Genomic DNA, 65428 nt, shown 5'->3' with positions numbered 1-65428 from the left:
TACATGTATTATCTTCACCAATTCACCATAGTATAAGGGTAAATTTGCGTATATCTAGCCTCTTTATAATAACGCTTTGGTCAAGATCTAACTTCATTATTTGAATCATTGTCAACTTGGCGTATGTAGTGCATCCATGATGGGAGAGTAAACCTTAGAACCAAAAAGCTGGGGGGAAATTATGGTGATTTTGGCTTGTTACAAGTTAAATTACATGTTACATGCAAGCAAGATATACAAATAGTGATCAATGATATATATTAATATATACAAATGTTCATATATTTCCAATTTCTAATGACGCTTTTACACATATTATATTGTACATACGTATTAGATAGCAATTGATGAGTGATATGTAATTTATTAAGCATCCTTGCCATTGAAATATTTGCATTATTTAGGGTATTTCTTAAAGCAACTAGATCCTAAACTTACATAATACGAATGGATCTAATTAGGAATCACCAGAACTAATTGGTTGGTATTTGCAAAAACAAAAATGTAACATATATATGGTAACCCAATGTGTTGCAATGGCGAATTGCTCATCTAAGCTAGAACCAAGTCGAGTAGAGACCTCGAAACTTGGCATTGCAACAAGAAAGACGACTAAAACACAGAGTAGAAACAGGGGAACCACTCCTACCCACTACTCTTTCTTCTTCCTCCTCCTCTACTTCTACACTAGGGTACTCAAATGACAACTTCTGCCTATGTATAGGAGAAGGAGTTGACACCACGGAACGCGATTGTGAAGACGGCGATGATGATGATGATGAAGAATTCGAAGTTGATGGCCGTGATGATGACTTGGTAGATGAGGATGATGACAATGTTGGAGAATGATCTCTAGTAAAAGACAATCTTGGAAATATTGATTGAATAAGGTTACTATTACCATCATTTTCTTTCATCTTTTTCTTGCTAGAACTAAAAGCCGGCCTTATTCTTGTGCTTGAATATTTGTTACCTTTGTATTGATACGAAGGCGGGGGAGTTAAGGGAGGAAACAAGTGATCAACTTGATGATCATAATTAGAAGACCTCATAATAACGTGGCGCTTGGGTGTACCTGGACTTGATTCCCACACAAAGGGCACAGCCGCGGGTTCTTGTGCATGATACTCACCACCCCCGGCTTCCATGGACAAGTTGCTCAAATTAGAAGCTTCTCGAGATATCAACCTCCGCCTTCTCCCCACCTTACAACTCGCGACACCAATAGTAGTAGTAGCAGTAGCAGCAGCAGTAGTAGCAACAGCTGCGGCTTCTTTGGTTTTGACTGAATGGAGATATTTAGGATGATCAACATTCATTTTTGTGACAATTGTCCTAGTTTATTGGAGTTTAAGGTTGCTTTCTGAATGTCGTCTGAAAATTTTGTTGGATCACAAGAATTTAAGCTAGCTAGGAAATAGACTAAATAAAGAAGCCTTTATAATTTCTTTTTATTATATAGTTTGTATATGTATGTATATATATATATGACAACTTCGATCGATACATGTTGATTGATAGTTTGGCACGTGAATAGTAAGCGTCATTAACGGTAGAAAGAGTGGACTTGAACATAAACTAACATATACACTTTAGCAATTAACAGCCATGGATGTGGTGGATTGGGATGGATGACTTTGAGTTAGTTTGAAAAGTTGATGAAATTATAGGAGTACCTGAGATCTTGTAACATTATCACATGTATAATGTTTAATACCGAAAGAGATGACCAATAAATCACATGCTATGATTTATTGATGTTGTGCATCTCATCTAATTGTCAAAAGTAATCCACATTTAATTTGATCGCATCCCCCGCCCAAATATTCAGCTGATCAACATACACTAACTCATGTGTCACATTGATGGTAATCGAGCCAGCCGATTATCACATTGGATTCTCATACCGCCCTGGGTTTCATCTTTAATTATAGGAGACATAATTGCGATTTCATCTTTTTGAAAATAAGTACAAGACTAGCTATTTGACCATTTAATTTCCAGCCAACATATAACTTTAACTATCACTATCATTATCACCATCACCCTATCCCCACTGCACTCAAATGGAAAGGAGGTGGGATGGATTTCCATTAAAACTAGCCCCATTTTCATAGTAACATGCACGCTTACATCCTTATTCCTCTTAGGGTTGAAATTTTTTCAATGGAGGCGGATGCACGATGCTCCGTGCATCCGTTTTCTCTTTAAAAACGCAGAATGAAAATTTCGTTGTTCAGTAAAGAACATACATTTGTTTTGTAAAGAACATATAGCTATTTCATAAAGAACATCACATATAGTTGTATTGTAATGAACATATAGTTGTTTTATAAAGAACATATACCTATTTTGTAAAAAAAAACATCCAACTTCATGTTCATTATATGTATATCTAAAGAACATCCGTAATATTAATTAAAAACATGATAATTAGAGGTGATCAACTTTGGCCCGACCCGGCCCGATCCAGCCCGAAAATAGGGCGGGTTTAGACAAGCCTAAAAATGCATTTTTAGTTTAAAAAATCCAAACTCGGCCTGAAAAAACCCGAAAAGCCCACTACATTTTCCCGGTTTTACACGAGATATTATGTTAAGGCCCAGCCCGACCCAAATTTTTTATCACCTCTAATGATAATATATTGTAATGAGCATTATTTTTATTCAACTATTTCAAAATAAACAATTAACATATGTCACAAATAAAAGTACATTATTCTGACAATCAAAGAACATGAAGATAAAGAACATTATTTAACTGCACATTATGTTCATTACAATTTTATAACATGTTCTTTGCACTTTAACTGAATGTTCTTTACATTTTTATACAATGTTCTTTACAATTCTAATAATACAGTATGTTCTTTTCACTTAAACTAAATGTTCTTTATATTTCTATGCAATGTTCTTTCTGCCTTTTTTTTAGAAGAGATGCACCATGTGGATCGTGCATCCGCCAGCACGAACCATTCATTTCTCTTAGGGTATATATTCTTGTTGAACTTTTTAATGTAGTCTTATGACTTTTGACTACTACAATTTAATTAAAATAGATGGATGAGATTTTTTGTTTTTTGATTTATTTTTAATTAGTAATTATAATTAAAGAAATTATTTTTTTAATAATTTTACACATTTTTATTTCCAGAATTTCAAAAATATTAAGAAATAATTTTTGGTAGATAGAAATATATTTAAAATAATTATAAAAATTATTTGAAATATATTTTATTGTTTGCATTTAACAGTTATGTATTACAGATTAAGCTTTTTCTATATACATATAGAGCATTTGAGTAATACAAAGCTTTAAAGTGTAGAGTAGACATATTCATATACATACGTCGATAAACATGTCAAAAATTGGATAAAGAATTATAAGATGAAGAGAGTCCTTGATAATCTGTACACCTTATAACTTAAAGAGCATGATATGCTAAGTTTTTTTTTTCAAAAAAAAAAAAGAAATCGGACTACAGATGATGTGACAGAAAATAAAAAAATATGGTGCTGACGAGATGTAAACTGGTTGAATCGTGCGAGTTCCACGGGTGACGGGACCACCTAACTGGGTGTTGCCGACTCTTTACACCCGGTTTTTATTTTCTAATACCCCACTCACCGCCCTCCACACCCTTCCCGCCATACACGTAACCCTTCTTCCTTTCCTTTTCTTTTTTTTTCTTTTCTCTTTTTAATTATGGTCACTAAAAAAAAAAAAGAAAAATCCCTTCAAAAAAAAAAAAAAATAAAATAAAGAAAAATAAAGATCTCTGCTTTCTCTTTCATTTTGTATTTAATTTTTTTTATTGTTGGAAATTTGAAGAGGATAATTTAGTTTTTAGATCTCTCTCTTTGTTTTTTTTTTCTAAGTTGTGTTTGATTTTGGTGGATTTTGCCTTTTGGTCTATTATCTTGACAAATAATTTATACGAAGTACTACACATAGGAGTATCTTATGTTGTCAACAGTTTATACAAATACTCCGTATAAGATCCTTCAAAATAAATAAATTAATTAATTAATTAAAAAATAATAAATAAAAAAGCTCCATATAAGAGGTAGATCATATTCAATACAAAGTACTATACAATGATGAAAGAACTTTTCAAACATTATGTTTCTTACTCAACTTGTAATAATTTAATATGGTTTAATTTTTTTTTTTAGCCATTTTATGTTTGTTAAGGAAATAAAAAAAACTCTAGATTTCAAAGGTTGATATATCATATTCTTTAGGATGATTAAAAGAGAATTTTATTACAAATTAAAATGAGAACAATAGATAAGAAAGGGTTATATGATTTATCTCCGTGTCAATAGCAATAATTAAAAATGAGAAAGTAAAAACAATCAAATTTCTTACAACACCTTACAAAACATTGTGAATTGGCTAAGAGATCTTGCATTTTACATGTTGATTTTTCCTCTATTAAAAATGTTATTCAAAAACAATAAAATTGGATTTCATTAAAGTTTTGCTTATAATTATATATTGTTCGTTTTTTATTATTTCAATTTATTGTAACATAGAAGCCAACGACTTTGCAAACTTAATTAAGGACTAAATTTATGAGTGGATGAAGACATTTTATTTGCAAGTGACTCATCCTTGGAGGGGTGAGGTGCACACAAATTTAATATATCTAAAGTTTATGGTCAGTGTTTAATTAGCACCAATGACAACCACAAAAATAAAAGGTTTTTCTTATAAAAACCAAAAAATGTCATTTTAATTATTTCAGGTTTTTCTTTAATGATAAATTGATTATATTTAATGTAATTAATGAAAAAATTGGTTTGAATTATTTTCCAACACGTTGTTTAATTTGATAATTTGAATACAATTACTCCTCACTCTCATTAAACAAGCAACAAGCTAACTTAATTATTATACATTAATTAAAAACTCAATTTGTAGCATGTGTTAAAAACGAAGAAGTGTTTCCTTGTATACTATAATTAATAAGTCGAAAGACTCGAGGGAGCTACTAATACAGGGAATGCAGGAGCATCATACATCAAGATGAGTTATTTGTGTTGGGGCCATCTTACTTACTCCGTAGCATCGAATACAACTTGTATACTTTTAAACCAATGAACCGCGCATAGCATACATAGACAAGAAAAAAGAAATCAATTTACTTCCACAGATAAAGTCTAGTTTGTCGGAGTCGGACATGCCATGTTCAACGTTGATGCATGATAAATCAACAAAGTTCATGCTTTTTTTTTTTTTAAAAAAAAAAAAAAAAAAAAAAAAAATCTTAATCTTTTAATATCTCTTGTAATAAGCACAAAAAAAAAAAAAAATAATAATAATAAAAAAATTGTACATGGCAGAGAAGTATTCAACTATATATATTCATTATAAATTGATCCTTTTTTTTTATTTTTTATTTTTTATTTTATTTTATTTTTTTTTTTAATTTTTGTTTTGTTCACATAGCATTATAAATCTGACTCAACTTAAAGTTAATTAGTAATGTGACATTTTAACACATATGACCACGTTGTGGTCTGATTGACCGTAGTATTGGGTAGAAATAATACAACAACATAATCGCAATCTTTACCAATATAGTCTAATGACAAACAACTTTAGTTAGATGATAAATATATAGAATCAAGAACACCACAACAATTAGTCATAGCCACGGCCCACGGGGTAGTCACATTACCCTAGGCCCTAAGCTTTTAACCAAGAGAACAATTCCAAAATCCTTCATATATCTCTACTTGTTAAGGCATTTGAATGAAGCATGATCACAATAAGGGATGGGATGGAGCGAGAGAGGATACTGATCTTCTTATCCCCATCCCAAAGCCACCTAATATTTCCATCCCTATCTCCATGTACCAAATTTAAATCTAAAATCATTCCCACCAAACAAGTTATATATATGCATCCACATCCGCCTTCCTTGCCCAACCTCCCGCTTAATCCCCATCTTGAAATTCTTGTATGTGTCCATTAAGACCCTGTTCTTTTAAGTTGCTCTGCCTGCTCAAAAGAACAGGACCTTATTATCTTTGTTATATAAAAAATTTAATTGTTAAACAAGTATTGAACCAAAATTTTCATTGAATTTGATGTAGGATAAGTTTACGAGAATCCAAAAGATGGAACTCGGTTGTTAAAGTTTGTTTTCTCAATTTAAATGGGTATAAGGTAATTTTTAGCTTTTGGTGTTACATATATGTAGTTCGTTACAGGGCAAGGCGGGAATAACTTAAGATGCATTACCGGTTCACAACCCATGCATATCGAGTATGATTTTCATCTCTATTTTCGCTCTAGGGGTATGTCTCCTATCTAAGGGCTTGTTCCAATTTACTAAAAACAATTGAACTGAACTGAACTATTGAGCTGTGAACTGAAATGAATTGGTTATGAGAGAAAGAAATTAGGAACTGAACTGAAATGAACTTATTGGAGCTGAACTGAAAAGGAAAAACAGGCCCTGACTCGCCCCACTAACGTGTTAACATCCCTAATCACAACTTTACTTGATGTACCCCCACGTGATCGTATTTTCCATTGCCGTCTATTGAACATACATACCCCGATTAGCTGTATGTTTACTTGCATACATCATATACTCATTAATTGTTGATTTTTTTTCCCGTTTAAACTAATATTTTTCTTTATAGTTTCTAATAAACCTAATTTAAGTCATATACAGACTCAACGCATACCAACCTCAATCTTTCCTTATTATTGTAATTATTAAATTAAACACATATTAGTATGCATTATAATTTTAATACACTTACACATTTTCCCTTATCCATTCCCGTTCGAATCTATTCATATTCAACTCAATACACTTACACCTCAACTAAAAAAAGAATAAAAAGACAAAACCAAACAAAACCCAAAATATTAAAAAAAACAAACCAAAACCAGTAAAATCTCCATACGTTTCTTTATTTGGGGAAAAATCTACTTACGTTTCATTTCATTATTTATGCAACACATAGAAAAAGAAATTTTTTTAAAAAAAATTTAGGGGAAAAATTGAAATTTAAATACAACAAAGAAGAAGAAGCCGGAGTCCCTGACCCAGCCAAACTATCGTAAGCGCGACGATTATTTTGCCATCTTTTGCAACCAACTTGTCTTTCAGATCTGTCATCAAATTCCCCCGTTTTCTTTAATCTTCTCAATTTTCTCTTCTACCTCCAATTTTGCATCGCAGCTACAACCCCACTTCGAATTCTTGGTAAATTTACACTAACTTTGTTTTTCCCTATTAATTTTTTGTATTTTCTGTAATTTTGAATTCAATTTCTGTTTAGGTTAATATATGTGTGTATGCTTATGAATATATGATGTTTGTGATTTTTTTTGAGAATTTAAATTTGGGTTAATGGTGAATTTTGATGGTATTTTGTTTTGGTGTATGAGTTTTGTGGAGGATTGTGTCATTTTTGTTTAATTTTTATGTTTTAAAGTAGCATTGCTATTAATTATCCAGTATTTCTGTTTTAATTTAAGGAAAATTAGGAATCTAGACGTTTTAAACTTTCTGAATTGCAGAATTTTAAAATTTTTGATTTTTGTTACTTGTGATTTTAGTTGTCATCAATTTGCCTCTTCTTGCAGCTTAACCTGATTATCAACGAGTAATTCCGGAAAATTTTTGGTGTTGGGATTGTTTTAAGCATTCTCCTGATTGTGTCTTGTATAGAGACATTTTTCAGGGAATGCTAAATGATGTGGTTGTCTGTTGGGGGACTATATATATTAGCTGATGAGGCTAGGAACTTGTCTGTCCTAGCATTGTTGGCGGTTGATGATATTGGATACTCGCGTCGCTGCTTTGTGAGTCTTGGTGGTGACTTTAAGCTTCAAGGGATTGATTGCAATAGTACGCCGTCTACATTTAGGCGTTATATTTATGGGGATGGTTGATTTTCGATCATTGTTCTAGTTCTCCTGCTTTGTACATAGTAGTATACAATATACAGTCAGTGTTTGCAGGAGATTCGTATCTTGAAATTGCCTCTAGGATTTTTTCCGTTGTGTATGTCATGGAGCCAAGAGCGTCTGTGTTGATGGATAAGTACGAAATGGGGAGATTACTAGGACAAGGTACCTTTGCTAAGGTTTATTACGGAAGGAGTATCCAAAATGGCCAGAGTGTGGCCATCAAAATGATTGACAAAGAAAAAGTTTTAAGAGTAGGGCTCATGGATCAAATTAAGAGAGAAATTTCTGTTATGGGAATGGTTAGGCACCCAAATGTTGTGTATCTGTATGAAGTCATGGCGACCAAGACTAAAATTTACTTTGTGATGGAACATGCTAAAGGCGGTGAACTCTTTGACAAGCTGGCCAAAGGGAGGCTAAAGGAGGATGTTGCTCAATTGTATTTCAGACAGTTAATTAGTGCAGTTGACTTTTGCCATAGCCGGGGAGTTTATCATCGCGATCTGAAACCTGAAAACTTGCTGCTAGATGAAAATGAGAATTTGAAGGTTTCAGATTTCGGGTTGAGTGCTCTAGCTGAAACTAAACGACAAGATGGTTTACTCCATACCACTTGTGGGACCCCTGCATATGTTGCTCCTGAAATCATCAGTAGGAAAGGCTATGATGGGGCCAAAGCTGATATATGGTCTTGTGGGGTGATTTTATATGTTCTCTTGGCTGGTTTTCTTCCATTCCATGATTCAAACTTGATGGAGATGTACAGAAAGATTGGTAAAGCAGAATATAAATGCCCTAGTTGGTTTCCAAAGGATGCACGCCGACTATTAGGAAAGATCTTGGACCCTAACCCTGACACTAGAGTCACAATTGCTAAGATAAAGGAGAGTTCTTGGTATAAAAAAGACTTGTCTCCAAAACCTATCCAATCTGATACAGATAGCATAACAGTTAATGATGTGGTTAGCAACGGAGATCCAGGCCCTTCCAGAAGTAGCAATGCCAATGAAGAATCCAGGGAAGAGGGGATCAAACCTGCAGAGTTAAATGCATTTGATATCATATCCCTTTCGTGTGGCTTTGATTTATCTGGCTTATTCGAAGACTGTAGTCATAAGAAGGAAGCAAGATTTACGTCCAGGGAAGCTGCTTCTACCATAATCTCTAAGCTTATGGAAACTGCTAAAAACTTAAGGTTAAAAGTAAGGAGGATGGACAAAGGATTACTAAACTTCGAGGGCACAAGCGAAGGAAGGAAAGGTGTTCTGTCAATTGATGCAGAAATATTTGAGGTCACCCCTGCACTCTACTTGGTGGAGATGAGAAAAGCTAATGGAGATACTTTCGAGTATCAAAAGGTGATAAAGGAAGATATAAGGCCTTCTTTAAAAGATATTGTTTGGGCCTGGCAAGGGGAACAGCAGCAGCAGCCACTGCAATTGCAGCAACCATTGCAAAATCAGGAGCAGTCTTAGCAGTAGCAGTGATGGTAGAAACTCTTGAAACTTCTCTTTAGCCGTCTTTGTCCCATACTTTGATCATGTTTTTGATGATCGGAGAGTATGTCAACATTAACATGCGATTCCTTTCCCTCCCGAATTATATGCCTTTTACTGCATTACTGACTATTCTCGACTTTGCAACAAGGTCAGAGCTTATTTATGAGGCAGTATTTGGATATAAGATGTATGTGTATGCTTGATATATCATAGTTTGTATTTACTTTTCTAATTCAGATACAGTAAAATTAAGTTTACCTTACCATGCCTGATTTGTTACTTAGTTTAAAAATACTCTGCTCTTAAAACTCTTCCGTGAACAACATTTATCCTCCATTCCTTCTGGTTTCGTAATACTAAGTACAGTGAGGAACTAGGGAGATGGAGGGATGGTTTCCCCCCCCCCCTCCCCCTAGTGGTGGAGGTTCGAATCCCCCTCCCCCCCTCCCCCATTCATGTGAAAGGGTGGGGCTCCTTGTTACCGGTGAAAAAAAAAAAAAAACTACGTATAGTGTGGGCTGTGGCTTTACATTATTAATGTTCTTTCTAAAGATGGGCATGGGCCGTGCCGGCACGCGGGCGGCACGGGCCCGACACGATTCCGGCGCGGCCTGGCACGGCACGATCGTCGGCACGGCACGGCACGGCGGCCCACCTGTGGGCCGTGCCGTGAACAAAAATCTGGGAATCGGCACGAGCACGGCACGAGGCACGGTGGCCGGCCCGTGGGTCGGCACGCCGGCACGACACGTGGCATGACAGTGGTAATTTAATTTTTATTATATGTATTGTTGTTTTTTGCTAAATTAATAAAATTATTTATATAAACTTAAACATAATTAGATAAATAATTTTTATAACCTTAATTAAAATATAGTTTGTTCAAAACAAAGTATATTAACATTAACATAAACATAAATTAATAACATTATTTATATAAAATTAAGTTGTACTAAAAAATATTTATATATCGATTTTTTTTTTTACGTTCATTTTTTTTTTTTTTTTTAAAAAAAGTGGCACTGTTTGGCCGCTGTGCCGTGCCGTGGGCTGGGGTGTGCCAAATTTAGGCACGGCACGCCCACCACCGCGGCACGGCCAGGCACGGCCCGCGGCCGCACGGCACGACCCGTTGCCCATATTTAGTTCTTTCACACACCAAGAGCATGACCAAATTAAAGCAATGAGAATTACAGTATAGTTACGATGGTAACAAACTAACAACTATTTGAATTGTGCAACAATGCTGGGTTGATCCGTTCTCAAGACCACAGGAATTAGTTCACTGAAAAAATCTGACATTCTTTTCTAACTAAGGTTAAACAAAACTTAGCATAAACTTAAATTAAGTGCCACAAAATTGATTTGAATATCCAATCCAATGATGCAAATGCTAGTACCCTAGTATGTTTGGTTTATGATCTTTTAGATTTAATAGTCTAACTTACGTTACAATATTACTACGAGTATGAATGATCTAAAATTTTTACAAACATTGTCGATTTATAATTTAAAATTTCAATCACAGACATACAATCAACCACAATCAGAATTGCTAGTGTTAATTTTTCCTACCAATACTTCGTAAAATCTAATTCCATTAATCTCAATCCCCAGTTTGTATTTTGTGTTGAACATTGTCAATTTATAATTCAAAATTTCAATCTCAGACATATTGTTGATAAATAAAAAGCGCTCTTAAGGTAAGTTGAGATTTAAAGAGTCCAATCAATCAACCACATTTAGAATTGCCGGTATTAATTTTTTCTACCAATACTTCGTAAAATCTAATTCCATTAATCTCGAATCCCTAATTGTATTTTGTGTCGAACAAGAATAAGTAATATTCGGTACGACGGTACCATAAGTTTTTACGGATAATGCAATCCGTCCTTATTTTCTTACGACCTTCGTAACAAATCACCCGCCCGCAACCGACGCCCAATGGGACATAATTAGTTACCACTGGAAAATTTCGAAAAGAGACAGGTTGAGAGCGAGCGTTGAACAACCTCTTCACTCAAAAAGCTTGAAACCTACTCTTTTTCCCCCTTTTCGCTAATTTCAATCAATCCCTAATTTCTCTCTCTTCAATTACTTTTGGTTGGTGAATTTGCCAAAAATTTGCAGAAATTCAAATGTGTCCACTTCGAATTATTTTGATTTTTCTTTCTGCTGCTCTTGCCGGATTTTTCGTCCTCAAGAATCTCAATTCTTCCGATGATCTCGACCTCAATCTTCTTCCCGATTCTCCAAAACCTAAAAATTCTTCTCCGATTTCATACAAGGTATCTTTAATTTCGCATTTGTCTTCTCTTTATTTGATTTCACTGTTTTAGGGTTTGAAATTTGTTGGAATTGATGTGATTAGTACTAATTTTGGAAATTGATTTCGTTTGAATTGAAGGATAAGGTAATGGCGGGGATTAGTTCGAGTTTTTGGATAATTGTGGATATGGCGAGCGGTCGGTATCTCTGGAAGTATTTCTCTGCTGCTTCAGCTAAGAGCTCGCCCTAATTCTTCTTAGATACAATATACGAAGTAGCATGGTAGATATTATTCTTGTTGTCGTTGTTGCTGCTGTTGTTGATGATGATGATGATGTTGTTTCTGTTAATTTGAAGAAGATGCATTATTGGTAACCGTAACTAAGGCCAAGAATCATGATAATGATTGTTGGCTTTCACTTCAATTGATGTATTGTTGTAATATTCTATGAATAATATGTACATACACATGTTTGTTAATGATATGGTATTTTTGATTTTTCTCTTGTGCTTAATTTCTTCTCCTGCATCTTCAATTTGTATCATGCTATGATGTTTCTGTGTTTGTCTCTTTGTTTATTTAGATTTGGAACCGTAGGTTTTTTAGTTTGAGGGATTTGTCTGTCGGGTGATCTAGGTACTCTACAAATGCGGCTTCTCTAAAGCTCATATGAAATTTGTACTGTAGTGACACAGTTGTTATGGAAATAATATGCAGTGTCACAGTGTGCGGTTGCTGAGGTCTGATTCCTTTATCATTAGTGTTGCTGCTGGAGAAAGAGTCTGGTTAATTGTAGTTTTGAAGTAGTAATAGTTTTTTAGAAGATCATAAAACAGGCATTGTGCTGGGCAGCAGGCCACCAGCTATGAAGAGTGTATCAGTGAATCTATTTCATAGCTTTAGGACTTGACTAGGCCAAACCTTTTCTTTCTCATTGGCCTTGACCTACTTACTTCTTATTTGTAATTCCGCAAAATTGAACTCTTGGATTGAGCTTTCACTCCTGTCATTCCCCATGGAGAAGTTGCTTTCTCGACTGTATAACATAGTACCGTACAATAGCATTGGAGTAGTGGAGTCAGCGGATTTGAGCGCATCTAGCTAGAACCCGAGCATACAAACTTGACACTCCTTCTCACAAAGTTACTCATGAATCCATATTATTGCTCCTACTCTGGACTTAGTGATAAAAATGCTGGGAGTGTCTGCCAGCTTGTTACTGAAGGATGTTCTGTATCCCAAGATTTGAGCACCATGAGATGATTTCATCCAACAAAGTTAAGTTTATTATCCACTTGGCTGTCAAAATTGATAAGTAAGCTTATTGGACCTATATAGCCCTTGTAACTGTTGTTATGCCCTTGTTCCCTTTTACTTCATATATGATTTGAATCTGGGTATAGAAGAGTGTATTGACCGCATTTAAGAACGTTGATCAACTTGTAAAGGTAAAAGAAAGAATTGTATTAGAATGAGGCTAAGTACATTGTGCAGGGAGTAGCCAGATTACCCACAAGTCCACAAGTCCACAACTCTTACTCAAGTCTCCATCATGACTATCTATTTCAGGTTCCTTATTAATTGCTCACATAGTCACATCATATTAATGTACCTTGTGTCAAGTGGTTCGTCTATCTGTGGTGATACTGTTAGCTTTATCCTTGTGGATAACACTTTTAAGGAACTAGATATTTACTAATGTAGGTTCCACCAGTGGTGGGGAGTTGGGGGCTTATCTATTGCCTGTATGTGCAATTGAGCCTTGATTCCCTCTGCATGTGTGGAGTGGCTCCTTTCTTCTAAGAAAGTTGTCTATTTGACAAGCAGCAACTCTTTGCCATTCCGTAGCCAATGATGAATGATCTATTCATTTCAGAAGTGCATTTGTATTATAAATAGAGGCCTGTTATTACTTGTAATTTGTAAATCTATGCCTTGCTTCCTCTAATAAGGAATATAGAGCTCTGTTTTTTCTCATATTCTCACTGAATACACTAATAGTCCACCTTAAGTCACTTACCCCTTGGGTGCTAACTTGCTAAGTAGAAATTCAGTGCTGTAGAGCTGTACAAATCCCATCTAGAGATACACCCTACCTCCAGGAATGTGTCTTCTTCCATTTTGGGGATTTTTAATAAACATCTGTTCATGTTCAGGTCATGTTCCATTTTAGGGTAGCTGGGAGTTGTTACAATGACTCTATGAGGAACTGATAATCATCATTTTCTATCACCATTACTTAAGATTTGAACTCATAGCCTTCTACGAGCTCTATCATTTTAATTGGATTAACGTTTCTGGATTTTTGTCTATGTCATCACTAACTTGTAACTCAGCTAAGCTTGGGCAAGATTGAATTGCACTTTGTGGCCAAACAGACTTATAGACAGCAAATAAAGTAGATTATGTACCCTTGTATTTTGTTTACTGATGACTGATGACTGATGAGTGTATTTTCATGTTTGGAAATGTTTCTCTGTTTCTAGGACTTTCTCTGGTGTGTTGTCATTAGAATCTGCAAATGTTTTAATCTGATTCTAGGACTTTTTCTTGCGTGTTACCATTAGAATTTGGGCATGTATCCATCTGATTCTAGGACTTTCTCTGCTTTAAAAGTGGATATAAGTTGCTTTTGTCCTCTTGCATCCTGACTCCTTGTTGAGTCTCTGAAAAGAGATGAAAATTATGCTCTTAGCTCTTTGGGGGCTTTCCTTGCTCCTTCCTTGCGCTCGTAGGTCTAGAGCACAATCCTCAACTATCTGATGAAAATAGGTTAATTATTTTTTTCGTAAAAATCTCCATTAGTTAGGTTAATTTGACCATCCAAGTAGTTTATGTAAGTCGGCCACCCAGTATTTTCTGATATTTTTAATTGGAACCGTTGGATCGGGTTAGCTGGTGATAAGCAGGAACCAAGAAACTTTATGTGCGTGCAAGGGAACTGTAGCCAGCCACTGCTTTTTAATTTTTGAGTTATGAGTACTCCAAATTAGGCTAAAATGTTGTTTTCAATGAATATTGAAATTTGACTGATGGAATTACTGGTACTCTTTCAAATTCAATAATAGCTGCCACTGTATACATCACCTTGCTTATTAAATTCTTGGAGGCATCATGATCGCTTACTTCTATTCCCTATGAACACTTCCTTTTGCTGAGATTGTATAGCTGAATTAAATTTCTTGTGATGTAACCCACCTAACTAGTGGGTAATCACCTTATTTTCGCTGTCATGTTTTTCTTGTACATGTTAATGTTTGACGTTTCCCATTCCAAAGGCAAAGATACGCAATTTGTGTTTTTGTATGGAGTATATGCAATTTACTTAATGTTTCCTCCATCATAATGCGTATTTTGCAACAATTAAATCCAGCAACTGTCATGAGTGTCATCCTGTGCATGGAATCATGGATGATGATTTTATGGGTTCCCCCCTTTTTTACTGGTTGGGATTTTTTTTTACTGTAATTTTTTTTATTTATTTTGAACAAAAATTTTCTCCTATCTGACATGAAAAATCTGAAGTTTACCTATGAACTTTGAGTTCTTTATGGGGTAGCAAATGGAATAGTCTAACTTCTTCTATCAATTGAGGTACCGTGGTAATATTGCTGCCATTAATGCAAGGAACCCAAACCCAGAATTACTTTTAAAATATAGGCTGGTCTGTGAAACTTCTTTATATGGCATTATTTTTATAGACATGTGAAGGTTTTTTTTTTATTATTATTCTTTAATAAAATATTTATTATTATTATGAAATCCTATGTGAAGTTAATTTTACTACCTTAGTTTGGGAAAGTCTGTAGTTAAGCTACTATCAGTTCACGCCGCTGCCAGTGCACTGTTGAATATATTATGTGCTGAAGACATGGTGCTAGAGATGAGTCTTGCTGTTCCACAGGGCTCACTCTTTTCATAGTTCATTTGATTTGAAGTGCTGAGCTTTAGCTGTCCTAAGCTGTGATGAACTGGTGCTTATTTGGTTGCATTTGCGTTCTTAACTTGTTTGTTCAAGGAACTGATTTTACCCATAGATTCACATCAGATAGGTATAAAATGTTGTTTGAACTGTTTAATGGAAAATGTATACTTGAGAATCCTTTTGCAGGTTGATTGCTTATGACCTTATTACATGTATTTGGTGCTTGAAATGGGCATTGAAGATAGTCAAAGAGCAGAGAAACATTAATTGATGAATATTAGCAAAAGCCATGCGCATGGAAATTGAAGTTTGCTTAATTGCTTCAAATCAATTGTTAGAATATTTATGACTGAAATTGAAGTTTGCTTCAAATCAATTGTTAGTATATGAATGTCTTATCTCCAAATCTCGATATTTTGGATGTGAAAGAAGAAATTCAAAACAGAAATATTGTGTAGTTTACAAGCTATTACAAATTGCAAATGAATAAGAAGTATTTCAAAATTGCACATCTCAATTTCCTAGTCTCTTATCTATTTTGAGTTTTTGACTACTTCTAGTACAGTATTTATTATTTATACTGTACTCTGTACATTTTTAGTGATAATTAACAAAATAGTAAATCACATTTCATACTTTGTATTATAGAGTGAAGTTTTATATTAATTGGGGAAAAATTACAGTGAGTCCAAAATTGGTTACGAGTCCAAAATTACAGTGTAGAACATAACAATATTTAATTCACTACTCATGTATCCAAATTCACCCTAAACCTTCAAAATAAGGGTGCTTATTATTGAAATTAAAGTGACAAATTTATGTGCTAGTGTGGTAGTATAGGTTCAATTAAACAAAATAATCCAGATAATCTACAAACTAGTTAAAACAATAAAAATGGTTATAAACTTATAATAAGTGCAACATACCTAAAAATATGAATGAAACAGACTTGCTTAAACAGAGAAACATCATCATCATACTTCGTATATGTTTATGCTATTCAACTCTATAGATTGAAGCTCTTTTAATCTATAGATTGAAGATTTCCCTAATATTTTGAATTGAAATTGTTTGATTATTTTTTTTAGGAATTTTTTTTATTAATTAACATAAAACTAATGAAGTATCCTTCAAAAAAAAAAGTTTTTAAAAAAATAATACTACGTATATACTTGACCCGTGTAACCCAATTGCCTCACCCCCGTCGTGGGTAATGGGTATGTGTCACGAGCCCATTACCCTTGAAAGTTGAAATGGCCAAATAGTGAAATACATTATCTAATTATTTATGCTAATTATTTTTAAAAAACCAGTATTTTTCTGGAAAAAATAGTCCCAACGGTCAAAAAACTCCAAAGTAAAAAAAAAATTGCACATCTGAGAGAAAGAGAAGAGAGATCAGAGATGAGGCGGAGAAGAACAGGGAAAAAAGTAACACAGGAACAGGCAATTAAATGGCGTCGTGCGCAGAAAAAATCCCAGCCACCAATAATGAGCAAGGAGAAGTGTGAAGATGCTCAAAATGGATCTTCTAAGTTTTTTGGATGCTATCTCTTAACTTCTCTCTCTCCTCGTTTCAAGGGTCATTCTTATATTGGGTATTCTTTTTGTAGCTTTTGATCTTCGATTTCAATAATCTTGTATATTTATTCGATTGGAAAAAAATTTGATTTTTATTTTTAATTAATAGGTTTACAGTGAACCCAAAACGACGAATTAGGCAACATAATGGGGAAATTACTAGCGGAGCTTTCAGAACGAAGAAGAAACGACCTTGGGAAATGGTTCTTTGTATTCATGGTTTTCCAACTAATGTTGCTGCTCTTCAGGTTTTCCCCTTTTTTAATTTATTGATCATCAATGTTGAAGGTGGAATCTTTGTTACTATGTGTAAATCATTTTTATAACATAAAGGACAATTCTTGATTTGAATTGGGATATGATTTGTTTGATTTATTACAAGAAAGCATTTTGATTTTGATCTTTCATTGAACTGGGGGTATAATTGATGATTATCTTTGATCGAATTGGGGAATTTGATTTGTGTGGTCCATTGCAAGATTACATTTTGATTATTTGAATTGGGGATACAATTAGTCTGATTTATTGCAAGATTGCAATTTGATTATGATTTTATACAATTATGATTGTTTTTTCTTTTCTTCTGCCATATTTGGAGATATTTGCATTTTCAGCACATTTTCTTGATTTAATTCACAAGATTTTATGATCAAATCTCTAGTCTTGTTGCTAAATTTTTTGAAATTTATAGTTGTAGATTGAGTGTTGAATGGTTTTGCAGTTTGAATGGGCATGGCAGCATCCTAAAGAGTCATTAGCAGTACGAGAAGCGGCTGCGGGATTTAAAACCCTTGGAGGACTTGCCAACAAAATCAAACTTGCACTCACTATGCTTACTCTCCACTCTTGGCAAAGGTATAACATAAGCATATCTCTTCTCTTAGGTTTTTTGATTTTGTGCAATGAATCCAATGATCTATCTGACTTGTTTTTTGATTAAGTATCATTGTGCTGAGACTGAAGTGTTTGTATAATTCTTCTTATGCTGTATGTTCAGTCTGAACCTCACAGTTAGTTTCTTCTCTACAACATACATGAAGCATGCTGCTGGGTGTCCAAGCTTGCCTCACCAAATGAAACTTCATTTTTGTTCCATGGATGAGCTTCCTTGCTATGGGGACAGTGACCAAACGTACGGTTGTGATGATGATGATAATGACTTTGACTCAAATGATGGTGAAGTTTCGCCCAGCTGTTCTGATGACAGAATAGAATCTTCAGCTGATGTTTCAATGGAGATGATACCTTCTTCAATTCATGCTCAAAGCTGTACCTCACAAAATTCAAGTGATTCTATCTTAGCTAGGGAAAGCATAGGCATTGTTGATTCATTGGAGAGTGAGTCATCATTGATGAGTGCGCCGGAGGAACAGCCATTGCATCAATTACCTGTTGATGTTAGTGCTACTCTGAACACTTCGAATGACCAGTTACAACCTTGGGAAGAGACATGGATTGATGATGATAGAACTTCTTTCCCTGAGGAGCACATAGAACCATTTGGGGGTGTATACACTTCTGAGAATGAGTTGTTTTCCATTCTAGAGGAAAATCAATCTTCTTGTGACTTGCCTGCTGATGCTCCTTTCCCCACTGGGAACGATTTTGACGAGTGCTCAAGACATGGAAAAGAGTTTTGGCCCAAGGAGTTGAGAGGTTCTTCCCCTGTAATAGAGGAGCATATATGGTCATTTGAGCAAGCCGGTCCTTCAAATTCAGACCCTCCTTCAATGGTAGATTTTGTTGCAGTTACGGAAGATGTTACCAAGAAAGACGAAATAACATGTATAGTAATTGATGATATCACTGAGCAGCAATGCCAAACAATGAGAGTTCAGTCTCCTAATAGAATTGCTAATACTGTTCGGCCATTTTCTAATGAGGGGATTGAGGTTATAGAACTCTGTACGCCTTCACCTGACATTAGAATCACTAGAGGCAGCAAGAAGAGAAGAGCAGTCAGTGAATTTCCTTCATTCATTGATTTGACTGGATCACCTTCTTTCATCCAACTGTAGAATATTGGAATGCTGTTACTGGATACATTTTAATTTACTGGTGGGAATTCCTCATTGTCAAAGTCGTCATTGCTTGTTCTACATCAACATACAGCCTTAGTGACCTATAAGAGTTGAAAGTCGTGTCCTCAGGTAATTGAAGACTTCCTTGATCTTCCTTTACATCATGATATACAGAAATATATTCCTCAACCATCTCATCAATAATGGTATCATTATACATTATCTCCTCTATATGATGTGTTCCATTTTAAGTGGCTTCGTCCTAGCTTGTAATGGTGTTGGATTAATTATTGTATCAAAGAATAATCGTGTTTATTAATGCAAAAAAAAAAATCAATAATGAGATTTTTTAATTATTATTACAATCAGTCTTTTTTTTTTTTTTTAATAGTGGAATTTTTTGTTTTGTTTTGTTATATCATTGTGTTTGTACTATTACAAACACTAATTACAACCATTTAGGTAATTCCTCAAGACATTAACTTGAAATTGCTGTCAAAAACTATTTACACCAATTTAGATCAATAATATACAGAGTTGTGTTGTGCTTGTCAATGTGGTAGTTTTAGAAGCTTAAGGGTACGGTGCTTGTGGTAAAGATATATGTACGAAGTAAAGAGGACTGAGGTACAAATATAAGAAGCTTAGGAGGGGCCTATGGAAAGGGCTGTTGATCTGTTGTACAAGTAACTACTATTTCCTGGGGCTGGGTCTGTGGTTGGCTTTAAATGACAGATTATATCACAAAGGGTACGGTCCTCAGGTAGAAATTCATTCATCTTTGCGTGTGTGTATTAGTTAATGATGTTGATATCGTTGAAAGGATAGCACTCCAGATGATTTCTCTGGAGTGACGTGAACGATTTGGGACGTACACCATGACTATAGAGATACCGAAGCATATACTAGGTTACAGCAGTATGAAATATTAGCAGAGGATTTACATTCCATATCAGCTTGAAAACTTATTTCTGTTTAGCTGTTAGGGTCAGAATACATTAATACATCTTTTTTTATGCAAGTGAGTTTGCAGCAGCATCGTGAGTCAGTGAGTGAATCCAGAAATCACCCCCAGAAATAGATATTCCAAAGGAAGACAGAAAATTTACTTAGTTTATCAGGCTTCAGACCCAAGCAGTCGATTAAACTGGTCTAATCTCTATACACCGCAACACTTGCATGACCTTTTAACTAAACTGACTGAACTCCCTCAGTACAGCAGACTCAAACCCTTTAGCTTCATACTTGTTAAAATTCCTGTCTCAACACAGCAGAGTTCAACCCTTATGTCGGCTTAGGTAACTCGAAACACCATTATTAAACATCAGTTGGTATACTACATGATGCAATGTTAGATGTAACAATATTGCATGATTTTGTTGCCTGTATCATTTGCAGGCTATTGAAGTACCCAAGTTAAGCATGTTCTAACTTTCCATTTTTTGCTGCATCATCAATCATCATCATCATTATTTTATAATGATTAGCTTTAAAATCATGGAGTTGATTGATTGTAAGGCCTGAACAATTGGGAATGATTTGACATCTATCCATGTAAATAAACAAATCTTGTCCTGATAAAACTTTGGAGATCAAGGTTGGCGTCACGAAATTTCCACAAAATATCTTCTATTGAGTTAGACCACCCAACACCCACACTATCATGAGCAACTGACCCTCTTATATTCTTCCAAGTGCTTGCCATGATATGTACAGCTGCGGCCCACCCCACCACTCATTTCCGATTCCTCCCACTAAAAAACAGCCTAGTAATCGACTAATTTGTCCGTTTAGGAGGACATAAAAGTAAATTCGTATGTTTTTAAATACACCCAATAGCATATACCTTAACAAGTATCTTATATGCACCATATTGTTGTCTTTAACAAATGTGCACGGATTTTTTTTTTTTTTTTTTTTTCTGTTGTTTAGAGAGCCACAAGGACGGGGTGAGAATCGATCCCAGGATCTCTTGGAAGCTCTAACCACTTGAGTTATTCCTCACTCTCAATGTGCACAGATTTATAAATTCACTTACGGTGTGTGTGGCTTATTATGTGCCCTTTGATAAGTCAGGTTGATTACAGCAATCTCAGAGTACTTGCACCAATTAGTTAGAGAAAACAGAAATATGAACACATATGACTTACCCAACTGACATTTCATTAAAATTTCATAAACTATACAATGGATTGATTAGTATTATGTACTATACAATTTACAAATGAACTGAATCCCTTTTTTTCTTTTTTTTTTTTTTTTTTTTTTTTTTTGTTTTTGTCAATGAAAAACAGTACCTCAACATGCTTACTCTTCCGGGCAATCAGGAAAAATCCCGGGTATGACTACCTCCTCTCTGAATACATGGATTATTATTACAGCATATAGTAGATTACACTACTAATGAAATTTGTTTCAGACATAAACAATCGAACCAGTCGATGATTATGCTAAAACTCACAAACTATAATACAAACAGAGAAAAAACATCAGCAAAAGAACCTCAAACAATCCATCTATATGACAGATTTTCAGACACTCCACAAAATGCACAAACGGATTCAATAGCATACCGGCTTTCCTTCCCTTAGAACCCCTAAGCCCACCCAGCTTGCAGCTGCCGCGAAAACTAAACCTGATTATATAATGTTAATTTCCCAAAAGCAAGCAAAATGTATTAGTAGCAATATAGTATCATTATTAGAATGTCATTCACTCATCAGTAGACACAACAGCAGGAGTAGCTTCAACTTCATCATTCGTCGTATCAACTTCTTCAGCAGGTTGTGATTTAGGGTCATATATTAACCCTGAAAGTTTAGGCATCAACTTCTTCTTCCAAATTTTATTGTAGGATGCAGATTCTCCCCCTTTTATTTTCACTTCAACAACTACCAGCTCTTCAGTCAGCTGGTTAATCTCCACCCTAGCTATAAAATCGCCTTTCGGACCTTCCAAGTCCACCACACAATCCTTCCTCCTGCGGCACTTGACATTCAGCTCACCCGCAGCTTCTTCAATTGTAGCAATGATCTTATCAACTGTCATATCCGATAAGAACTTCTCACCATCCACAAACGGATTGTAAGACTCGTTAAACAGCCCCGACAAATCAAGCCCTGATGAGAATGCGATCAAATCAAATGCATTCAATGGAATACTACTAGTACTAGTACTCGCACTCACACTAGCACTAGTACTAGTACTACTACTCGTACTCGCACCCGATTCCACCACCTGCTGATGATTCTGCTGTTGTTGTTCAGCAAAAAACTTCATGCTGTCATCCAAATCATCACTATAACAGTCATGATAAAACTGAAACTCAAACTCGGGACCTTTATCTTTAAACAAACCACCCTTCTTAAACCAAGGATCATGTATTATTTCATCAATAGTAATCCGAGTTTTCGGGTTGGTTTCAAGGAGACGACCCAACAAACGCTTAAGATCATTCGACATCCATTTCGGACACCGAAATTCCCCTTTATAAATCTTCTTATACATCGCCATTAAATTAGGATCATTGAACGGCAAATACCCAGCTGTAAGAACATACAATATTATCCCACATGACCACACATCAACCGTCGCACCATTATACCCTTTCTTCGACAAAATCTCCGGTGCTACATAAGCGGGTGTACCACACAACGTATGCAACAACCCATCTTCGGGTCGGATCTGATCTTTAACCGCACTTAACCCGAAATCCGTAACTTTAAGACTTCCATTTTCATCCACTAACAAATTCTCGGGTTTAAGATCTCGATGGTAAATCCCTCTAAAATGACAGTATCCAACAGCTGAGATTAGCTGTTGGAAATACTTTCTGCTGAGGTCTTCGCTAAAGCGGCCTTTCGCCACTTTAGCGAAGAGCTCCCCACCTTTAGCGAACTCTATCACAAAATAAATTTTAGACTTGCAGGCTAGAACCTCGTACAAACGTACGATGTTCGGGTGCCGAAGACGAGCCATGATCGTTATTTCCCTTTTAATGTTTGACATTAGATTCGTCCCTACAACCTTCTTCTTGTTAATGACTTTGATCGCCACGCTTTGGCCGGTTTGAATGTTCCTCCCGTAGTATACTTTGGCGAAGGCGCCACATCCTAGCAGCCTTCCCACCTCGTATTTTCCAAATAGCGCGCCTTTTTCCATTGATATATATATTTTTTTTTCACTGATTATATGTTGTATTGTTACTCGAACATAATATTTATTATGTTCGAGCTTGATCTCTGGTTTTTTTTTTTTTTTTGAAATTTAAAAAAAAAAAAAAAAAAAAAAAACCAGAGATGAAGGAAAAGAAAAAGAAAGAAGAGAAAATGATGATGTTTTAAAAGAGAGAAAAAGAAGACAAAGAAAATGGTTTTGAAATTTCGAATGGTTCTTTTGAGCTGGCGGGTTGATAATTAGTTGGAGTTTGAGATTATAAGACTGTCTTATAATTTACGTGTCTTATTATTTCCTTGTATATATTTGCAACAATGGTGGAAATTAATAACAGCCTTTTTAATGCTGGCCTAGAACCTTCTAATTCATTTTTATAGAAATAAATATTATTAATTTATTGTAATTATTTACGTCAATAATTAAAGTATATTATTATTATTATTATTATTGCTTAAAGGGTCAAGATGTTAGGTTAATCTGAACCGTTGAAGTGGACAATGGGATAGTTGATTTGTATTTCTGACCATTGATTTCAAGGTTTGGTACAAGTTATTGGGACCAAGTAGACGGTGATTTTATTTTTAAATAATGAAAATGAATAGCTGTAGAACCATTACGGGTCCTCCACGTGTTCGTCTAGCTCATATGTAAGTGGGGACAGATCATCAAGTAACACGGTTTAGTTTTTGTTTCGGTTTGATTTGTATGGCTTCATTAATGTTTCAAGGATACATTCCGTAAGGACGGCGAGTCAAAGAGATTTTATAAGGCAACGTGCTGATCGCGTTCACTCTCTCCGTCTTTTAAAGATTTACTGGGACACTTAAAATGGTTTACAAAAATTGATTCATTTTTATTCTATTACTATACATACTATATGTAGCATGATTTTTACACCACTTCTTATTTCTTTCTTGATCTCTTAAAATTGCTAAATTATCATATTAGGAAGATTTATAATACGGAAAAAAAAGTTGTATGAAAATAAAGTGAAAATTAAAAATGAATTAACTTCAAAAGATGAGGGAGTACGTATGTATATTCAAATTGAACTTGTCGTAGCTAAAAATCGAAACTAATATGTTAATTTAAACCATAATTGACTGATTATGTGATTTCTTTTAGTAGAATAAGGTTTATGAAAATGAAAGTGGTGCATGTATCAAGGTAAGACTTGTTTTAAACTTTGTTTTTGATGATGTATATGATAATTACCTAAGGTACACTTTATGTGATTGTGGTTTTCTGCATGACATGTAAAGGATAGATTTTGTGTATAATATTATGAAAGTGCTAATTAAAAAAACTTAGGAATACTACTAGGGAGTATATATTACATAAACTTATACATCTAACGTTTATTATCTTAGGACTAATCTAATATTTGAAACAATTTTTAATTATGGGAGTAACTTGCTAGTTTTAGGGCATGTGGATTAAAACTAATGAATACTAGAGTAATAAAAGTCAAATTACAGAAATAAAAATTAAATATATAGAAGGATAAGATACGGTCATACAGATGGTGCAATTGTAAGGGGATTACATTAAAAGTATTATGGATTTTTCTACGGACACTTGTTTGATTGCCTATCATTTGGCCTTTATGCAAGTGGGAATTGCATGACAAGCTTTATTATGGATGCAAAAGATTGAAAGAAGACCAAGGAACGCCACAAAAGGGACAAATGCAAGATGGGGGTACTACCGTAGTATGAGGTTGACGGCTAGTTAATTAAGACTTAAGCCATTGACGAGTAGTGTGCATGCACTGCAAAAATATGTACATTTAGATTTCTGAAAGCAGCCATATATCAATCTTGCCTTGGCTTAACTTTTGTTGTCACTTGGTTTGCTAAAAATCTAGTTGATTTCCAACGAGTTTAAATGTATGATTGAGTCCCATCCTACCTAACCTATTAGCTAGGTTTAAGACTTAAGTTGTGTTCTATATTAAATTCAGATTGGTTTTTTCCTTTACTCGAAATGGATCAAGTTGATACTAAGTTAAGACTAATTAGTTATCAATTTGTATTCTTTGATTTGAATTTACTCTAGTTCTATTCTTCTATACATAAAGGCTACTGGCCTAGTGTAATAGAGATGGTACACTAAACAATCCCCTCTCCAACCTCTTTCCTTAAAATATCACATCTGTTTTAGATTGCTTCAGTATACTACGGAGTAACTCATTTTCAAAACTAAATTTATTAAATGAATTAAATTAATGCAACAAAAGTGATTTTTTTTTCTTCATATTTAACTAATCTATATTAATTTTGCAATTCAAATACCTTCTTTTGTATAGAGTTTCACATATATCAGATAATTATAATCAAAATTTAATTCCTCAAAAAAAAAAAAAAATATTATAATCAAAATATAATGATACGAAGTACGGAGTATTTATTTAAGTGTCCATGTACGTACACTTGTTACGATTAAATTGTGGGAGTATAATTGGCACATTGTTATACCTACTTGTATATTTTAAGGGCAGGTGGTTTTAGGTTAGTATGACGTATGTATTGTAAGGATCTAATATGGTCGGCGCCGGTAACCTTAACCATGGTGGTCAAACTTTAATACAAGTATTTGTTAGTTGACCGGTTGCTTAACTTATAGATTAAAATTAGTCGGCTGTGTATGCCAGCTTTCTATATATACATTGTATATGTCATCACAAAACAGTTTATGTTTAGATTTAGATAAAATAAATAAAACAAAAACATGTTATATTTAATATAATCTCTTCCACCGTCGTTTCATTTCTACCCTAGTCCTAATTAATTATTTATTTGTTTCACTTAGAATTTTCTTTCATAGTATTATTAGTAATAATATAGAATATAGTTTGACAAATTCCAATAATAATAATAAGGGAGTATTAAGGTTGTGGCCACAACTTTAGCCAAGAATAAAGGAATGACTAGCATTAGGGATTCTCTCAGAAAAAGTCTAAAGATGCTTGATTGTGAAGAATAATCACATTATTCCTTTGATTCTCTTCAATTCATTGAATCTATTCATTAGCTTATACTTTGGAATTTTGGATGGCTGACTCATGACTTTGCTATAATGTAATTCAAATGAGCTCCATCACGGGTATAGGGTTCATCACGGGTATATTAGAAGGTCCAAGTTCATATAGATGGAGTCGGATGTTAGCGAGACTTGAACTTTGCTTTTAGATTCTACCCTTTAAGATTAAATCAACTAATTTAATTGACATCTACAAATACAAATTCAGATTGATATATTATATATGTTTGACTTGTAAATACGGCAACTTAGCTTAATACTTAATTATTATGAAAGTATTTATTTATTGATTGTGTTAGCGCATAAATATGTGCTGGAATTTGAGTATACATGAGATATACCGGACAATGTTGACAGACCATCAGTCATCTATTTAAGAAATAAGGAAAATGGTATGCACTACTCTTAAGCAGTGGAAACACAAAGCATTAGACCAACTAAATATATAAATATAAATCAAATTATAAATATATAATACCTCCGATCCGTTTCATATTATTTGCAATGATTAGACATTTTTCTCTCTACTTTATGTCAAATCGTTGCAAATAATATGTGACGGAGGTAGTACTATGTACGAAGTATGATTCTAATGTCTAGTCCTTAGGTCCAAAAAATAATGTGAAGTATTGTTACCAAATCCTAACGAAAGCCTCACTCAGTTCAATATTATTGTCTATATAAACGCCTTTGTGACCTTTAGTGGTCGAATCCAGTGACACTTTAACTTCGAGATGAACTTGAGGCATCCAGAACATTGCATAATATAAGCTATTACAACACTAAAATGCATGGTCATCTTTTGATTTTCAAAGTATAAACAAGCTTGTATAAGGTGGTAGAAATATTATACCAAGTATTTAGTATTTACAATCAATAGACCTATTTGCTACTTTATTTACAATAACAACAACTAATAATGGCGAGTAAGGCGAACTTATTAGGTAATCAATCACCATGTATAACCAATAATGAAGTAGACGGGATTTCGACGGTGTCACATGTTGTTCATGTTCTAAGTAATTAGCGAGAAACAGGCCTAAAGGAAGCATGCAATGATGCAAGAAAAGGAGGTGTACTGTGGTATAAATGGATGATTAGGAAGCCAAGATGTGATATTAGTATGAAGATTGAGTATTTATTTTGTTTAAGGGGTGTACAACCTGTTACCACATTTACACTTCCATGCTTCAGGGTAATATTCAGCAGTAACGGGTGTCCCTGGAGGCACCGGAACGTGAACTGGTCTACATGGTCTGCACTTGCCACACTTGGATGCGCAGCGCGGTGGGGATGACCCTATCCCTCTTAGAATCCTCCTTGCTACATTATTGCTTTCATCTTTGCTGCTTGTTGCACCATTATTTATAATCTTCTGCATTTTTCATATTGTTTTAGATATTGTTATAATAACTTTGTTAGTCTTTCAGCTATGAATAACGCCTTGACCTAAAAGTAGAAATATTAAACATTTAATAACACGAGAAAAATAGGCTACATCCTACATGCCTACACGTACAAGTGTACAACATGAGTACATGACATACATGTCACGTGGATCAATGAGACGGCATTGCAACCAACAATATAGGCCAAGAAATGGGAGAGACTATATATGCAGAGGAATCAGGGGTTCCATAACACATGTGCACCGACGATTGAAGCGCGGCAAGAGGAAATTACGAGACTAGTCTTAAACAAAAGACAAGAGAGACTAATAGTAATAAGCAACATTTTATAGTAATGTCAGATAAAATTCTGGTTGGAAATTGATAGTTTCCAAACACAAGTACTGGATATAGCCAAGACAAGTTCACGGGAGTGCATGTTTAGCTTAGCCTCTACTTTTTTCTTGACTACAATCATAACATGTAAAGCTCCGCTATATACGCTGCCATATAATATAATATAATATTTAAGGACGAGCTAAATAAAAATGTGATCTATAATTTAGGATAAAATCTAACACGGACTACAAGTGATGTTTGAAAATTAGAATAACCGTAACGTAACAGGACTCAAATAAATGCATCAGTTAGCCTAATTATCTCAGCCTAAAAAATGAAAAGTGGGGTGAGGGGTGAGTAGTGAGTAGTACAATAATAGATGATGGCCTGGGTATTATAATTGAAACCTGAAATGGGGGTGACAGAGAGAATCTCGTCAGGATAATGACACTAGTCAGAATCACCACCATATCCTTTCACTTAATTATAATTTACTAAAAGATTATTTAGGAATTAACTTAATTATATTGTTTCAAATTAATTAGGAGTAACATATAATTATAGTTCTCTAACATGCACAAAAAGTGTAAGCTTTAGGAGGTAAATTATGTTTACCTGAACTTGCTGCAACTCATGATTTCTACAGTTGAGCATGTACAGCTTCATATCCCTAGCTGATTAACAAGCACATCAAGTAAATCAATTCATTAATCATCATAGATGTTAATAGAAATAATTATTCTAGCAAAAGATTATTAAATTAGGTGATCATAAGATGATATGAATTTGAATTGGCAAGCCAAATAAGTGAAACAATAAATAAAAAAATTATAATCAAACAAATCATCTAAGGATTACATGAAATAGGTGAATTAAGTTACCTAAGTAGTAACTTACAAGTGGAGGGGGAGGTCAAGAGTGCGAAGATGGAGACCGCGAATAGTAAGAGAATAGAAACACGGTGGTAACACCCAGGATCTCTCATCATACTCTTAAGCCTGCGCGCTAATTAGTCCTAGAGACTATGTATATATTCCCCTTAGCTTAAAAAATCTTTGATAAATCGCGGTATCCTTAGCTAATAACGCAGTACTCTCAATAACACACACATATGATGAAAAATATGTGTGTGTCAATATATAATGTATACGCTCAGGGCAGGGAAGAATAATAGTTGAGGTTGGTGGTGGCAATAAATGAGTGATAGTATGAAGAAAGCAAAGGAATAGAGAGAAATAGTGGAATTGGAGGCAATGATAAAAAGGGGAAACAGCAGCAAATGAAATGAATAAAAAAGGATAGTTATTGATTGGGGTAATATATTGAAATAGTGCTACTACAAGTAGAGTAGAGTGGGACTGTAGGAGTAGGAATGGGAGTGTTGGAGGTAGACTTATCAAATAGAGTAGGATGTTAGATGTGTATAGTAGTCGGATCCTCTGATTTACCAACTTTGGTGCTCTATTATGCAGCTTTTTCTACACTCTGTATGTTGTCTTACTACATTCCCTAGCTAGCCCACTTTGGTGGTTTTACAATATTAGTTTATTATTTGGTTTAAGGAAAATAATTGTATGTAATTTGATGGGAAAGAGTTTTGAATTGTTTTATGTGTCGGGTACAAGTATGAATATGTATATGGTTCCGTATTAAAGGGATTAAGCTATATATGAGCCTTCATTTTATAACCGGATATCAGACTTAATGGTTCAATTGAGTTTTATTGGTGACATGATCTTAGTTAAAACTTTGGATCACCCTAGAGTTATACATTAATGATTGATTATGAATCTTATCTTTTCCATTGTAGAAGATTATTTACTTTAGCTTTGTTATAATGAACCTTGATGTAATGTGTCAATTTATTCTTTTAATAATTATTGTTCTTCATATTACTTTTGCTTATGTCATTAAAATTGTGTTTTTTCGCAAAATACTCATATAAGAGTTGAAATCGTTGATAATACTGAAAGAAAATTGATGAAGACTAACGTAGAGTAGAATATGAACGGTGGTTGGCTTATGAAAGCAAAAACTACTTATTTGAATGCTTTGTTTGCTGTCCACAATAGGCAAAGTTCAATTCATGGACTTCGAAATTTCAACTTAAATTTGAGTAGTTTGGTCCATTATGTGTCCTACTGCTAGTATGCTGTATGCTTACCCTTTAAAAAATTTCAAGCATTAGGGTATGACATGGCTGACAAAATATTGGGTATACACGGGTGATTGGTTAAAAAAAATCTCGGGGTTATAAGTGTTAGTCATTCTATTAAATACAGTAGAAGGTAACACGATCATCAAATTCATTAGAGACGTACTTGAACATATGACATATATACCGATTAACTGATATATGCATTAGCATCCGACAATTAGTGTGTGAACATTAAATTGTACGAAGTGAACTTTATCAGCCAAATTCGTAATATGCAATTCATGTAATTTTCTGTTGGATGACTCAAGTGGTTTTGACTTTTGAAATGTGATTTGGTTTGTCCTTCCTATTGGGATCATAATAATGAGAATTGTGTAATAAAGTAGCGGCTTGATATGTACTGTAGTTGATAATTGACAAAGTAAATTAAAAACTAAAAAAAGTAAAAACAAGAAATTATTTAAAAATTATGTCTTCAAATCACCACCCATGAAGTCCCCCATGCATGCTAAACAATATCATTTTCCATCTAGAGTATTGCTCAAAGGATCTTCCCCCCACCCACAAAGGTAATTTACAAATGGTCCTAAAGGGGGACAAAAAAGCATTGAAAATCTAATGTGTACTATGATGTAAGATTGCTCAATATACTACACCGTAATCAAATTAACGAGTATGAATCTAAACTAAACTAGTACTCGCTCCCTCGATCTGTCTCTATATATAGTTTTTATTTGACTTTTCACGATCTCTAATACATGTATTAAAACTTCTATATGAAAACTATATTTAGGAATGAATAGATTATAATTAAAAACAATACGATGTGTCCATTGGGTGGAAGTTAGAGACAAGGTTACATATGCTAACAATGACAATGGCCGGATATAACTTTGTAATATTACGCCGTAAAATTACGTTTTTAAAAGATAATAAAAAATAATACTAAAAATTATGTGAAAAGTTAATAGTGTTGTTAAAATGTTGTCCGTACACCTTATATTATTCAATGTATTTATTTGTAATTAGATTTCCAAAGAATTTAAGTAAACGTATAGTAAGCAATAGTTAGGTTGGTGGGTAGCAAGGAAGCAAAAAAGGTCCCAAGAAGAAGATCTAAGATGGTAAGACCAGACACATACATTTGTATTTAAGGGCAAAGTGCAATTAATAAACAACCTGATCTTAGTTTGGATTCATTCGTTTGCCTTTTGTGGCTTTAGGCATCATCAAAGGCGCTTCTTTTTCAACTCGTAAGCGTGTGATTTTCCGATTGAGACGTCGATTTCGACGTATCATCACCCCCTCTTTCCTTCGTCACCGTCGTCGTCGTCCTTCCTCTTATACCAAGAGCCCCTACACAGATCATACTTGTCCCCGTGCACAATTCATTCAACATCAATGCATGTTAATCAAATAGCTAATTATACGACTCGTCCCGTAATTTTCTTCACACATGAGTGGATATGGACGTTACAATTTATTAATGCAAGTTGAATAACAAAAACAATTATAATTAATTAATAAAGGGACGTTATTAAGTTCAAAATAATATGATGTGAATATGTGATGGATAGAAAAAGGTTAAAGACACTATTCTTTAAGATAAGTGTGAAGAACATTTGGTGACCTTTTTCTTAAAAAAAAATAAAAAATTGATGACCTTTTCCTTAGCATTTGAAGAAATATGTATTAAAAATACAAAAAGAATTTGAAGAAATAGAAAATCTAGGTATGACATACAAAGTTTATACTTGTATTATTTAATCGTAACACTAGTTAATATTAATATATATTTTTTTTCGTACTTTCACTGTGTAGATAATCTTGATATAGAGAGAGAGTTTTTGTAGTGATCTAGTAAGAACTCTTCAAAAGAGATGACTTGCATTATTCTTAAATGTGATCTAATCAAATGATTACGACTAGTTTGATATATAATTCGAATATTAGCATTTGTACATTTTTGTTGATTGAATTTAATTTGTACCATTTTTTTTTAATTGAATTTCGAGTATTAGCAACTGTACATTTCCACCAATTAATAAAATTTATGGTATATATACTGAATACAAAACGTTGTACGCAAAAGAAAGAAAAGAATGCAAAGAAAACCTAAAAACCAAATTTGGAGGATGAAAAAAGAAGGGGTGCTACTGTGCTAGTCTATCCTTACTTTGATTTACGACAACGCAACACAATGCATTAACAAGTTGTGAAATCAATGTCAATCTTTCGAATTTATATGGTTATAAAAGTAGTTACATTATTTGATTTTCATGAATATATATAATACATCCGTTACTGGTGGTTGAAGGTAAGACTTGCTCTCTCTAAAGCCTAAACTACTATGTTATGGATAAAGAAAAATACTACCTCTGGTTCAAATTAGTCGCAACTTTGGAATATTTTATATCTCACAAATAATATTCCAAAGTTGCGAGTAATTTGGACCAGAGATAGTATAAGTGTTGTCCGGTCATGATCTAGGCTGATCCTAAAATGATACTCCAATAAAAGAAAGTATAGATGAAAATTGATAGTTAGGCCCACATTATAAAGAATGGCCCACACATTACACTCAAAAATGGACTAAGAGTTTGGCTGTTTTTACTAACACGGGCTTACATTACAATGCATGTGCAAATCAGCCTTACTTCTCTGTTCTTGACTTCACTACCCTACAAAAACTGTCAAATCCTGCATAATTTTACTCTCCCTTTCTTTCTAATTTACTAGTGCAACTCACAATTTTATTGTCAATTTCCTTTTGTTTTCTGTGCGATGGTAGAAATGTCAACCGTTTTAATTTTAGCTAATCTTGGTTTATTCCTCTTAATGTTCTCTACCCTTTTATCAAATACTGAAATAGATAATTTCAGGAAACCTATCCTTAGTTTAAGAAATCGTCAATGGACTTGACCTTAATTATGGTGTTATTTTACTCTCTATAGGTAATCATACTTTCGCATAATAATTTGGAAACTTTTTTTTTTCTAGCATAATAATGTTGGAAACATCATAGTCCCTAATAGGGCTAATGACAACAATAATAATGTCGAAAAGGGGGGCTTGTTTTCCACAAATCACTAAAATTTTACAATAATTCGTCCAGCTCAGCTTGTTTTTATTACTCCCTTTCGTTTGAGAATGATGTTCTTGTTTCGTAAATCGATGCAAGTTTTATTCATCTTTGACTGCAAATATCTTTAATATCACACTAGCAAAAATTATAAAAGTTAGATATTAATAATCTACTCACCAAGACGAATCAAAATGGATCTCACATAACTATATTTATTCTTATATGAGCCTAATGAGTTTTCCAATTACTCTACCCCGCTTCTTCTCTTTCTTTCACTATTCTCACCTAGGTCCCCGGCTTTGGTTGCTTGGCCGGGGTAGAAGTGGTAGTAATTGCGAATGAGCAAGTAGGGGGCGGCAACTAGCTTTAAATTCAAGGAATTCAAAGAAACTGTTTAACAAAACCTTGAATTTAAAGAAACCTTCCTTATCGAAGGAGGCAGGAAAGGAACGTTTCCCCCCAAAACCCCCTCGGGGGGATGTTTACGAGGAATCATTAAGTTGATTTACAAAATGTCTTAAGATTAGGATTTTGTAAATTAACTAGCGATTGATGCTTCAATTTTGAGTGCGGAGAATTCCTTGGAAGATCTTCAACAACAACAATCTGCGATTAGAGAGAAGTTTTCTAACTGGCTTTCAGTAATTAAACATTCTAATCATTCTGCAATGCCAAACCCAGAACAGAGTGTTGTGATTGATATACCCCCAACTACACCTGCGCCCAATTTGAATAAAACTAATGAAACTGATGATAAATTGAATGGAAATGAATGTGGAGAAGGACCTGCCTGACTCCATTTGTTTTGAAAATGAAAAGGGTAGCCATTAGCGCTAGATCTGCGGGTTTCTCTTTTCTCAAAACCCAACCTCAGAAAAACAGTGGGCTCCCCTTCTTTGTGTCCTTTGATTGAGTCCTTTTAAAAGACCCAACTGATCCCCCGCGTGTCTAACTACTTCATATATAGCATCCACAAACAAGGCACTCGAAAATCCGAATTCGAGGTTGGGGCGAATTCGGTTTTCTTCAGGTGCCGTTCTTGTGTTTTTTCTTGCCGATTTTTTCCGTTTTTGTGTGTTAGTTATAACGGACGCCTAAGAGAAATTTAGAAGATTTTTTTTTTTTTTTTTAAAAAGCCAAAAATTCCAAACAGGAACATTATTGTGGAACGGAGAGAATAACTTGTTTTTAATTGATATTTTGCTGAACATTAATTATTTTTACATTATTTGTTTTGATAGATTTACTAGTGTTTTAACTTGATCCAAACGCTAACTGCTATCAAATAGAGTTCAATGAGAACACTTGCTAAATTCAGCAAAAAAAAATATAAGCAAAGTCAGCAAAATTCGATGGCCCAAGTATACAACATGCTTAAAAGTTTTATTTTTAGAAGCCCAACTGCAGCAAAGGTAACCCAAAAGGAGTTAAAGAGGCCCAGAAGTTCCAGCTGATTCTTTGCCTGTTCTACTTTAAGTTATCATAGTCCACAATCCACATTCATTCGAGATTAATTCAAGTACGAAGTATATCATAGACCACACCACAATGTTTTTTTTTTTTCTCACCCAATTCACCCTTTGAGCTAATCCGGATTCGAAGATCAGTTATAGGTGCTTAGGTTTCATTTCCCTTCCAATTATTGTTGCGGAGGATTGAACAGGGGTCCTCTCTACCAAATGCAGTCCCAATCACCACTGTACCAACAATCAATTGGTACCACAATGCCTATTTCCTCTCTTACATCTAATGTACCACTAAAAAAGATTTTCGAAACAAACCATATAACTACTATATCAAACACATTTTCGGGACTTTACATATAGGATTGCTATGGTTCTAAATCAAATTTTAGGACTCTGGAAATCACCCACCATATCCACTTCAATATTGGAGAAATTTTCCAAAATTGGTCAATTGTCGATCATAAACCGTCAATTATCTGAACAATTTTCAATAATTTTAGGATCTTAAAAAAAAATTATTTGGTGCTTCTCATAGACACCGGAAGGCCATTTGAATGGTTGAAACTATTCACCTCTTAACTCTTAATTTAACCAATTGTGTACACGATATTATGTAATTGACTAGAGACCTTATTTGGTTCCAAACACTATTATATGAGTTCAAATGCATCCCTTACTGTTACAGGCCATTACATGAATTATCAACACTTGGACTTGAAATATATAAAATGAATTTAAGTTTATGTATTATAGCCTTCAAATTTAGCATTGGGAGAATATTTTCGGACTCGACAAATTAAAGTTAGGCATCAAGGTGCTTCCTAAGGTCCCCAAAGGCCCTTAGGAGACCTACTTGGTGGCCGAAACCATCAAACGCATGCTTAAGTTCACCCCTTTTAATCATGTCTTTAAGATGCATTGACATTGGCCTTGTCTCGCACAAATGCTAATACCGGTAAAAATATAATGATTGTGAAAGGGAAATGAGAGTTTCAAAAGAGGTTGGAGTGTGAAGATTGTTGCTAGTTTTTCGTTTTTCTGACTCCAAAAGTTAAGAACTTAATGTACTATTCTTTCTTTCATTCCATTATAATGTACTAATTAAGTTGATGTAAGCATTACAATTTCACAATTTAAATTAGTTATTAAAACATAGTATTATAGATGAGCCGATGTAATTACAAATATTCTGAATCGCTAATTTATAAACTTTTTTTTCAATAAATAACCGTACATAATAAATAATCAATTGTCTATACGTGTGTATTGTGACACCATGTCATTGTCAAGTTAAACATTCACATTGCAAAATTAATGAAAGATACTTGTACCTACTTCATATAGAAACTCATAATCGATAATTATATAGTTTTATTTCATATGTATCTCTCTCAAAGTCCATTTGCAAATTTTGCCATGCCTTGTTTCGTAACTGTTTATGCTAAATTTCGTCAAATAGGATTTGATGTGGGATACGGGCTACGGATCAACTAAATTAAAATAAGAAATGTTGGATGCGGAAAGTAAATGACGGAAAGATAAAGAAAGAGAGGGGAGACACGATATGGTGACGCGGAAAACCCCAATGAAGGTGGGTAAAAACCGCAGGTGGCAATGAGGCCACCAATCCACTATAATACGGGCATATAGCCAATGATTACAAGTACAAGATGTATTTGATGTGTACAAAGTACGACGTAGATAAATATAAATATACGAAACACATTGCTTTAATAGCGTAGCAAAAGGGTAACTGACATATTTGTAGAAGCTAGCTTGTATTGCAGTTGTGCTTTGAGGATTTAAATATAGTAGCTTTGCTATACTTTTGGTGGTGGAAGGTCTAGGTGGCATACTTGCTGTGAGGAAAGCAACGGGTTGTCATGGGGAGGCTTAAGCTTATTATACATTGTGGATTATCATGTGGCAGAAGGTTAATAACTTGTTTTATTCATCATAATGGCCACGGTTGATCTGTGGCATTGTGAGGAAGGCTAAGGATGACTCAAGTAGAAGTATTTGAGGTTAATCGTAGATAAGTGGGGCAAATTATGGAGAAATGGGATTGCATAGTGGAAGTATTGTACGTGGAAATAGAGTGGGTTTAATGAGAGTAAGGCTTCTCTATTTATAAGGCATTTGAAAGGTGGTTGGAGGATAGTAGGGGTGAACTCCTTGAAAGTAGGAGGTGACGGTTGACATCTTTACTTGGTCTTCCGACGAACTTGGACTTCATTAGGAAGTACATACATCGTAACAACCTTGAGTACTCATTCTTATTGACCTATTATTTCTCCTTGACTTTAGGGACCACTACTAACTATCTTGACATGGTCTTGTATATCTTGGTCTTGAATGTCAACGTCAGTCAACAGTTGTACAAAATGTCCCATAACAATAGCCCCCATTTTCTTAGTTGGAGCACGGCGAAACTAGGAAAATTATACTAACTTTAATTTTGACTCCGTCTTCATTTCAATATTAGTATCATTGCCTTTGTGTCTTGACTCTTGGTGCCTTCAGCGTTGGTCTTTTTAGAGGTCATAATTTGTTCATATGTAAGCTTAAGTTGCTGCCATATCAATGTCAATGACGTCATTGGACGTTGTTCGTCGAGTCGAAAGCTAGTGTCAACTTTGGAAGCAAGTGTCGCCGATGACGGACGAAAGATGGTCGTCGACGGACAGAAGCATATGTCGTCGACGAATGAAAGATCTTCGTTGACGGACAGAAGGCGGTCGTCGACGGACGGAAGGCGGTCGTCGACGGACGGAAGGAGGTCGTCGACGGACGGAAGCCGATGTCGTCGACGGACGGAGGCCAATATCGTCGACGGACGAAAGCTGATCGTCGACGGACACGTCGACAAACAGAATTTGATGTCATCGACGTCGGAAGGACTTTGTCGATGTTGAACGTTGGTTGTGATAATGGTCACGACGTTAGTCGAAGATTGTCAACAAATAATGAACTGGCGACAAGGCCAAAATAGGTGAGTCGGGTGCTAAGACCATTGAAGAAAGAGACAATGTCTGTGTACACTGGCGATAAAGCCAAATCTCGAATGTTGTTACATAGATTGAATACTTGGACAATTAGATGATAGAATTACTTTAAATATGGATAATGATTATAGAAAGACAATAAATATACTTACTTTTGATCCTGCATCAACATGTCGTTAGAGGATAATATAATAATTCATTAATATGAAAGACATTAAATTAAACCAAACCTAACTTGTTGATGATAGTGATGTTGCTTTATGGTCGCTCAATTCGAGGGTAGAGCAATTGAATCGTTGTCATTATAGCAATAACCACGATGATACGTTAGCTCTTTGTTCTGACCTATGGTGTCGAACTCGGCCCATTTAGGCGACAAAAAGTCTTTTCAACATGGTGTCTGGCGACGAGGCCACATATGTAATTTGAATGCAATCAATAAAGGATTTCTTAATGTGTTAACTCATTTTATGGCGTTAAAACCAATCGGAAAACTTTGTTGCGATGTCCGACGCTAAGTTTGTTGAATGTATTTAGTGTTCACACTTGGTGTCACAACCAAATGGTGCTTTCGTCATAATAATTTCAGGCATCAAGGCCATTAACATTTCAAACGTTTTCTTTGTACGGAGATAATATTCGATCGCTTTGTCTTGCACTTTAAAAGTTTAAAGTACAAAATATTTATCGTATGTGATAACTTTTGTAACATCGTTGAAAACAAAGACTTGTGACCAAATATAATCATTGCATGACTTTGTATCGAAGGGTAAACTCTAACGTAGTTCCAGAGCTGCCGACATTGGACATTATGTGTCTATGTTACCGATGCATGACAAAACCTATTTAAATTAGAGAACAAAAAATAAATGTGTCATAGATAAAATATTGAACACATGCAAATAAATAAAAGAATGTTTTTCTAAAATGATTTTTTATCGACACTAACGATACTCTACATGTTTATGACACTTTATAGACTTAAGACACTATACTTTAGGACTTTCTCGTTTTGCAGTGTTTCGTTTGTCAATATGATCAATCATTACGACCAATCCTTTCGGTGTACTTTTGAATAATAACTTTAAAAAATTTATACTATCGTTGTATGACCATCATTGCATTGTGCGCCAATACCCCTTGCGCCCTGGCGTCTGACGCTGAACACTGAGGATTAAACTGGTAGTTCAGGTACCGGGCGTTTGGCGTCTGACGCTAAGGTCTATTTTTCTCGGGATTCGTTTGCTATGATATTCTTTTGAGCGACAGTTTTCCTCATCCCTTTTGGGGATGTCAGTGTAACTGACGCCTTTGTGAGTAACCGTGTTTTGGAGCTTTGGTCATATTATTTTTTCCTTTGACTCCGTCGTTCATTGCATTCTGAAAAATATAGTATAAAGTAATGGATATTCTTTTGACGGCTTAGTTAGTGAGTTATCGTAAGCATTTGAAATATTTTGTTAAAATAATCGCTATTTCTAAGAATAGCATATATCATAGAGGAAACATAAAGAAATAGTGATAAAGAACATACAAGATGATCAAATCAAATGTGTTTAAGTGGGTTAGAGTTTACTTTCATGTCGTCATGACCCTTGATCATAATTATCTGATGTTCCGATCCTTTGTCAATGTCGCTACAACTTGCTGGTGTGACCCTTGGTTGTCATCGCCATGACATTGAGGTTCCCTATTCACACATGTCGTCGTGATCTTTATTTACGTCATCATCTTCATGGCGTCGAGGTGTATGATGTTTTCATACATAATATTGAAATCGTTAAGCTTAATCTTGGCGTCGAGTAGCCTGTTCGTCATCACTCTAAACACTAATGTCGGATTTTTGCATTAAGTCATAAATAAATTGAAAATATGAATTGTAAACGATGCGTAAAAAGATATATGACGTTGATTTATAAACCAAGATGTAACCACATGTTTCATCACAAGAATGATTGATAATCAATTAATAAAAATAAGTAAGCCAAATAACGAAAACATAAATTAACTATGTGTATTATTACGTCAACAAAGATGATAGACATAACAAGTAAAACTTTAAGGCGGTAGAATCGTGTCAATGACAATGCTAATTAGAAAATCAAAGTAATAATACGTTAATGAAGATGATCAATGGAAATAGAAATAAATACTTTAAGCTAGGCAACAAATTAAAGAGCATGATCATGACAGTATAAATGTAAAAACTAAAAGCGATAATGTGGTGTACCTCAATAGTGTCGGTGACTACAACGGTTTGTGACAAGATTGATGGAATTCGACATACATTTTAAATAATAGAAAGTTACCTTGATAAGAATTGATGTCATTTATATCGAGCCCCCGGTGTTGGATCACTCGGGAAGATTAAATCAGGTTTAGCCCCCGATGTCACATTCTAGATTGGTGAATTATCTACAAGAGCATTCTCATATATACCAACTCGTTTGTTAATTATTCATGAAATAATAACAAATAACATTATCCACCATATGTATTCGAAAAGGCGTTAAACATTCATAACTACGTTAAGAATGAACCATTATCAAAGCATCGACAGTTAATCAAAGTATAATGATCAAAGCGTCAAAAACTAAGGAATAATAATCATAATAACCAAAGCATGATGTATCGAAGCATCAGGGATCAAATAACAAAATTTAATCAAAGCATTAGATTGATAGTCAGATCATATTATCTTGCCCCCTTGTAGCAACTTCATGAAAAAATGCAAACAATATGAAATGAAGCCACAAAATATAATGATACCGTCAATTTTGTTGTTGTCGACGACAATACTCCGATGTCACAATCAATTAACGTTATAAATCTCCACCTGTAACCTTACTTTATCTAAAAATACGCTTGGTACGACATAAATTAGTCATGATAAAATATAAAAATTTAAGCGCTACATAAGCTAATGTCATGAGTTATAAATAAAAGTCAATGAAATTATTTTTAGAATCGAATAGTCTTTAGTAATAAATTTGAATTTTGCATTTAGGCAAAAGCTTACTTGCATCGTCGTTTAAAGCTACATTTGTCTTAATGCTGTCGTCACTGACTGATGATATTAGGCTGCTGACGACGTTACTAACTGGTGTCGTCGAAACTGATTGATGTTGTCATCGGAACTGACCGTCGTCGTCGGAGCTGACTGTCGTTGTCGGAACTGACCGTCGTCGTCGGAGCTGACTGTCGTCGTCGGAACTGACCGTCGTCGTCGGAGCTGGCTGATGTCGTCGTCGAAACTGGCTTTCGTCGTCGGAGCTGACTGATGTCGTCATCGACAGGTCTCATGACTGATGTCGTCATCGACACTGGCTGTCGTCGGAACTGATTGTCGTCGTCGAAATTGACTTTCGTTGTCGGAACAGGCTTCCTTTGTGGAAACTTTAATACTATTTTATTTAGCGACAACATAGCCTAAAAATAATGTTAGTTAAACAAAAAATAATATTGTGAATGACGACAAACCCTGAATTTTTGTGGCATCATGAGACCCACGACTTAAAGCAGTGTTTTCCATGGCGTCTTTCCCTTTTAGTATGGTTACATTTTTTTATGACGATATAATCTGTCATAGCACTTCTTGTCGTCGAGACCACGAACAATAGTTCTTATAAAGTCACTTTACGGGATTAGATAAATCTTGATGATGAAAATGTGTTTGAATGTGTTTGGAAAGGAACTTTTGTGGGGTTGATATTTCAATCTAGCTGTAGCCCCACTGTGGGCGCCAAATTGTTTATGCTAAATTTCGTCAAATAGGATTTGATGTGGGATACGGGCTACGGATCAACTAAATTAAAATAAGAAATGTTGGATGCGGAAAGTAAATGACGGAAAGATAAAGAAAGAGAGGGGAGACACGATATGGTGACGCGGAAAACCCCAATGAAGGTGGGTAAAAACCGCAGGTGGCAATGAGGCCACCAATCCACTATAATACGGGCATATAGCCAATGATTACAAGTACAAGATGTATTTGATGTGTACAAAGTATGACGTAGATAAATATAAATATACGAAACACATTGCTTTAATAGCGTAGCAAAAGGGTAACTGACATATTTGTAGAAGCTAGCTTGTATTGCAGTTGTGCTTTGAGGATTTAAATATAGTAGCTTTGCTATACTTTTGGTGGTGGAAGGTCTAGGTGGCATACTTGCTGTGAGGAAAGCAACGGGTTGTCATGGGGAGGCTTAAGCTTATTATACATTGTGGATTATCATGTGGCAGAAGGTTAATAACTTGTTTTATTCATCATAATGGCCACGGTTGATTTGTGGCATTGTGAGGAAGGCTAAGGATGACTCAAGTAGAAGTATTTGAGGTTAATCGTAGATAAGTGGGGCAAATTATGGAGAAATGGGATTGCATAGTGGAAGTATTGTACGTGGAAATGGAGTGGGTTTAATGAGAGTAAGGCTTCTCTATTTATAAGGCATTTGAAAGGTGGTTGGAGGATAGTAGGGGTGAACTCCTTGAAAGTAGGAGGTGACGGTTGACATCTTTACTTGGTCTTCCGACGAACTTGGACTTCATTAGGAAGTACATACATCGTAACAACCTTGAGTACTCATTCTTGTTGACCTATTATTTCTCCTTGACTTTAGGGACCACTACTAACTATCTTGACATGGTCTTGTATATCTTGGTCTTGAATGTCAACGTCAGTCAACAGTTGTACAAAATGTCTCATAACAGTAACTAATCTTTTATGTATAGTTTCCCTCTTTTTTTTTGGTTCTTCATGTTTTGTTGCATTGGAAACTCGTGCGTCAAACATCAACATCAAAGAGTCGCCCAATAAATAAAGATACTCCTACATCAACAACCAAAAAATAAAAAGAAATTAAAAGGCTATGCTTTCACAAATTTTAGTCCAAGATTGTTTCTTTGAAGATTAAATTCCTTCATTTCCTAAGGCCCACAAGAATATGCTTTGGATGCCTTTGCAAATTGCATTTTCGACAAATCAATATTGTTTGAACTAAAAATCTTCAAAAGAATTTGATGAGAATTTGCCATCAAATTCTTTTATGCTCTGATTGGAGTGTGGGGAAAGAATTAGACTTCTATAATTAAGTTCATTTCCCAAATTTCAACTTAAGTTATAGTATAATTGGTCTAGTTTTTTGTCGACAATTCATGCATCTTTATTATTTACTATACTCGTCTCATTTTGTACGTAATGTTTTATGTTTGTTATGGTAAGGCTAGCCTTTTTTTTTGGTATATTTAGGCGATTCAAGTAATTTTCTACGGATAATTAAACCTATATTCTCCTGCTCTTACAATGAAAATAACATCATTTTAATTTATTTTAAAAAAAAGAAAAATCATTTTATGATCTACTTGAATCAATAAAATTATTAAATTATACAAGTATAAAATAAAATATTTGCACATTATAGTATATCGAAGAGGATAAGGAATATGAACTATATATACTTAAGTGAAAGTTTATTTATACTCATCATGGTGTTGAAAGATATGCTAAGTGCATATATGTCCGTGAGAGCTAGATATCTATAATTAATTTCCTCTTTTAAGGGGAAAATGGACAGATTTAATGTTAAAAAATGTTGAGCACTCATCAATGAGATATGAGATGATACATCATTCAATATTACACTCAGGAAATCAGGAATGTTGTAGCCAATTTTGCATTCAAATTATACAATTACTAATTTTTTTAATTGCTGTTGGTTTTAGACAAAGAATACTCTATTTTATGTTCAAGATAAGAAGTAGCTACACTTGAAAATCATAAGGTGTAGGATAGTTGAAATATGTTAAGAATTTAACAATATACCCTTCAAATTAAATCGTTTTATACACCATTGTAAAGTTGTAAAACCACGTACAGATAGAATAGTTGATATATATGATGTTGATAGTTAAATGATAAGTACATGTTAGCTACTTAAACAATGAGATACTAACCATATACCAAAGTTAGGAATTGATTTGAGAATCATAATCAAGATTAACATCATCATTAATCATCCACTTATACACATCCAAGCACCAAATACCCAACACAAAGGGTACCACTCTATAGAACACAATCATATTAACAACATTAATCAATACAATTGTCCTTTATAATACAAGACTAACCACTAATTTACAAGAATAATCTAGAATAAACAGTATCATTCAAGCAAGTCATCCTAAGTTTAGGCGATTAGTCCCTTAATTTACAGTCTGTAGTGGGAGCATAGGATTATAGTGGGCAAAAAAAAACTAATGATTCTCCATACTTTTTATATCCTTCGTGCTGCTGGCTTTCATCATATAATAAAATCTCCATTTCCTTTTCTTCTGTTATAAGATGACTTTTTCTTTTACTAGACATACTTTTAATTTAATGCATGCTTTCTTTACCAAGCTTTATTTAGTGGACCCTTTTTTTATGTAAATTTTTTTTTTCTTCTAAGGGGTAATGTATTACTTTTATAGCATATAGTTTCATCATATATAGGCAATATATATTAGGAAACATTGTAAAGATGAAGTAAGAATTCATAATAATACAGAGGAGAAACACTAAGAAATAGTCACAAAAAAGAGTTAGAGAAGAATTTAGGAGTTATTTTTGTAAGATGGGCAAGTATAGATTTAGATTATCTGATATGATGCCGAATGCTTGGTTCTACAAGCTTAAGGACATGGGGAAGGGAAGATCAACAAAGTCGAATACTCGTGCTTCGAAAAGTATCAAGCAATCCTCTGTTACAGACACTCAAACTAGTGTAACAAGCACAAGCATCACTAAATTTCGGCACCAAAATAGCTCTTATGCATGTTATACTATCCCTGCAGGTACTGCAGAACCCCTGAACAGGTTTACTGATCCCATGTATAGTTCACCCAGGAACTATAGTCGAGTCTCGGATGCTCGTTCTACTACAAGTCCCTGCAGAAAGTCGTCTAATAATGCTCGTAGAAGAAGCAGAAGAACAACAATTTACAAGCAGAAGAATGAAAATGGTTGTACTGCTGATCAGCCTTTGTATTATTCTCTTTCGTCTAGTGAGCTTGGCTCTCCTGAAGTCGTTATTTCTGTGCCTAATGATCATGGCAGGAAAAGCGCTAGTGTTGATTTTGGGCCCGAGTTATTGATGTTTGATGAAGTAGGTTCTTGGAGCTCATCGTCGTTGCGATCATCATGCAGCTGCTGCTGCAGGATTAGTTCCTCTACTGCAGATATCATCATCGACTTGAATCATCAAGCTCATGAAGAATCATCCTTCAGTAGAAAGTTTCAGAAGTTGAACGAGTTTGATGCAGCATCAGAGCTTGAGCTGCGCCCTATATTGACAAAACCTCAAGATGAACCAAACTTTGACATGATTGACATCAGAGAATTAAGCACTGTCATCAGGAAATCTGCAGGAAAAGAGAAGCCTGTCACTGATAAAAACAGTAAGTATGTCAAAGAGGTAAAATCGCGAAGGTCAAGTCTGTCAGATAGCTTTGCTATTGTTAAGTCGTCGTTAGACCCTCAAAGAGATTTCAAGGAGTCTATGATGGAGATGATCCAAGAAAACAACATAAGAGAGTTTAAAGATTTAGAAGACCTTTTAGCCTGTTATCTTTCATTGAACTGTAAAGAGTATCATCCTGTTATTGTTAAGGCTTTCGAGCATATCTGGCTCAAAATATTCTGCTCTTCATAATAAGGCCTATCTATTAAAAAATTGTCCTAGTTGTAATCCTTTAGTTTTTGAAAGATTCTCATGTACATAATGCTAAATAATCAAAACTGTAAATTTCTGTTTAAGGGTCTCAGCATCTTTAAGCCTTTCCTACATAATTTATCGCTGTATTCTACTGTTTCAGAAAGAATTTTTTACATGACCAATCAGACGACATTCACTCGTACATAAGTCAATCCAACATAGATTCAGAGCATACATGATTCTCTACTTAATGAAAGAACAAATACTAGTGATGATCTTATTGTCTTATATTTGACAAAGAATACTAAAAGGTCATGCTCTTGTCTTTTATGAATGACTTTTGTTCTTGCTTGTATACTCAGTCTAAAATAGTGATGTCTATCTTCGCTTCATTAATCTGTTAGCATAATGATATATCCTTTGAACTAAAGGTAGCTTAGCCACAATAATTATATGAATACCTTTACTTTTAATTCTTAATAAAATAAGTTACAAGATCATTTTTTATGTCTATCATGTTTATAAAACTATACTACTAACTAATTGAAGATTTACTATATAACAGTTGCACTCTATGTCAGTGGCGCAACCGTCTCACAATACCGAGAATATATAGGGATAATAAGTGCAAAGATTGTTTCATTTCAACTCACTTAGCTTCTATGATTGGAATAAAAGGGCAATTTCGAGCTAAATAAATACACTTAAGAACTTTCCTTTATCAAATGAATATGAATCAGAAACTTTTAGGATATTCAGAGAAGTTGTAGATGCACAACAGGTATGCAGGCCATATATGCTGCTAAAGCTTGAGTTATGCCAATGGGCCAACAGCCCAACAGACAGCGTAAAGTAATAATTTGGAATTGCATTTGCTTTGGGCCTAGTAATATATCATGAAAACTTTGCAGGAAATTATAATTAATAGAACTCATTTCTCAATCAGGAAACTAAATCACTTAACAAACTATAATACTAGTTATGCACCCTAATCGTTTGAGTTGCAAGCTTGCTCTACTCTATTTTGTTCCGTTGAAATTTGCTCTGCCCTGTTCTTGTTTGCTTTGCATTGTAGTGTTTGGAAACCATGCTCTGCTTTGCTCTGATCTGTCTTGCTCTGTCCTGCTCTTCTTTGGCATAAACTCAAAAGAACAGAATAGAGCTATCAAAAGTTGATCTGACCCGTAATACCGACTCAAACCCGATTATCAACCGACCCATCCGAATCCGAAAAAATGTCACCCAAAACTGACCTGAAACCAACCCTAGATCTGAGTTGACCCGAGTATGTGAGACCTGAAACCGAACATCAACTGACCTAGAGATGACCCGACCCGAATGTAACACGTAAATTATTGACCTCAACCGAACCCGACTTGAAACGAAATTGACCCAAACTCGTAAAACCCGTCAAAACCCGAATTTAACCTGACCTGAATTCAACCCGATCCATTCCTAACCCGACCCGAATTTAACCCAACTTGTTACAAACTCAACCCGAAATCAACCCGACTTGTTATTATTGACCAGACCCAAATTTAACCCGACATGTTATTGACCCGACCTGAATTTTACCAGACCTATTACTAACCCGACCCAAAAATTCAATCCGATCTGTTACTAACCCGACTCGAAATCAACACAACTTTTTATTGACCCGACATAAATTCAACCCAAATTGTTCCTGACCCGATTTCAAATCACCTTAAATGCAATTTAGACCACCTTATTATTGTTGATCAAAGCATTTTGTCTAGGGAGACCAAGTCGGTCAAGGCCAGCAAAAGAAAGGAGCATCATCCTCAAATTTAAAAGTTAAATATGGTATATATTTGTTGTATGGTCAAAGGAGATAATTATCTTCCTAAATTATAGACTATAGTTCCCTAGTATATTGTCATATATATTATAGTCAAAGGAAATAATTAGCTTGATAAAAATGATAATTATCTATTTATAGTTAGTTGAACCTGAATATGACTTGACTTAGAAATGACCCGACCTGATTGTAACCTGCAAATTATTGACTTGAACATAACCCGACTTGAATCCGAGAATGACCCTACTTGCAAATGACCCAACCTGATTATAACTCGCAAATTATTGACTTGAACCGAACCCGACTTGAACCCGAGAATGATCCGACTTGAAAATGACCCAACCTGATTATAACCCGCAAATTATTGACTTGAACCAAACCCGACTCAAACACGAGAATGACCCGACATGATTATAACCCGCAAATTATTGACTTGAACTGAACTCGACTCGAACTCGAGAATTACCCTAACCCGTTTTAACTCGTGAAATCCCGAATTAAACCCGACCTATTGTTCACCCGACCCAAATATAACTCGACCTGTTATTAACCCGACCTAAACCCGATAAGAAGTATGACCCGACTAAAGCATGACTCAACCCAAACCCAACTCACATAGGTTATGGACTTAATCCGAAGTGACCCGACCCACTCTTACCGACCAAAACCCGACCCGTTTACCCGAATTGACAGCTCTATCGGAAACCACCAAATTTCTAAAAAAGCGTGGATATTAGTCTTCAATTTTGGAATTTTTTGACTTTTTTTCACCCGAAAATAAAAATTGCGAAATGTTTACCATGGTCCCTAATACCCTCAGGGAGTCCAATTGGCTAGGTGGAACCATCCAATTTGCCTTTAAACGACCAATTTACCGGTTTACAACTTGCACTGATTTCATTAACTCAAGCATACCACGAAAATTTATGACAACATATAATGATCATAAATGGTTCCAAACGGCATTATATGACCCCGAGATGTATCCCCTAAAATATTAAGACTTTTCTACACTGGGCCCCGAAACCTCCAAAATTTTTTAAAAAATGTGGATATTAGCCTTAAATTTTGGAATTTTTTGACTTTTTTCGCCCAGAAATAAAAATTGCCGAAATATTTACCATGGTCCCTAAGGCCCTTCGGGAGTCCAATTGGGTGTGTGGAACCATCCAATCTGCTGTTAAACGGCCAACTTACAGGTTTTACAATTTACACCGATTTCATAAAATCAAGCCTACCACGAACATTTATGACAACAAATAATGATCATATATGGTTCCAAACGGCTTTATATGACCCTGGGATGTATCCCCTAGAATTTAAAGACTTTTCGACGCCGGGCCCCAAATCCTCCATAATTTCTCAAAAAGCGTGGATTAGCCTTCAATTTTTAATTTTTGACTTTTTTTTGCCCAAAAATAAAAATTGAAGAAATGTTTACCATGATCCCTAATACCGTCTGGGAGTCCCATTAGGTAGGTGGAACCATTCAATTTGCCTTTAAACGGCCAATTTACCGGTTTACAACTTACACCTATTTCATTAATTCAAGCCAACCACGAACATTTATGACAACAAATAATGATCATATATGGTTCCAAACGACATTATATGACCCCGGGATGTATCTCCTAGAATTTCAAGACTTTTCGAACCGGGCCCCAAAACCTCCAAATTTTTTCAAAAAACGTGGATTTTAGCCTTCAATTTTGGAAATTTTTTGACTTTTTTTTGCCCGTAAATGAAAATTGCCGAAATGTTTACCATGGTCCCTAATACATTCTGGGAGTCCACTTGGGTGTGTGGAATCATCCAATTTGCTGTTAAATGACCAATTTACCAGTTTACAACTTACATCGATTTCATTAATTCAAGCCTACCACGAACATTTATGACAACAAATGATGAACATATATGGTTCCAAACGACATTATATGACCCCGAGATGTATCCCCTATAATTTCAAGACTTTTCGACACCAAGCCCAGAAACCTCCAACATTTCTCAAAAAGCGTGGATATTAGTCTTCAATTTAGGAATTTTTAAACATTTTTTCGTCCGAAAATAAAATTGCAGAAATATTTACCATGGACCCTAATATTTTTCGGAAGTCCAATTGGGTTGATGGAACCATCTAAATTGCCTTTAAACGGCCGGTTTACCAGTTTTCAATTTGCATGGATTTCATTAACTCAAGCATAGTACTAACATTTATGACAACATATAATGATTATATATGGTTCCAAACGGAATTATATGACCCCGAGATGTATCTCCTAAAATATCAAGACTTTTCTACATTGGGCCCCGAAACCTCCAAAAAATTTCAATTAACGTGGATTTTAGCCTTTATCTTTGAGATTTTTTTGACTTTTTTTTTTCTCCCGGAAATAAAAATTGCCAAAATGTTTGGTCCCTAATAAATTCCGGGAGTCCAATTGGGTTTGTGGAATCATCCAAATTGCTGTTAAACGGCCAATTTACCGATTTACAACTTGCACCGATTTCATTAATTCAAGCCTACCACGAACATTTATGACTACAAATAATGATCATATATGGCTCCAAAGGCATTATATGACCCCAAGATGTATCTCTTATAATATCAAGACTCTACACTGGGCCCCGAAACCTCCAAAATGTTTCAAAAAACATGGATATTAGCCTTTAATTTTGGAATTTTTTGACTTTTTTTTCGCTTGGAAATAAAAATTGCCGAAATGTTTACCATGTTCCCTAATACATTCCGGGAGTCCAATTAGGAGTGTGGAACCATCCAATTTGCTGCTAAACGACCAATTTACCGGTTTACAACTTGCACCGATTTCATTAATTCAAGCCTACCACGAACATTTATGACAACAAATTATGATCATATATGGTTCCAAACGACATTATATCACCCCGAGATGTATATCCTAGAATTTCAAGACTTTTCGACACCGGACCCCAAAACCTTCAAAAATTTTACAAAAATGTGAATACTAGCCTTCAATTTTGGAGTTTTTTTACTTTTTTTTGCCCAAAAATAAAAATTGACGAAATGTTTACCATGGTCCCTATTACCCTCTGAGAATCATTTTAGGTGTGTGGAACCATCCAATTTGCTGTTAAACGACCAATTTACAAGTTTACAACTTACACCGATTTCATTAATTCAAGCCTACCACGAAAATTTATGACAACAAATAATGATCATATATGGTTCCAAACGGCATTATATGACCCCCGAGATATATCCCCTAGAATTTCAAGACTTTTCGATACCGGGCCTGAATACTCCTAAATTTCTCAAAAGGCGTGGATTTGCTTTCAATATTGTAATTTTTTATTTTTTTGGAAACAAAAATTGACGAAATGTATAGCATGATCCCTAATACCGTCTGGGAGTCCCATTGGGTGGATGGAACCATCCAATTTTCCTTTAAACGACCAATTTACAGGTTTACAACTTGCACCAGATTCATTAACTCAAGCCTACCACTAACATTTATGACAACAAATAATGATCATATATGGTTCAAAACGGCATTATATGAGCCCGAGATCTATCCCCTAGAATTTCAAGACTTTTCGACACCAGGCCCCGAAACTTCCAAAATTTCTCAAAAAACGTGGATATTAGTCTTCAATTTTGGAATTTTTGTACTTTTTTTCGCCCGAAAATAATAATTGTAGAAATGTTTACTATGGTCCATAATATCTTTTGGGAGTCCAATTGGGTTGGTGGAACCATTCAATTTGCCTTTAAACGACCAATTTACCGGTTTACAACTTGCACGATTTTCATTAACTCAAGCATACTACGAACATTTATGACAACATATAATGATCATATATGGTTCCAAACGGCATTATATGACCTCCAAAATTTTTCAAAAAACGTGGATATTAGCCTTAAATTTTGGAATTATTTGACTTCTTTCGCTTGGAATAAATAAAAATTGCCGAAATATTTACCATGGTCCCTAATATATTCCGGGAGTCCAATTGGGTGTATGGAACCATCCAATTTGATGTTAAACGACCAATTTTATCGGTTTACAACTTGTACCAATTTCATTAATTCAAGCCTACCAAGAACATTTATGGCAACAAATAATGATCATATATGGTTCCAAACGACATTATATGACCCCGAGATATTTTCCATAGAATTTCAAGACTCTTCGACACCGGAGCCCAAAACCTTCAAAATTTTTCAAAAAACGTGAATATTAGCCTTCAATTTTGGAACTTTTTGACTTTTTTTCACCCGGAAATAAAAATTGCCGAAATGTTTACCATTGTCCTTAATATCCTCCGAGAGTCCAATTGGGCGTGTGGAACCATCCAATTTGTTGTTAAACGATCAATTTACAGGTTTACAACTTACACCGATTTCATTAATCAAGCCTACCACGGACATTTATGACAACAAATAATGATCATATATGGTTCCAAACGGCATTACATGACCCCGAGATGTATCACCTAGAATTTCAAGACTTTTCGACACTGTGCCCCGAATCCTCCAAAATTTATCAAAAAGCGTGGATTAGCCTTCAATTTTTTAATTTTTGACTTTTTTTCGCCCGAAAATAAAAGTTGAAAAAATATTTACCATGATCCCTAATATCGTTCGGGAGTCCCATTGGGTGGGTGGAACCATCCAATTTGCCATTAAATGACCAATTTACCGGTTTACATCTTGAATTGCACCAGATTCATTAACTCAAGCCTACCACTAACATTTATAACAACAAAGAATGATCATATATGGTTCCAAACGACATTATATAAGTCCGAGATCTATCTTCTAGAATTTCAAGACTTTTCGACACCAAGCCCCGAAAACCTCCAAAGTTTCTCAAAAAGCGTGGATATTAGCCTTTAATTTTGGAATTTTTGTACTTTTTTTCGCCCGAAATAATAATTACAGAAATGTTTACTATGGTCCTTAATATCTTTCGGGGGTCTAATTGGGTTGGTGGGACCATCCAATTTGCCTTTAAACGGCCAATTTACCGGTTTACAACTTGCATGGATTTCATTAACTCAAGCATACTACGAACATTTATGGCAAAATATAATGATCATATTTGGTTCCAAACCGCATTATATGACCTCGAGATGTACCCCCTAAAATATCAAGACTTTTTTACACTGGGCTTGACAGGGTAAAGTCGTATCCCCAAATCAAAAGTAAATACCTAAGTCCTCTAACTAAAGTAGATAGGGAAGTAGGGTCGATCTCCACAGGGAAACAAGTCTTTCTATTCCTAATTAACTAAAATAATCTGGATTATGAAGTAACCAATATTTATATTTGAATAAGAAACTAAACTACAAAGATTGAGAATAGGGAGAAAACAATATAAAAAAGGATCTAGGGCATAGGTTCACCAATAAATAATATTTCAGGGTAGAATATAATAATCATTCATCAATGCATATATTAATCAGATTATAAAGGGCTTTCGCTACGTATTATAATCACACAATTAATTTACCGGTATTAAATCTCATCTTTCGAATCTCGACCTAACCATTTATAAATTAACCTGCCTATTGAAACTAGACCTAAACATCAATTATCATCTGTCGAATCTCGAATCAATATTCTTAAACTCATGCATAAAAGATCTGCGCAAATCTAGTCACAGAGCATTAAACCAATCAATAGGAAATTAATCTAGCATTGATAATTAAAAACAATAAATTACCCCTTCATATTATTTATGGATCCCCATAAACCCGAGAAATAAAACTACTCACACATAATTAAAACTAAACTAATCAAGACAATTAGAGGAGACATGATCAAAGAAAGAGAATAAATTATTGAAATTAAACCAAGAGTTATATAGAGAGAAAATAATACTAAGAGTTTAAGAGGAGAGAGAAAAGAGTTAGAGAGAGAAAGTCTCAGCAAAATTAAGAAAGAGTAAAAAGAAGGTAAAAAAGTACTAAATTCGTTTTACGGAGAAGTATTTATACTCCGTAAGAATCCTAAACTAAAATAAACTTAAACAACGTTAATCGTCTCCTAACAATAACACGCGCCCGATCGGGCGAGGCACCGCCCGATCGGGCGCGCCTTCGGGCGCAAGCCTTTGTTTCCCTCGCCCGGCCGGGCGCGCCTCCGGGCGCCAGCCTTTTTGGCCGGGCGGCTCTATTGGGCCACAATTTGAACTACGATTGGGCTATAATTCTTCGGGCCAATCTGGGGTTCCTCTTCAGGTCTTGAATACTCGGTCCAAATGCCTCGGTATCACACATACCAAGCCCTTAATCACCGGTTCGATGGCTCTAACCGGACCTGGGCTATAAAATCTGGTCGTGCTTCTCTAATGTTCGTGATTGCTCCAAAATATCTCGGTAAAATACCCCAAAAGTATAAATCCCTGCAAAAGTCAACTAAATCTACGGAAACACTAGAAAACATCAATTAGTAATAAAAGTGGCTCTAAAGAGACAAAAACACTACTAATTATGACTAAGGGACGGGGGTAAAATACTATATAAAATAGACACATCAAACTCCCCCAAGCCAAACCTTTGCTTGTCCCTAAGCAAAGATGTCATCAATGAATCAATAAATATGCTTCACCCCAAAAAGTAAAAATCAAGCACAAACTATCCAGGGTAAATCAAATAAACATGCTTCAAATTCAACCAATCAAATCCATCTAATTACCAATCTCCCTAACAATTGTCAAACAGAGCAAACCACAAGAGCATATAGAATTCAAGACTAGTGCTCACGCACTCAACTCTCATTTTTGTGGTGAGTAAAAGATGTACTCGATCGCTTTCCATCCAACCCCTTTATGTGAATAATGCCCTCCCAACTCACACTCTCGTGTGTATAAAACAATGAACGCACAACCTACTAGTCGAATTGAAATACGTCAAATCATAACTTGCATTGATAAACAACACTTTCACATTCATACAATTCTATGCACAAAGGTCGGAAGGTCTTTAAAGCTTGTAATGTAAGGCTAGGGTAAAGGGTAGAAATCATTTGGGAACAAGTGAGAAAAAAGTTATGCTTAAGGGAGCAAATCCTATCAAAACCCATGATCAAAATAAATAATGATCAACATCTCCTACATAACCAACTCTAACATCAACCAAATATACTCCAATCATAATAAACAATCCCAACTCTTACATACACTCATAAGATATAATAATGAAGAAGTGGAGTGAATAAACAAACTTTATTTCCAAACTTGAATTTTTTTCACTGAAGCTTTATTATTTTTCTTTTGATCGACCTCCAACTAGAACATTTGAACATTTTTTTTTCCTTTTTTTTTTCTATTGAAGTTCACTTATTTTTCAACATATTTTTTTTTTCTTGAACTTTTCTTTTTTTCTTCATAACATCATACTTTATTTTTTCAAGAAAATATAACTCTCAAACTCATCAAAAATCAACATGATAAAAAACAAAACAACTTCTCAAAAGCTCACCCAAGCTGTGCAAATAATAAGCACACTACAAACTCCCTCACCTCACTCACTAATAGCTCCCCCAAGCCAAGCTTGGGACTAGTAACCAATGGGGCAAAATAGGCTTGTAATATGGCTAATAAAACAACAAAAAGTCAAGGCAACAACATGGGTAGCAAGAAGGGAACAAATGTATCTACAATCATCTGGAGGCTACCTAAAAGAATGAACGCCTTCGTCCTCCTCAATGTGCATAATAATGAATCATATAAACATTACTTATAGTTGCAAATCAATACTCAAGTTCCTTGACATACTAGGAACTATCACACATTCCTAACTAAATCAACTAGTCAAGCACTATATTCACAAATAGTTGGCAAAATTGACGCATGTTAAGGTTTCAAGGCAATCAAACATCAAATCATGATCAACTAATCCTCAATATTTATCATCAATAACCAAGAATCAAAACAATTTCGAAAAATTTCAAAAAAAAAGGGCACATGGAAGCATGATTCATAATTCATTGGAATAAAACTAACCTAAGAAAGCAATAAAATCTATACTAAGAAAAATAAAAATAAAAAGATAAGAGAGAGAGTGAAAGATGTACCATACGAACACGAGAACCTCCCCCCAAGCTAAATTAGACAATGTCCTCATTGTCTTAAAGGGAAGCTAGTAGTCAAGGTGACACTCTTCATCATCACCAAATCAATGTCACCAAAGCCTCGAGGATTGCAATGCATCTCTTTGGAACAAAATTGGCAAGAAAGAAACAAAGTGTTAGTGGGAAAAAGTTCAAATTTGAGTCAGGTGCACTATTCTGATCATAACTTTTGATATATAAATGATAATATAGTAATTCCAATTGCATTGGAAACTAAACTTGAAGAGCTTTCCAACGACAGGTCACACGCAAAAATCAGATAAGAAACGCAAAAGTAATGACCTGTCGAAGTTGACAAAGTTTGCTGACGCGTACGCGCGCCCGATCGAGCGAGCTCTGCCCGATCGAATACGAGTGCAGTTCCAGCGTGAATGAAGCCTTCTCTAGCTCAAAATCTGCACAAAAATAAACTCCCACAAGCATAAGTTACACTCTCCTTACCTCTCTATAAAAAAAATAAAAAAAAAATAAATAAAATAAAACACACACACAAAAATAAGAAAAAAACTAAACTAAAAAGCAAATTAAAGTACGGGTTGCCTCCCGCAAATCGCTAGTTTATCAAGGTCCCGCTCGACCATACTCCTTCTCTCAATCGGAAGAATTCAACGCCTTGAGTAACTTATCAAACACTCTTGCAAACATTTCATTAAACACTATATAGGGCTTAATTGCAAGCACATTAATCCCTACAAAGAAAAGGTTAGGAGCACATAAAGAGAACTCAAGGTAGAAGGAAAAATCAAAAGAGAGAGATGAAAATACACCACAACCTTCTACTTCCTCCGCTAAAAATTTAGAATTAATAGAACGAACATGGAGGTAGTCATTGTCTTTATCATCCAATAATGACTTGAAAATTCCACCCTTACGAATAACCTCATCATCAACAAAGAAATTTTCAACCACCGTTTCTACAACTAATGATTTTTCAATCACCGATTCGTCAACCAATGATTTTTCAACCACAAATTCTATAACCGACGGTTCTTCATCCTCAATAACATTCATATTATTATAGTGTCCGTAGACTTTTTCATCAAGATCCTTCCAATAACTTTCATTAGCAACTAATCGTTTCCGAATATGATCATGTGTATATGGAAAGACTCTAAAATCATCCGGAGCACGCACAAAAAACTCACTATAAGGGCATTCAGGATTTTCATGACAAAGACGTCGACAACTACAGTAGTTAGGTGCTGCATAAAAATTATATAATTCTTGTAGTGACATAAGCATGGATATTTTCAACTCATAAAAAAAAATTAAATTAAAAATTAAAAAAAAAAAATCTAGACTCTAATAATAATTAGAAATAAAAATAAAATCGTTTCCCCGGCAACGACGCCAAATTTTAACAGGGTAAAGTCGTATCCCCAAATCAAAAGTAAATACCTAAGTCCTCTAACTAAAGTAGATAGGGAAGTAGGGTCGATCTCCACAGGGAAACAAGTCTTTCTATTCCTAATTAACTAAAATAATCTGGATTATGAAGTAACCAATATTTATATTTGAATAAGAAACTAAACTACAAAGATTGAGAATAGGGAGAAAACAATATAAAAAAGGATCTAGGGCATAGGTTCACCAATAAATAATATTTCAGGGTAGAATATAATAATCATTCATCAATGCATATATTAATCAGATTATAAAGGGCTTTCGCTACGTATTATAATCACACAATTAATTTACCGGTATTAAATCTCATCTTTCGAATCTCGACCTAACCATTTATAAATTAACCTGCCTATTGAAACTAGACCTAAACATCAATTCTCATCTGTCGAATCTCGAATCAATATTGTTAAACTCATGCATAAAAGATCTGCGCAAATCTAGTCACAGAGCATTAAACCATTCAATAGGAAATTAATCTAGCATTGATAATTAACAACAATAAATTACCCTTTCATATTATTTATGGATCCCCATAAACCCTAGAAATAAAACTACTCACACATAATTAAAACTAAACTAATCAAGACAATTAGAGGAGATATGATCAAAGAAAGAGAATAAATTACTGAAATTAAACCAAGAGTTATATAGAGAGAAAATAATACTAAGAGTTTAAGAGGAGAGAGAAAAGAGTTAGAGAGAGAAAGTCTCAGAAAAATTAAGAAAGAGTAAAAAGAAGGTAAAAAAGTACTAAATTCGTTTTACGGAGAAGTATTTATACTCCGTAAGAATCCTAAACTAAAACAAACTTAAACGATGCGAATCGTCTCCTAACAATAACACGCGCTCGATCGGGCAAGGCACCGCCCGATCGGGCGCGCCTTCAGGCGCCAGCCTTTGCTTCCCACGCCCGGCCGGGCGCGCCTCCAGGCGCCAGCCTCTTTGGCCGGGCGCCGACCTTTGCTTCTCTCGTCCGGCCAGGAGCGCCTCCGGGCGCCAGCCTTTTTGGTCGGGCGGCTCTCTTGGTCCACAATTTGAACTACGATTGGGCTCCAATCCTTCGGGCCAATCTGGGGTTCCTCTTCAGGACTTGAATACTCGGTCCAAATGCCCCGGTATCACACATACCAAGCCCTTAATCACCGGTTCGATGGCTCTAACCGGCCCTGGGCTATAAAATCCGGTCGTGCTTCTCCAATGTTCGTGATTGCTCCAAAATATCTCGGGAAAATACTCCAAAAGTATAAATCCCTGCAAAAGTCAACTAAATCTACAAAAACACTAGAAAACACCAATTAGTAATAAAAGTGGCTCTAAAGAGTCAAAAACACTACTAATCATGACCAAGGGACGGGGGTAAAATACTATATAAAATAGACACATCAGGGCTCGATAACTCCAAATTTTTCAAAAAACGTGGATATTAGCCTTCAATTTTGGAATTTTTTTGATTTTTTTAGGCCCGGAAACAAAAATTGCCGAAACGTTTACCATGGTCCCTAATACATTCCGGGAGTCTAATTGGGTGTGTGGAACCATCCAATTTGCGTTTAAACGACCAATTTACCGGTTTACAACTTGCACCGATTTCATTAATTCAAGTCTACCACGAACATTTATGACAACAAATAATGATCATATATGGTTCCAAACGACATTATAGGACCCTGAGATGTAAATCCTAGAATTTCAAGACTTTTCGATACCGGACCCCAAAACCTCCAAAAATTTTCAAAAATCGTGAATATTAGCATTCAATTTTGGAATTTTTTGACTTTTTTTCCCAGGAAATAAAAATTGCCGAAATATTTACCATCGTCCCTAATATACTTGGAGAGTCTAATTGGGTGTGTGGAACCATCCAATTTGCTGTTAAACGACCAATTTAACGGTTTACAACTTGCACCGATTTCATTAATTCAAGCCTACCACGAACATTTATGACAAAAAGTAATGATCATATATGGTTCCAAACGACATTATATGACCCAAAGATGTATTCCCTATAATATCAAGACTTTTCTACACTAGGCCCCGAAACCTCCAAAATTTTTCAAAAAAACGAGGATATTAGCCTTTAATTTGGAATTTTTCGACTTTTTTTGCCCGAAAATAAAATTTTTCGAAATGTTTACCATGATCCCTGGTACATTCCGGGATTCCAATGGGGTGTGTGGAACCATACAATTTGCTATTAAACCACCAATTTACCGGTTTATAACTTGGACTGATTTCATTAATTCAAGCCTACCACGAACATTTATGTCAGCAAATAATGTTCATATATGGTTCCAAATGGCATTATATGACCCCTAGATGTTTTCCATAGAATTTCAAGACTTTTCGACACCGGGATTTGAAATCTCCAAAATTTCTCAAAAAACGTGGATATTAGCTTTTACGGCTATTTTACCAAATGCCACTGAGCAATTTAAAAATTCACCAAATGCCATCGGACTTTTCAAAATTCACCAAATGCCACCGAGTTTTTAAAAAATTCACAGAGTGCCATTAATGACTAACCCGTGAAAACCTGAATTAAACCCGACATATTGTTCACCCAACCAGAATGTAACCCGACCTGTTATTAACCCGACCCAAACTCGATAAGAAGTATGTCCTGACGTGACCCGACTCAAGCATGACCCAACCCAAACCCGACCAGCGTAGGTTATGGAATTACTCCGAATTGACCCGACCCACTCTTACCCGACCCAAACCCGACCCGTTTATCCGAATTTACAGCTCTAGAACAGAACGCTATCCATTTAAAATGCTCTTATGGGGTATTGGGAGGTACATATGCCAAAAAAAAAAGGCATCCCGTCTTAAGCCCTGTTCTTTTTAGCTATTCTGCTCTGGTGAGTCTTGCCCTGCTTAAATCAGCTCATCTCTGCTATGCTCTACTTAAAAATAATAATAATAACGTAATAATTAATATTAATAATATTAATTTAATAATAATAACTAATATTTTACAATAATAATAATAATTATAATGATAAATATTTAATAATAATAATATTTAATAATAACAAAAAAAATAATATTTAATAATTATAATTATAATAATATTTAATAATAATAATAATAATAAAAATAATAATAATAATATAATAATAGTAATGATAAATAATAATTATATTTTATAATAATATTTTTTATAATAATAATAATTAATTTTTAATATAATAATTAATATATAATGGTTAATTTCTTTTACACAACATTATAAGACTTAGATTTTCTTTCTTTCTTTTGAGTTAGTGTAGCTGTGCAGTGGGTTCATTAACAAGCACTAAAACAGAACACTGATAGTAAACTTTCACACAATGATGATTCTACTAGTACACAATTCTAAGATGATTAATAAACTAAAAATCAACAAATTATAAACCAATAAAATTAAATGACAATAACCAATTTATAATTATATTCAGTAGACTAATAACATAAATTACCCACATAATTAAAACTTCCAACCATAGAAAAAAAAATGTCAAACACCGATTTCGAATTTCATTCACTTAAAAAGTTTCAAACGTCTCTCCTTCGTCCTCCGTAAATAGGTCAATCTTCCTGCTAGTTTCTTAGTTCCAAATTTAAAGAACATCGTTTCTCTGTTTAAAAATTAAATAATACATTCCTCTATTTCCAAAAAAATTTATTAAAATAGCAAGCTAGTTTCTCTTTCAATACAATTGTTTTTAAAATAATAAAAAAAAAATTTTAATTGCAAGAATCGAGCAAGTTGCGACAAAAATGTAGAAAAAAAGGAGTGAAGAAAGGAGAGAAGAAGAAAAAGACGAAGAAGAAGGAGGGGAGGAGAGAGAAAGCTAAAGTAGCTCTTGTAGTATACATTCCCAATTTCCCACTCTTGTTAAGTGTCGGAGCAAGCTTTCGACTAAATGGGTTCAAATAAACTGATATTAATTCTTTACCAAAAGTAAATGAATTTATTATCTTAAATTATTGATAATAAAACATTTACATAAACTTTCATAATGACTTAAAAATCCTAAAAACAAGTTCATATTATATTATATATCTATCTATACTAATATATTAAAAGGTGTTTATAAAAGCGTCCATGCGCCATGTAGACTTTTCCAATTTACGCCACGTCACTTCACTAACAATTCATGACGCCACGTCAGTTCACAAACACTTGATGGCGCACGTCACCTACCCAACATCACAACATGCCACATCATCACTAATATAAAAAAAATGAAGATAAGAGGATTCAAACCCCAAACCACTTACAACAAAATTGACTATTTAGCCATCTAAGCTAATTATCAAAAATGTTATATATATATATATATTAAAAAGCATTCCTAAAAATGTTTATGTGCCACGTGGCACCCTCGCCACGTCATCATATTAATATATTTAAATTTGAAAAATGTCTATCATGAGATTCGAACTCACAACCGCAAAAATACGCGTTAGATATTAATTATGTTTTTATTTTCAATAGTTGTAAATAATAAAGAATGAGTATATCTACTCAATTACAAGTGTAAAGTAACAAAGGAAAGACTCCCTCGAAAGAAAGGGCGAGAACTACCTCGAGAGAAAGGCGAGCGCTTCCTCGAAAAAAGGGCACGGCTTCGGTCAATCATGGCCGACGATCTCATAAATCAATGTGCTAACTTGCGAATTAATGATTTGGAGAACGAGATAGTGGACATAGGCGATGTTAATGATAGTGAATCGGAAGATCGAGTTTCCCTAATGCTGGTGGGGAAATTAATCTCGGATCGGACGATTAATCTGGAGGCTTTCAAAAAGACTATGATTCATGTGTGGGCAGTCTCTAAGAGAATGGTAATTAGGGTAATTGGATTAACTTGTTTGCATTCCAATTCTTTCATTGGAAAGACAAGGAGAAGGTGCTCGAAGGGCGCCCCTGGTGCTTTGAGAATAACCTGTTGCTATTGAAGGAGGTCGAAGGGGATGAACAACCGACGGAGGTGGTGCTGACTCATTCTCCGTTTTGGATCAGGCTGGAAAATCTTCCCTTTAATAAGCGTTCTAATGCTGTTGTCGCTGCGCTCACTGCGTCTTTAGGCGAATTGCTAGAGGTGGAGGACGATGATTTAGGACTTGATAAATATAGAAGGGTGAAATTGAACTTGGATGTCACTAAACCTTTGCGTCGTTTCTTGAATATGAAAGGAAGGGATGGAAAGGTCTGTCGAATAGGGATCAAGTATGAACGTTTGCCGTTTTTCTGCTTACTGTGTGGAGTGATGGGACATAGCGAGAAAGATTGCCTTAACGTATCGGAGGAAGAACAGAATCAGGGGTTGAGGTGGAGCCTAAACCTGAGGGCAACTCCTAGAAAGGGTAGACAGAAATTAATTGAGGAAATTGAAGAGGTGAAATCTAGTAGGAAGGTGTTATTCGTGAGCAAGAAGGCTGGAGTGAGTGGAGGGAAGTAAGAGGGGAATGTGAAGGAGATGGTGCCGGTGTGTGTGGAAGGTACAGATGGGGGGAGTGTGAGTAAGGAGGGGGAGAGGGGGGCGGGTTTCATAGAGGAGCAGGGAGAGCAAGTGAACTCGATGCTAGATAATGAGCACATGATCGAATCCTTTAATAATGAGAGGAGTGATATGGAGGTGGGATATGATGATGGGAGTGGGATAGAGAACCAAATCCTTCTTGGGGATGTTACTTCCTCCTTTGTGTTTGAAGCAGGGGAGGGGGGTAGGAAAAGATTGGCGAAAAAAGGTGTGAAGCTGAAAAAAGATGAAAAAGGAAGGGTGTGTTTGGGGGAAGGTGAAGGTGTTGGCAGGAAGAGAAAGGAGAGCCTGGGAAGTGATCTATTGAGTGGAGATGACAACAACAAAAGAGCTCGTGTGACTTGTCCATGGGCTGAGAATACAGTAGCGGGTGTTGGAGACAACCAACCCCGCGAACAACAATGAAAACGCTAAGTTGGAACTGCCGGGGATTGGGCAATACCCGGAAAGTTCAAAAACTCCAATCATGGTGTTGGAGAGAGCGCCCAACTTTTGTTTTTGTTATGGAATCTATGATTGATAGTGGTAGATTAGAGAGTATTCGTAATAGATGTGGTTTTGATACGGGGCTATGTGTGAGTAGTAATGGGAACTCGGGGGGATTGGGGTTGTGGTGGAGGGATGTGAATGCTCATATTGTTTCTTACTCCATTCATCATATTGCGGTGGAGATAAGGAATTCTGATAATACACCTATTTATGCAGCAGTGGGGATGTATGGCTGGCCAGAAAGAGAGAATAAGTTCCGTACTTTTGAGCTAATGAAGTCTTTGAGGGAATCGATACAGGTTCCTATGATTTTCTTTGGGGATTTTAATGAGATCTTATGTGAAGAAGAGAAGTATGGAGGAGTTAGGAGAAGTGATAGGGAGATAGATTTATTTAGAGATGCTGTCGAGGTGTGTGCTTTGAATGACTTGGGGTATCGAGGGAATATGTATACTTGGCAAAGAGGGAATGACCCGCAAAATGTAGTACGGGAGAGACTAGATAGATTTTTGGCCTGCGATGATTGGTGTAATTTATTCCCAAATTCTTCTGTTCGGCATTTCCCTATTTACTTGTCGGACCATGCCCCTATTTTGTTACAAACTGAAGGAATTTTGAGGCGTCGAAGAGGAGGTAGAAAGTTTCATTTTGAGGCCATGTGGTTGGCAAAAACCGAGTGCCAAGATGTTGTAAAGGCAGCATGGGAGGGGAGTTCGGGGCTTGCTGTGAGTGTAAGAATTTCTAAGTGTGGTACCTCATTGGCAGAGTGGGCGACTTTTTCTTTTGGGAGCACTAAACAGAAAATAAAAGAAAAAGAAGAGGAGTTGGGTGAGTGGCAGAAACGGGTTGCCGATGCAACGATGTTGGAGAAATGTAAGGGAATTGTGGCTGATTTAGATGAGTTGCACAGATATGAGGAGTCCTATTGGCATGCGAGAGCTCGTGCAAATGAGCTGAAAGATGGTGACAGAAATACTTCCTACTTCCATCACAAAGCAAGTCATCGACACCGCCGTAATCACATTGGGCAGTTGGAGGATGAGAATGGGATTATGCGGGATGATGAGACCGAAATTAAGAGGATTATAACTGACTATTTTTCAAATATTTTTTCCTCTTCTTTCCCGACAGATTTTGATGATGCATTAGCAGGCGTTGAGCAAATTGTTATTGATGAGATGAACCAATGCCTTCTCGGTGAACCATCGGCGGAGGAAATATTTGATGCCCTTTCTCAAATGCACCCAAACAAAGCACCCGGAGTTGATGGTATGCATGCTTTATTTTACCAAAAATTTTGGCATATTGTTGGCCCCGACATTGTTAAGTTTGTTAAGGATTGGTGGAATAATGACGGTAACCTCTCGGATGTTAACAAGACCTGTATTGTCCTTATTCCTAAATGTGATGAGCCTCGGAAAATGAGTGAGTTTCGTCCTATCAGTTTGTGTAATGTGGTGTATAAAATGATCTCAAAAATGCTTGCCAACCGTCTTAAAATAATTTTGCCGGAAATCATTTCTTATCATTAGAGTGCTTTTGTCCCTGGGAGGTTGATTACGGACAATGCCATAGTTGCTTTTGAGATTTTTCATGCTATGAAGAGGAAAGGGGAAGGTAGGACGGGTACGATGGCTCTTAAGCTTGATATGAGTAAAGCTTATGATCGGGTTGAGTGGTCATTTTTAGAGGCTGTAATGAGTAGGCTCGGGTTATCTGTGGTATGGATAAAAAAGGTGATGCAGTGCTTGTCGAGTGTGAAATATGCTTTCAAATGGAACGGGGTGACTGATGGTTGCGTTGTTCCGGAACGAGGCTTGAGACAAGGAGACCCGATATCCCCGTATTTATTTTTGCTGGTTTCTGAGGCTTTTTCTGGTCTTCTATGTAAGGCAAAGAAAGAGAAATTGGTGCATGGAGCTTTTAATTTGCAGGGGCAGGCCGCGGATTTCACATTTGTTCTTTGCAGATGATAGCATCCTTTTTGCTAGAGCTACGCTTCAGGAATGCTCTACAATTGCTAATATTATTAGCACTTATGAGAGAGCTTCTGGGCAAAAAATTAATTTTGAGAAGTCTGAAGCGACTTTTAGCAAGAATGTTGAGGCGAATAGAAGACGGGATATCCTTAATGTATTGGGTGTGAAAGGGGTTGCTCGACATGAGAAATATTTAGGGCTGCCAACGATCATTGGGAGGTCAAAGAAAGCGGTGTTTTCGTGTTTGAAGGATAGGATATGGAAGAAGATGCAGGGGTGGAAGGAAAAATTGCTCTCACAGGCGGGTAAGGAGGTGCTAATTAAATCGGTAGCTCAGGCTATACCAACATATATGATGGGTTTATTCAAAATTCCTGATGGAATTCTTGAGGAGATTCATGCCTTACTGGCTCGATTTTGGTGGGGTGCTAATGGCACTAGTCGTAAGATGCATTGGATTAGTTGGGAAAAATTATGCCTTCCAAAAGTCTTGGGGGG

At 35.2% G+C, this 65428-nt stretch overlaps 5 protein-coding genes and 1 long non-coding RNA gene across 6 annotated transcripts; 4 read left to right on the top strand and 2 right to left on the bottom strand.

Annotated features, from left to right (window-relative positions):
* Window positions 1-6854: 6854 nt before the first annotated feature.
* On the top strand, window positions 6855-9702 carry LOC145624481 (CBL-interacting protein kinase 2-like). Its single transcript, XM_081677526.1, has 2 exons — window positions 6855-7231; window positions 7615-9702. The coding sequence occupies exon 2, from the start codon at window positions 8043-8045 to the stop codon at window positions 9414-9416; it is 1374 nt and encodes a 457-aa protein (XP_081533652.1). The 5' UTR covers window positions 6855-7231; window positions 7615-8042; the 3' UTR covers window positions 9417-9702.
* Window positions 9703-11320: 1618 nt separating this feature from the next.
* Window positions 11321-12211, top strand: LOC145619604 (uncharacterized). The gene is made up of 2 exons (XR_014108170.1): window positions 11321-11728; window positions 11848-12211. It is a non-coding gene; the product is annotated as an uncharacterized LOC145619604 (long non-coding RNA).
* A 4677-nt stretch (window positions 12212-16888) lies between these two features.
* Window positions 16889-19616, top strand: LOC145619596 (uncharacterized). Its single transcript, XM_081674311.1, has 4 exons — window positions 16889-17232; window positions 17325-17463; window positions 17937-18070; window positions 18213-19616. Exons 1-4 carry the CDS (start codon window positions 17039-17041, stop codon window positions 19231-19233), a joined length of 1488 nt encoding a protein of 495 aa, XP_081530437.1. The 5' UTR covers window positions 16889-17038; the 3' UTR covers window positions 19234-19616.
* Window positions 19617-21382: 1766 nt separating this feature from the next.
* On the bottom strand, window positions 21383-23696 carry LOC145624480 (CBL-interacting serine/threonine-protein kinase 11-like). Its single transcript, XM_081677525.1, has one exon. The coding sequence runs from the start codon at window positions 23395-23397 to the stop codon at window positions 21949-21951; it is 1449 nt and encodes a 482-aa protein (XP_081533651.1). The 5' UTR covers window positions 23398-23696; the 3' UTR covers window positions 21383-21948.
* A 3558-nt stretch (window positions 23697-27254) lies between these two features.
* LOC145619588 (uncharacterized) lies at window positions 27255-29670 on the bottom strand. Its single transcript, XM_081674303.1, has 3 exons — window positions 29079-29670; window positions 28797-28855; window positions 27255-27829 (listed from the first exon to the last, which is right to left on the bottom strand). The coding sequence occupies exons 1-3, from the start codon at window positions 29167-29169 to the stop codon at window positions 27602-27604; spliced, it is 378 nt and encodes a 125-aa protein (XP_081530429.1). The 5' UTR covers window positions 29170-29670; the 3' UTR covers window positions 27255-27601.
* Window positions 29671-44320: 14650 nt separating this feature from the next.
* On the top strand, window positions 44321-45774 carry LOC145619582 (transcription repressor OFP1-like). Its single transcript, XM_081674298.1, has one exon. The coding sequence runs from the start codon at window positions 44513-44515 to the stop codon at window positions 45587-45589; it is 1077 nt and encodes a 358-aa protein (XP_081530424.1). The 5' UTR covers window positions 44321-44512; the 3' UTR covers window positions 45590-45774.
* The last annotated feature ends 19654 nt before the right edge of the window (window positions 45775-65428 follow it).

Source organism: Chenopodium album, chromosome 3 (genome assembly GCF_948465745.1).
Source record: "Chenopodium album chromosome 3, dcCheAlbu1.1, whole genome shotgun sequence".
In the NCBI taxonomy this organism is placed as follows: Eukaryota; Viridiplantae; Streptophyta; class Magnoliopsida; order Caryophyllales; family Amaranthaceae; genus Chenopodium; species Chenopodium album.
This window is presented reverse-complemented; position numbering and strand designations above follow the sequence as displayed.

What these genes read in the sequence shown, in the direction of transcription:
- LOC145624481 (XM_081677526.1), top strand. Translation starts at nt 8,043, where the DNA reads ATGGAGCCAAGAGCGTCTGTGTTGATGGATAAGTACGAAATGGGGAGA.
- LOC145619596 (XM_081674311.1), top strand. Translation starts at nt 17,039, where the DNA reads ATGAGGCGGAGAAGAACAGGGAAAAAAGTAACACAGGAACAGGCAATT. An exon ending in AAGGGTCATTCTTATATTGG is followed by an intron (nt 17,233 to 17,324) that starts GTATTCTTTTTG and finishes TTTAATTAATAG; the next exon opens with GTTTACAGTGAACCCAAAAC. An exon ending in ACTCTCCACTCTTGGCAAAG is followed by an intron (nt 18,071 to 18,212) that starts GTATAACATAAG and finishes CTGTATGTTCAG; the next exon opens with TCTGAACCTCACAGTTAGTT.
- LOC145624480 (XM_081677525.1), bottom strand. Translation starts at nt 23,397, where the DNA reads ATGGAAAAAGGCGCGCTATTTGGAAAATACGAGGTGGGAAGGCTGCTA.
- LOC145619588 (XM_081674303.1), bottom strand. Translation starts at nt 29,169, where the DNA reads ATGATGAGAGATCCTGGGTGTTACCACCGTGTTTCTATTCTCTTACTA. An exon ending in CTTGACCTCCCCCTCCACTT is followed by an intron (nt 28,856 to 29,078) that starts GTAAGTTACTAC and finishes CTTGTTAATCAG; the next exon opens with CTAGGGATATGAAGCTGTAC. An exon ending in ATGAGTTGCAGCAAGTTCAG is followed by an intron (nt 27,830 to 28,796) that starts GTAAACATAATT and finishes TGAAAAATGCAG; the next exon opens with AAGATTATAAATAATGGTGC.
- LOC145619582 (XM_081674298.1), top strand. Translation starts at nt 44,513, where the DNA reads ATGGGCAAGTATAGATTTAGATTATCTGATATGATGCCGAATGCTTGG.